The sequence below is a fragment of the Peromyscus maniculatus genome, chromosome 2 (assembly GCF_049852395.1).
Source record: "Peromyscus maniculatus bairdii isolate BWxNUB_F1_BW_parent chromosome 2, HU_Pman_BW_mat_3.1, whole genome shotgun sequence".
NCBI classification, from domain to species: Eukaryota; Metazoa; Chordata; class Mammalia; order Rodentia; family Cricetidae; genus Peromyscus; species Peromyscus maniculatus.
In genome coordinates, this window is record NC_134853.1 from 30,560,431 (window position 1) to 30,632,307 (window position 71,877).

A 71,877-nucleotide genomic window follows, 5' to 3' on the forward strand; every position below is an offset into this window, starting at 1 on the left:
ATGCTTTTTTTTCTGGCTTTTGCTTTTGCTTTTGTGGGTGGCAGGCGGGTAGACAGGGTTTCTCTATGTAGCCTTGGCTGTCCTGGAACTCACTATGTAGAACAGGCTGGCCTCTAACCCACAGAGATCCTCCAGCCTCTGCCACCCGAGTGCTGGGATTAAAGATATTTGCCAATACCATTAGCCTCTGCATGCTTTTTTTTTTTGCAAAATCAACTCTATGCAGAAACATTGTTATAGTTTATTTGGTGTGGTAAAACTCTTAAAACCTCATTGGGGTGTGGTGGCACACGTCTTTAGTTCCCAACACTCCAGAGGTAGAGGCAGACAGATCTCTGAGTTTCAAGCCAGTCTGGTCTTTGGGGCAAGTTCCGGGACAGCCACAGCTACACAGAGAAATCCTGCCTCAAAAAAATAAATAAAATAAAATAAAATAAACAACAGAAAATGTCAAAATTCTGTTTTAGCGGGGCAGTGGTGGTGTACGCCTTTAATCCCAGCACTCAGGAGGCAGAGGCAGGCGGATCTATGAGTTTGAGGCCAGCCTGGGCTACAGAGTGAGTTCCAGGACAGGCACCAAAGCTACACAGAGAAACCCTGTCTCAAAAAAAAAAAAAAAAAAAATCTGTTTTAGAGATTTTTTTTTTTTGTACATCTCCATTTGAGAAAGATTTTTTTTTTTTTGTACATCTCCATTTGGGTAACTGCATATTAACAGTGTTGACCTACTGTGTATATGTGTGTGTGTGTGTGTATGTGTGTGTGTGTGTGTGTATGTGTGTGTGTGTGTGTGTGTGTGTATGTGTGTGTGTGTATGTGTGTGTGTGTGTGTGTGTATGTGTGTGTGTTTGTGTGTGTGTATGTGTGTTTTCTTGTAGTGCTGGGCATTGAATCCAGGATCTCAGATGTGCTAGGCAAGTGCTCTACTTAATACTGAGTGATAGCCATGCTCCCTAATGTGGTTTTTAAAAAATTTATCTTATAAAACATGAAAATTGCTCATGGTATTTCAAATAACCACATTTATAAGATACACAAAATTATTAATCAAGAGATATGTATATATATACATTTGCTTTTTTGTTTGTTTTATGATGCTGGGGCTCACTATGTAACTTTGACTGGCCTGGAGCTTCCTATGTAGACCAGGCTGGTCTTGAACTCATGAAGACCAGCCTGCCTAACCTCCCAAGTGCTGGGATGAAAAGCATGTTCCACCACTCCTATCATTGGCTATAGTTTTTTTAGATGTATTTTATGTTTTTGAGTGTTTTGCCTGTATGTATATCTGTGCACCACAAGTGTGTCTGGTGTCTGGTGCCTGAGGATCCAGAAGAGTGTGTCAGATCCCAGAGACTGGAGTGACACAGGTGTGAGCTGCCATGTGGGTGCTGGGAATTGAACCCGGGTCCTCTGGAAGAGCAGCCAGTGCTCCTAACCACTGAGCCATCTCTCCAGCCCCTCCCTGCTTTCTGATAGTGCAGGCTGGCCTTGAACATGCTACGTAACTAAGGAAGACCCTGGACACCAGCTCTTCTAAGCTCTGTATATTTTGCAATTTTGCATTTTGAACTATGTGTGAATATGGCTCATCTGCTCACAAACATTATACCTATGCAGTTCTCATTAGTGCACCCGTGGGCTATTGTGCTCTCTAAATATGCATCTGTATGTAAAAATGTGTGTGTGCTATATTGTTTCATTTGTAAAGGGGCCTATGAAATACTATATTGTATTTTTACATTTCTCAAACAAATCTCTTAAAATGTAAATTAAAGTCTTTCAAAATAAATTTAATTTTTCCCCCAGAAATGTAATTTTAGAATTTCAATCTTTTGTTATTTTAGACTTAGGGGTTTTGGACTTTTATGATTTCAACATTTGGGATTATGATATTTAGAATCTTTTGGCTTTATGGCCCAAGTCTGAGTAGGAAGTTTTTTAAAATCCCCCCCACCCCACCCCCCCACCCCCGCCCCACTGCCCGGATAAGATTTCACTGTGTTGCCCTGGCTGTCCTACAACTTATTCTGTAGGCCAAGGCTACGTAGAGAAACCCCGTCGGGGTGTGTGGTGTGTGTGTGTGTGTGTGTGTGTGTGTGTGTGTGTGTGTGTGTGTGTGTGTATTCAGGTATGGAAAACACCCTGGGCAGAGACAGTACCTGAGGAAGACGAAAACCTGCCACCCCAGCCCCCAGCCTGGGTTCAAACCTTGAGTGTTGTACAGAGCACAGCTGTGTTTCACTCCTGACAGAAGTTGCTGTTACCTGGCGTCCGTGCATTCCCCTGGCATTCACAGGGGAAAAGTTGTTCACAGAGAAGTGTCTTTCTGAAGGCCCCAGGGGAGGTGCCTGTTAATTTACTGAACCAGAAAGAGCCAAGAGCCAGAAGAGCCGTGGGCGTTGTAGGAGCTGAAGTGGCAGCTCGGCTGGCATGGAACATTCCAGAACCGGAAAGCAGAACCCCTTCTTCTGCGGTGTCTGCCCAGCGCCCCCTACTGACAGAGTTCCACATCCTAACAGCTGCGGAGGAGAAATGTTTCAAGAGCCAGCTAAACATTTGCTGCGCAAGCGATTAAGGGTGAACTGTAGTGGAGCCAGTACATCAGCAGCAGACACACCTTTGCATTCCTCTTCTCTCTGCAGGCCCTGCACACGCCCTTTATACCTCTAAGATCCATGCTCCAGCTGCACACGCCCTTTATACCTCAAAGACTATATACGCTCCAGGCTGGACCTCCGCTTTCAGCAACCCTAGGGAGAAAGCACTCTGTCCTCCCAGTATGGCACCACATTGTTCCAGATTACATTTAATTGACTCTTGATATACTAAACACATATCATATATTTGTTTCTGAGCCAACCATAGTGTGCATGTGGCTTTGCTGTTCCAACAGGCCTGAACTGAGGTATCCCCACTGGAGGTTGGGGTGACCTAATCACACAGAGAAAATTCCAAATAAAAACAAGTTGTTAATACCACTAGGGGGAGGTTATACCATCTCTCTGGAGCGCTACCTGGGAGTGAAGACTGGCTAGCCTGGCTTGGCTAAGTAGAGAGGCAAGCACAGGAAGGCTGAGGTTCTGCAGGTATGAACACGGCGGCCCTTCCCGAGCAGGAATGTTATTGCTGTAGGTCACTGCGCAATTATCATCGGCTTAGGAAAAGAGCAGCCGCGGGAAGGAGAGGGATTAGAAAACCGGTGAAAACTGGACCAGGAAGAGGCAAGCCCAAGGGTCACTGAAGGGCATGCTGGGTAGTTCTGAGCAATTCCTCAAGATCAGAGATAGGCAGCTGGCTCCAGAGGCACCCAATGAGTGACCTTCACCAACATTAATGAGAACGCTCCAAAGCTTTGTTAATTTACACATCCTTTATATGTGTGTGCTCTGTGTGAGCGATTTTATGCACTCTTTGAGCTAATAAAACGTCTTCAGGAACCAACACAGTCCATTCTTGGACTTATGACACTTCTATACAGTGTTTCATTTTTCCTTGAGAACTCCATACATGCATATATGGCCCCGTTCTTCCCTCTAACTTCTTCTAGATCCCCTCTCCCCAGCTTCATGAGTTCTTTTTTGTTTTGTGTTTTTGAGACAGGTCCCACTATGTAGTCCTGGTTGGTCTGGAACTTTCTATGTAAATTTGGCTGGCCTTGAACTCATATCCATCTTTCTCAGCCTTCTGAATACTGGAATTAAAAGCATGAGCCACAGTGGCCAGCCTCTTTTTTTAAATAACCCATCCAGTTCAATTTGTGTTGCTCATGCATACATGGGTGTGGGGCCATCTCTGGAGCTGGGTTGACCTACCAGGAGCCACACCCTTAAAGAAAAGTGACTCTTTGATAGCCAGCATCAACTGTCAGCAGGTTTGCAGCTCGGAGTGGGAGTTGTTGAACTCTTCTGCACTCCTCGGGCTGGAATGTGGACTGGCTTGATCTTGTGCATAGCTCTTTATCCAGGTCTCGTTCTGATTGGTTTTCTCTGCTAGGTAGGTGTTGTGGACACAGGCCCTATAAACCACACAGATGTTGGTTACACCTCTCCCCCTCGGCACTGCAGAGGCGGGCGTTTTGACATCACCAGGCTATCTGGTCCAGCTGCTCACCTAACAATAACCAGAGGAGCACTGGTACACAGGCTTCATCTAAACCTAACGGGGATACACTGAGAGAGATGAATCCAGAATATGAAAAGAGAAACACATTATTTATCAGTTGTCCGCTATGTTCATAAGGATAAAAATACTGTGCAACATGCTTCTATGTTACTGTCTAGTCCTACGGCCATGACTTAGTCTTTTTCTCTGCTGTCTGGTGTGATTTCTGCTTTGGTCATCTGAATGCTGCTGGCTTCACTCCCTTCCTTGAAAAAACCCTTTCTTAGGTAGGGTTTCTACATAAGCAAGTTGGGGAGGAAAGGGTTTATTTGGGTTTCACTTCAGCATTGGTGTTCATCAACGAAGGAGGTCAGGACAGGAACTCTAACAGGGCAGGAACCTGGAGGCAGGAGCTGATGCAGAGGCCATGGAGGGGTGCTGCTTAATGACTTGCTTCCCATGGGTTGCTCTGCCCACCTTCTTCTAGAACCCAGGACCACCAGCCCAGGGATGGCATCACCCACCATGGGCTGGACCCTCCCCCATTGATCACTAAATGAGAAAATGCCTAACAGCTGGATCTCATGGGGGCATTTCCTCAGCTGAGGCTTCTTCCTTTCTGATGACTCTAGCTTGTGTCACGTTGACTCACAAAACCACCCAGTACAACTTACCTCTTGTCAATTTGACACACAAACATCACTATACATATTATTCATCCTTAAGATCTTAACTTTAAAAGTCCCACAGTCTTCACAAATTCAAATACATTAAAATTTCAGTTCCTTTAAAATAGCCAATCTTTAAAAAAGTTCAAGTCTTTCAGCTGTGGGCTCCTTTAAAAATCAAAATTAAATACCTTCTTTAAGAGGAAAGAACTGGGGCTGGAGAGGTGGCTCAGCAGTTAAGAGCACTGGCTACTTCAAGAGGAGCCAGGTTCAATTCCCAGCACCCACATGGTAGCTCACAACTGTCTATAACTCCAGTTCCAGGGGATCTGACACCTTCATACCAATGCACATAAAATAAAGTTAAATAAAAAGAGAGAGAGAAGAACCAGGGCACTGGTCAGAATCAACCAAGCAAAACCAAACCCCAACATTATAAATAACTCAATATCTAATTATCTGGGAATCACTCATGATCTTCTGGACTGCTCCAAAGGGCGTGGTCACGTCTCTGGCTCCGCCCTCTGCAGCACACACAGTTTATCTTCTGGGCTCCAGCTGGCTCCACTCTGCTGCTGCTCTTCTGGGTGGTCATCCCATGGTACTGGCATCTCCAAAGCGCTGGTGTCCTCTGCTGCAACTGGGCTGCACTTTCACCAATAGCCTCTCCTGGGCTCCCTTCATGGTGCCAAGCCTCAACTTCTTTGCAGGACCCCTTCAGTCCTGGGCCTTCAACTGCTCCCGAGGCTGCACCTCCACCAATGGCCTCTCCTGGCCTCTCATAGGGCCAAGCCTCAGCTGCTCTTCGTGACCTCTTCACGCCCTCAAAACCAGTACCACCTGGGTGACTCTGACACATTATCAAGTCAGACTGCTGGCATGAGGTACAACCTTAGCCACCTCTGGAACACAGCTTCTCTGTGCTCTCAGGAAACACCTCCCAGAAGATTTCACCTCAGAGATGCTGGTCTCCTCTTAATCACTGCTAATTTCTTAGCTCCAGCTGACCAGCGTCAAGTATCCCAGCAAAGCAAAATTTTGCTTAGTGGTTCTGGTATCTTGTTAGTCACAGCTGATTCTTCAGCCCCAGCTGACCAGAACCACAGGCTCTTAATTCAAAATAGTAAGCAGCACTGGTGGAGTCTTGAAACTTCCTCCGAGACCTCACAAGCCAGGCCTCCATCTTCTGCACTGCTCTTCACATTATTACCTTCCAAGTTCCACAGACCATCCCATAGAACCTTGAACACTCAGTGGCTCTTCCTGCCCAAAGTTCAAAGTCCTTCCACAATCCTCCCCAAACATGGTCAGGTTGTTATAGCAATACCCCCACTACATTGGTACCAATTTGTCTTAGTTAGGGTTTCTATTGCTGCAATGAAACACCATGACCAAAAAGCAAGTTGGGGAGGAAAGGGATTATTTGGTTTACACTTCAGCATTGCTGTTCATCACTGAAGGAAGTCAGAACGGGAACTCAAACAGGGCAGGGACCTGGAGGCAGGAACTGATGCAGAAAGCTTGCTCCATGTGGCTTGCTCAGCTTTGTTGCTTATAGAACCCAGGACCAGCAGCCTGGGGATGGCACCACCCACTATGGGCTGGGCCCTTCCCCATTGATCACTAAAGGAGAAAATGCCTTACAGCTGGATCTCATGGAGACATTTCCTCAGCTGAGGCTCCTTCCTCTGATGACTCTATAGCTTGTGCCAAGTTGACACACAAAACCAGCCAGTGCACCCTCCATTGACTCCTCTTAAAGAAAAACTTATGTTTTCTACTATGACAGTTCACAAGGTAATTACTCTCCAAAGGCAACTATCTACATCTTAATCCCTGGACCCAGTATGTTACAGTAAAGGCTGTTTTGCACCTATAATTTGGTTAAAGATTCTGAGATGGGGAGATGGTCCTGGCTTATCTGGCTGGATTAGGGTGGTCATGCTGGTGTTTATAGTAGAGACACAATCAGAGAAGGGAGATGCATGATGGGAGAAGAGATTGGAGCAATATAGGGCCATGAGCTAGGAATGCCAGCAGCTTGTAGAAACAGGAAATACAAGGAAGTAAAGGATTGTGTTCTGAGCAGAAGAGGATGCTGAGGAACATGTCTGAGAAACACTGAGGTCCATGCTGTATACTTCAGTGTCACAGAATTACAGCTTGAGAATCATCAAGCGTTAGCTAGACATGTAGGAACCACAGTGTCTGTTAGGTACCTAGTGGACAAAGGCTTCTGCTTTTGTACACATTTTAGTGGGCTCAACGGTGTCTGCCAGAGACACTATTCATCAATACTGTTCAAATCTCAACTCCCAGATCCTGTGAGCATGATCTTATTTGGAAAAAGTTCTTGCAGATGCAATGACATTATGGATCTCAGAATGAGATCATCCTGGATTTCTAGACATCTCAGTGGCAGGTGTCCCTACGAGCCAGGCAAAGGGGATTCTCAGTAAAGAAATACAAGTGAAGAGGAGGGCAGAGGGGGTGGTGATGCTGCCACAAGGAACTCTGAAGCCCTAGCAGCAGAAGAGGCAAGGGGGACTCTGGAGCCTTCAGAGGAGCACAGACTTTCCAGCCTCCAGGATTGAGAGACAAGATCATGGTTGGCAAGCCTCGCTGCTTTCAGTCATCTGTGTGGTAGCCAGTCACTAGCACAATCGCTTTCCTCATGTTCTTTATTCTCCCACAGTCAACAAGACCCTTTTTGCTGACCATGCTGAGAACAGAAGTCCTCTGGCCAGGCTCTCTCTGATGCCCTGACATGTTGGCCTGTCCTTCCAGACTCCCCTCGGCTGTGCTCTGACAATCCATTAATGCACACTTCTCTGCGTGCTTCGTAATCAGCGCAGCTAGAACAGCGCCACTAAGATGAAAACCGTAGCAGCCAGGTTGACATAATTGTCAACGACCCAAATGGACAGTGGGGGCTACAGTGATGGAGCAAAGTCCAAGAGGCCACCAACTGGGCCAGACAGCGTGTGTGTGTGTGTGTGTGTGTGTGTGTGTGTGTGTGTGTGTGTGTGTGTGTGTAAGAGAGAGAGGGAGGGAGGAAGAGGGAGAAGAGGGAGAGAGAAGGAGGAAGGGAGAGAAGGAGAGAGGGGAAAGGAGGGAGGGAAGGAGAGGAGAGGAGAGAGAGAGAGAGAGAGAGAGAGAGAGAGAGAGAGAGAGAGAGAGACTGTGTCTGTGTGGTGGGGGTGCACATGTCACATAGTGCAGGTGGAGGTCAGGTGTCAATTTTCTCCTTCCATTGTTGGTTACAGGAATTGAACTCAAGTTGGCAGGTGTGCGTGGCACGCTCTTTCATCCTTTGAGCCATCTTCCTAGCCCTTGATGCCAGATCTTACCATGCACTAGTCTCTGTGCTCAGCCGGCTGTTTTTGAAACTTTGTCATAAGCCTCTGAACAAATGGAGGCTGAGGTTCATTTGTATGCTGGAGGTCACACAGGTAACAGGTAATGTCAGCAGGGAATGAAGTCTGATGTCTTCACAGTCATCTGGAGAGAAATAATGTCTCCATGGTGTAAGGAATACATGGAAAGGGGAGACATACTGTCTGGATGCCCTCAAAAAGGGACACTCTACTTCATAGAAAAATGGCGCCGGGTAGAACTAATGACGGTCCCTCAGTCCCCACTGGAACGCAGGTCCCAAAGCTGGGAGGTAAGCCTTCTTAGAGAAGAAAGCAGGCTTGTGGGGTCAGTTGTCCCACTCTCTACTGCAGGGAGAGCTGATCTCTGATGCAAACAAGTGGGAAATCCAGGGAGGCCCCAGAGGAGGGAACTTGCACTCTTCCTTGAGCCCCAAAGCTCCCTGACTGCTGCTCTCTCCTTGTCTGCAGCCCTAGCACCATCTGGAGCAAAGCCTTGGAGCCAAGAGGGCACCAAAGCTTCTGTGAGAAAGCAAGGAGTGGGTTGAACAGCAAACTGGTATCTCCAGTTTAGCGCAGAGACGCGAAGCCAAAAATAAACAGACTGAGACACGGTAACTGAAGGAGGGAAGAGCTCTAAGCTGACAGCTTGCACAAGAGCGAAGGAGAACCAGGGAGGCCTGTTCAGCCCTAGCTGGAGGTGTGCCCCCAGAGCTGTGGGCAGATAGGTGGCAGAGACGGTGAGGGAGCCCCCACCCCCGCCCCAATGCAAGAGCAACTGATGCCACGCAGTGTGTTAGTGGACAATTTGCTTGTCTTGACCCTCATGGCTAATAGCCATGCTTGACCATTTTTCTGGCACTGCAGATGTAGGTGTGCTCCCAGGGACTCTCAGGTAACCTCAGTGACAAGTTCTTAGTGTCCCATTACCTTCGTTTCTGCCAGATCTGTCACACCTATACCAAAGCTGAGCTATTTCAGGGACCATACTTATGAGTCATCCTGTCGATTCTCTGTATATAGTTTTTACCTCTGCTCTATAATCTCACTCCTTTGTTCAGTGTATATGGGCAATTATCATGTTCTTTTCTTTGCCTACCTTTTCCCCTGTGAGATCAAGACAGCCTCAATAACAGAAAAGGCAGACAGTTTTCCTGACTGTATCATGGATGTGGCGGAAGCTAAGCTGGGTGCTGTGCTAAGTGCAGATGTGAAATGACAATAAACAAAAGAGCGTCTTCCGTGGGCTGACAGAACGCATGCCAAGTGTTTACACGGCTCCGTGCTCCATCCCGAAAGGCATCTCTCTGAAATATGGTCACATTTGTCGTTTCCTGTCACTTCTCTACCAGCTCAAATGTCTTCAGTAGATAATCTTAGGGAATTATAATAAAAGGAGAGAGCTTTGCTTCTGTATTTGATCAAAGTAACACATACACATACATACAATGACATGCGCACACACATACATACATGTGTACACACACATAGACACACAGACATAAACAGAGACATACATATATACAGACACACACTCAACTGACATACATACATATACAGAGACACAAACACACATACACACATAGAAACAGACATGAACATGCATACACACACACACAGTTTTGCCTTTGAGGGCTTACCTATCAAATTGTGTATCTATCTTGACAAATTGCCAACTCTTCAAAAATTCTTTTAAAAATTATTTTATATGTATGAATGTGTGTGTTTGTGTGTGTGTGTGTGTGTGTGTGTGTGTGTGTGTGTGTGTGCGCCTTACATAAATGTCTGGTGCCTATGAGGGCCAGAAAAGGGCATCAGATCCCCTGGAACTGGAGTTACAGTCATGAACAACCACGTGTTGGGAACCAAACCCGGAAGTACTCTTAGCTGCTGAGTCATCTCTTTAGACCCCTTCCCCCACCCCTCTTAATCCACTAAGACTGAATCTGGCTATGTATTTCAGGCTGGCCTTAAACTTGCTGTGTGTCTGTAGCTCAGGTTGGACTCAAACTCATGGTCCGCCTGCCCTACCCTCCTGAGTACTGGGAATGTGTGATCCTATACACAGTCAGACCTCTGTTTATAGATAATGGATCCGTTTCTCCATCATTAGCATTGAAGTTTATTGGTTAGTTTGTCTTCTCTTCCTCGTCCTCCTGGAGGCAGATGCAGTCTTAAGTAGCCTAGGCTGGTCTCAAATTCACATATGGATTGTTCTGCCTCGGCCTCCTATGTCTTAGGAATACAAATGTGTGTCACCATGACCAGCTCACTGAAATTTAAAGACTTTGTCCTGAACAAGTCAATATATTTAACACCAAGAGGGCTGAGGGACCTTATTTAGGAAAGAGAGAAGGAAAGAAATTATAGTTACCCAAGAAAGATGAATCATATGGCTGAGAAGACTGAACCACAGTTTTCCGGGAGGCAGGTGTTTTAAATGTGGCCAGATTTACCATTCCCTGGCACGTCTCTACCGGCTTAAGTGTGGTAAGGGGATGAGAGAACTTCAGTAGAGGGCACGAGTTTTACTCTTCTCATAGGAAGCCATTTCTCCATTTCTCCTCCTTTTCCTGCAGGATCTGTTAGATGCTGTACAGCTGACCGAGCCACACTGGTCAGAGCTCCACTGCACACACGTGAGAGCACACACTTCCGCATCCACACAACCCACCAGGAAGTGAAGAGCCTAACTTCCTGTTACTCAACAGGGGCTTTTCTAGGACACAAGGGTGTCCACATAACATCCTCCGACCAGGCTCCTCACATGCCCCAAGGCTGCTTCTTGGCTAGATCTCAGAGAAGAGTGTCCATTTGTCCAGGCACATCCTCAAGGAATGCCACAGGAATGGCACACGTCGACAGCTGGAAACACTGGGACACTCTACTTTTAAAGTTCTTCCTACGTGTTGGAGGTGCTGATTTTGTTCTTTGGTCATGAGAATGTGGCCTGGACATGCTTTTTGAAAGGAAACCATGTATGCTTACTACCATACCACTAAAGCCACTGGACATGATTCATAGATCAAGGTGATATATATTTGGGGTGCATAAAATGTATTTTGAAGTAAAAGCACCTGTATTTTGAAAAACTGAAAATGACTTGATGTGGCTGCTCAGTGTTGGCACCAATAATTAGGACTCTTTGGTGGAAATGAACAGAGAAAGAGGAGAGATATTGATAAGGAACAGCTGTAAGAAGCCTGGCTCCATGAGTCATCAGGTGGCTGTCGGCTGCCCTGGAGAACAGCAGATGTTCTTCTCATTGATTTTTGTATAGCCTATCGGCCCAGCGTTTAGCTTGGAGCTGAGGCGGCGGCTCAGCAGGTAACGTGCAGGCTGTGCAAGCGGGATGGACCAAGTCTGGTCCTCAGGATCTAAATAAAGAGCCAGATAGAGCGGCTCACGTCTATGAGATGGGAGGCAGAGGTAGAAGATCCTGGAGTAAGCTATACAGCAGCAGAAACAAGAGAGACCCTGTTTCAACAAGGCGGAGGGCAAGAAGCAAGTTGTCCTTTGACGTCCACAAGCATGTCGTAGCGTGTGTATGTTCTCTTCCTAGCAAAACGAATCCAAGAATGACAGCTTGCTGCTGCCGTCTCCTGTGTCTGTTCACAGTTCTCCTCTGGGTCACCCACACAGTTGCGGTCAGCTGATAGCTGGAGCTGCAGTCTCCTTAGGACTCATCTGAACTGGAATCCAAAATGGTTCCCCCAGTAGGCTGGGATTGATGATGCTTATCTACTGAGTGTCCTGGAGGCTACAACTGGAGCACGTGTGCTAGGCTTGTACCAAAAATCCAGAATAGGGGCAATTTAGAAAGAGTCCTGTAGACAACTATTCTTGGATGCTCCGGAATGTTATGGATGCCATATTCTGTTGGTCAAGGCAAGTCACTAGTTCTAGAGTCAAAGGGAGGAGAAATGACTGGTTGATTGATTGATTGAGACAGGTTCTCATGTAGCAGAGAGCAGACCCGTATTAGTGAATGCACAGGAAATTGTATATTAAACCTTGACATGTGTTATTCATAGATCCTTGGTTATTATATTGTTAATAACTTCAATAGCAGCAACATTTATAGTCATTACTGCTGAAGCTAGTTTGTTGAGCCAGGTGCCATGCGTTTCTCCTGATCTTTATAACCCCAGGAGTTAGAGTTTATACTCCTCAGTTACAAATCTTAAATATCTGGACATTTTGGTATGGCACAGTTACCCCCCTTTCACGTGGTTATATGACTGACAACCTAATACCAATTTCACTGGCTCTGTTTGACTCCAAACTAGAGAATTTTGTGTTTGCTTTGTCCCCAAGAAGATGGTGTTTCTACTTAAGAAGAAATCTTAAAACAAAATTAAATTTCTCTTTACAAAGGAACACACAAACGATGCCAGTGTTCTACCAAATGCTATTTTTGGAAATAGATTCTCTTGGCAATATTTGGATTTAAATATTCTGTTGAATTTTATTTAATCTGGAGCCAAGTTTTAAAAACTGTTCTTTGATGGATGTATATTTATTTTGAAGTAGTCATGGAAAGAAAGGTTACTCAATAATTGCCACACATACTAGTAATCAATGAAATTTTGTTTCATTTGCTTTGAAGATCGGGTCTCCCTGTGTAGCTATGGCTGGCCTGGAACTCTCTGTAGACTCAACAGAGATCTGCTTGCCTCTACCTCCCCAGTGCAGAGATTAAAGGCACGAGCCACCACACCCAACATAAATGAAAATTTCCCTCTACTGACAAAGAAGGTAATTGCATAGAATTTAGAAACTTACTACAGAGGAAAGCAGATGTTATATGTTTGTTTGAGAATATCTGAGTAAGACTTATACTCTACAGTAAAACTTAACCAACCACAAATGTGCCTGTGTATGTGTGTGAACATAGGCCTCTCCCTCTGTGTGCCTGTGTGTGTCAACACGTGCCCCCTGTCTGTGTTCATGTGTGTGGTGTGCCCGTGTGCCCGTGTGCCCGTGTGTGTGTGTGTGTGTGTGTGTGTGTGTGTGTGTGTGTGTGTGTGTGTTGTGTAGTGTGTGAGACCATGTCTCTGTCTTCACCCATGTGTGGAGGCTGGAGACTGACGCTAGCTGTCTTCCTTAGATGCTTTCCATGTTGTTTACTCTGTCCAAGGCCATCCTTAGTGACACGGTGAAGTTAGCTTGCTTCAAAAGAGAAAGAAACTATCATTTAAAAACATGAATAAGGATCTCTAGTCAAATTTAAACACCATTTAAAAATTCTAAGGTGAGATTCTGACAGATGGTAAAAAGAGCAGTCGCCTTAGAGATGCAGTTTACAGTAACTCTTCCACGAAATGCACTTAAATGCCTGCCAAAAAGCATCTCAAATCATTTCTAAGCTTAAATTCCAACTTCTCCAGAGACATATGCAATATTTTTTGCCTTTTTTTCTTTGTGGATAGATTTTTTTTTTAAGGGCAGCTTTTGGTTCATAGCAACTCTGAGAGAAAAGTACACGGTTCCTGTGTACACCCTCTCCATCTCCCCAACCATAACTGTCCTGAAACAGTGTTGTATGTCTGCTAGAATAGATTAACTTACATCTACCTGAGGATTCAACCCAGGACCTTACATGTCGGTCAAGCACTCTACCAGCTCCAGAGAGTTTGATATTACAGCTTGGGCAAAGGATAAGGAGCATGTTTCCATTGTTACAGTAGTATTCTAGACTGTTTGCCCTCCCTGCTTAACCCATTCATTCAGTCCCTCCCTCCCCACCAATATCTGACCAGCACTGGTGGTTTTTAATGTTGTCTGACGTTATTATTCGAAGCAGACTCTCACCTATCCCCGGCTGGTCTCAAATGCTCTATGTAACAGAGGGCTTGAACTGATCCTCTTGCCTCCATCTCCCGGGTGCTAGGGTTCCAGGCACGAACCACCATACCCGGTTTTATGCACTGTGGGACACAGGGGTCAGTCTCGGGAACCACCCAACAGTGTCTCTCACTGGGACCCCATGTAGGCTAGAATGGCTCGCCAGTGAGTCCCGGAGTCCTCTTGTCTCTACCTTCCCAACACTGGGGGTGCAGGTGTGTGCACCATACCCAGCTTTTTATGTGGGGGCTGGGGTTTGAACTCAAGTCCTCATGCTTGGGTATCAAGCTCTTTGCTGACAGAGCCATCCCCACATCCCTTACTGTTGTTTTCTGAGATAGGGTTTCATGTATCCTGCGCTGACATCCAACTAGATGTGTCCTGCTGAGGATGAGCTGGGGTTCCTGTCTCCTCTTCCCCTCCCAGGTGCTTTGATTATGGGTGAGCACCACCACAAGGCAAACGATGAAGTTCTTTGAAGATAGATCCTTCTATATTTTGGAAGTGGAGTTTGGATTCCAGCAGAAGATAAAAGGATAATGACTTACCAGGTTTGTGGATGAGGCAGTATCATTTCACTGTGATGGCCAAGACTAGAGAAACAAACAAACAAACAAACAAACAAACAAACAAACAAAAACCAAGGCTCCTGGGCAAAAGATACAATGAGACCAAGGAGCAATAAAAATGTAGGCCTTTGCTATCTCCCCTCAAAGCTGTTCTCAGTTAACAAGCTCTTTTCTTTCCCAAAGAAGACACCCTAGAAGAAAACCGTTTTGATTGAAGGACAATTAAACAGGATCAACTTTGTCCTACAGGCTTATACAATTGAGTTGACACTCAAATTTTACTCTTTCTCAAGCTTTTCTATGGTAGACCTTTGCCAGCCTTTCTACACGCCACACACTCTCTCCTCTACAGCCGTCTATCCAGCAGTTCCTGGTTTACCTTCAGGCCACAGACGAGAAGTGAGGGTGAGGGACAGATCTCACCACGTGAACAGGTTCTGGAGTTACAGGCTGAGTCAGGACAACCCTGACTGTTAGGGGACTCTGGTCTCTCATTTTGTTCAGCTTGCTCTGTGCTATCCAACAGAACTGTCAGCAAGGAGCCAGATCTTAAGTTTAAAATGTAATGAATCTGTGTGCTCAGTGGTTACCATATTTGCCAGTATGACTCTAAATAAATGGCTTCCAAACGGGGGAGCGCACATCCCAGGAAGGGAGAAGAATACACAGACTGCAGGGAGAAAACACAGCACTCCATATATTTAAATTATTATTTGGTATGTTTTAATACTTAAAAATGAGGAAAATTGTAATAGATATATGTGTGCACACACACAGCATACGTATGTTTAATAATTTTCATCGTACTTACATAGCACTTAGCTTGTGCTTGGCATATGTTACAAATATTGATTCGCTTAATGACTCTTTGAGGTACTTTCTTTCATTATTCCAATTTTACACAGGAAGGAACTGAGTATGTCCAAGGACACAGGCATTATAGTTGGGAAAGCCGAGACTTTGAGTAGCATCTGGCTTGCATCTGTGCACTTTAACTTAAATAAGTGTATTGGTAGGGAGGGCAACAGTTTATTGATAGTAATGTTTGGTGTCTGATGCTCTAGAAGGGACCCACAGACAAAGCGGTTCCTAATCTCCAAATTTACAGGGATCTTAGAGCAGCATATCTAGTCTAACACATGTAAAGGCTGTGTGCGCCTGACTGAGATCCTGTGACTATCCCTATTATCACAACTGGACTCTTTACCAATTTTGTAATTTTGAACTGGATACTAATTTAAAACAATTGTGTTTGTTGCAGAGACATTGAAATAGGGGAGGGTGGGAAAAACGTAAAGAATTGCAGACACAAGAGCAGGAGGAAAACCAACACAACCCAAACCTGCTCACCCCTTTCCCTCCGGGCTCATTTGTGTATAGCGTGGTTGGTGGACCGCTAATTCCACAAAAATTAGAGCAATGCTTCTCAACCTTCCTCAGGCTGTGACCCTTTAATACAGTTCCTTCTCTTTGGTGACTCCCGACCATAAAATTGTTTTTGTTGCTACTTAATAACTGTAATTTAGCTACTGTTATGAACAGAAATGTAAGTACCTGTGTTTTCTGTTGGTTTTAGGCGACCCCTGTGAAAGGGCCCTTCCACTGCAAAAGGGGGGGGGTCGAGACCCACAGGTTAAGCTGAATTAGAGGTTCTGAAATAAAATTTACTCTAGCCCATTTTCTACCCCTCCCCTATTTAAACGGAATGTTTTCCTCGCCCTGCCTGCTGGATAGCCTCTGTCTCTCCAGTGTCCAGCAAACGCTGAGGGACCGAGGAGCGAGGGCTCCTCTCCCCAGCGTTATCTCAACGCCGGGTTCTAGACCCGCGATGCAGGTAGCAGAGGCCGTGGCCAGGAAGTTTGGGGAAGAGCAGAGCTCTAAGGCCCACAGTTACGAGGAAGCGTGCGGGGCCGGGGGCCGGGGGGCGGCGGGCGCAGAGCCGCTGGATCCCGGCGGCAGGCGTTCGGGAGGCGGCGAGCGCAGGTGCTCGGCAGCATGGCCGAGCCAGGCGGGGCTGGCAGGCGCGCTGGGGTGGCGAGAGGCAAAGCCTTCCTTTCCTGTTCCTTAGGGAGGCGTGGAGGCGGCTTCCGTCCATTCTTAGAGAACTTCGCGGACAGCCCAACAGCCCTTTCCGAAGGCGAATCCGAGTCAGGAAAGTCGGGTCGGGCGACCCAGGCTTGCCCCAGTCCGCTCCGGGGCGCGTCACCTCGGAGCAGGACAGCGCGCCCCGCAAGCCCGCCCGGGGAGGCCCCGGTGGGTGTGGCCTCCGCCCCAGGCCCCGCCCCTGGAGCCCGGCGCGCGGGGGGTGGTGGTGGAGGGGCGGGGCAAGGCGGTGGGCGGGGCGAGGGAACCGGGAAGAAAGGGCAGGGCGGGTGCGCTCGTGCCCGTGCTTGGCGCTTGAGCGAGGGCGCGCCGGTGCGCGCGCAGGAGGGAAGCCCGCCCGGGCGGCTGTTGTCGGGTCCGGCCGGAGGGGCGGTGAAGTCACCTGCGAGCGAGCGGCTGCGCCCGTCGCGGCCGGATCGCGCCGGCCTCGCGGGGCCCCACACACCCTGCGAGGCTGGGGCCGGGGACCAGGCGGGGTCCGCGGCCGGAGTCGGCGACGAGGAGGAGGAGTCGCAGCCTCGGCGCCGCCGCCCGCGCCGGGCCGGGTAGGTGCCGCGGGGGTCGGGGCGCGCCGGGCGGCGGCGGGCCGGGGAGGGGAAGCGAAACTTTGCGGGCCCGGGCCGGCCGCGGCGCGGGGAGGACGTGTCGGTGCGGGCGGCGGCTGCCGACGCCATGTTGGGGTCTGTGGGAAACGGGGCGCTCCCGGGCGGCTCCCCTCCGGGCCGGCGCTCGGGCTGGAACCGCCTCGGTCCCGCCGCGCCCGTCCGCGGGACGCCGCCCCGTTGGCTTGAGCCCCGGGACGGCGGCTGGGGACCGGACCCCGCGTCGCGCCCCAAGTTGTGGGGCGCCAGAGCTCGGGCCCCCGGATCGTGGGGTCTGAAAACTTTGCAGGGTCCGGGCGTCAGGGGCACGCTGTGACTTCAGCAGCGTATTTTATATGACTTTATATGAAAACGGCACCGCAGAAATTGGCTCTGAGGGGAGCAATGGCTTACAAGCGATTTGGAGTGTTTTAAAGTTTTATGATCTTTTGCTGAGTTTTTTTTTTTAAATGTTATTAAAGGTCAAGAGCTGGTTCCCGAAGTTGCTGGAGTAGCCTTGTATACTCCTAGAGTATTAAAGCAGTAAGTTGTGTTGAGTGTGTCGTGGAAGCGAATAGAACTCAGGTTACACCTAAGCAGCACTGCAGACTCCTAGTACGTTAAATTGGTAAATGCCTTCTTTGTTATGTTTTTTTACGTTGCCTGAGAGACTCATTAAAGAAACATTGAGACGTTAATGTTCAGTTGACGTTAAGGCATATGTTACTTTCTTACAAATAAAGTAAAGTAGTCCAGTGTGTTGGCTCCTGCCTGTAGTCCAAGTACTCGGCCGACCGGGGCAGGAGGATCGTTGTGAGTTCGAGGCCAGCCTGGACTACAGAGTGAGCCTTTCAGAAACAACCCCCTCCAAATCAACCAACCACAACAAATAGAATAGGATGATGTGATCTTGACGTTTCAGTTTTGTTTTTTTCCATTCTTTTTCCTTTGGTTCCTTAATGGTTGGTGAGTTTTGCCTTTATCTCCTTCTGTACTCTTGGAGCTTATGGGGGCCTTGGGTTAATTCAGAATTAACAAAGGCTATTTTTAATCACCATGGGTCATGGCAGCACTGGGATGTGGGTAGTATTAGGTTGCTTATTTGGAAAGCACATGTAATCGTCCTCCCCCAGATGAAGCTGGTGGACAGCATGAATTAGCCTAGTAAATGAATATCATTAAAAAAATAAAGACAACTTTAAAATAATGTTCAATGAGCTCTTAACAATGCAAAAGCCCTAAAACATGTCTCTTTCTACGCTTAATTTTTAAAAAACACTCATTATGTGTAGTGCTAGGCACACAGCCTTGTGGAGAGGTCAGAAGACAAATCACCAGTTTCTTCTTCCTACCACGTGATTGTGAGGATCCGGCTTAGGTGCGTAGCCTTGGGGGCTGGCGTCTTTCCTTACTTTCTAGCCACCTTCTGGCCCTCTTGTGTGTGTGTGTGTGTGTGTGTGTGTGTGTGTAGGTCAAAGGATAACTTTGGGGAGTTGCTTCTCTTCCAAGGATAGAGCTTAGGCTGTCAGGTGTGGCCTTAACCCACTGAGCCATCCTGCTGCCCCCTCATTTCATTCTTTAATAGGTTAGATTTGTCAGTTTCCTTCGTTCTTTAAAAAAAGAAAGAAAGAAAGAAGACAGGACAGGCTCCAGAAGCTGCACAGAGAAGCCCTGTCTTATCCCCCCCCCGCCCCCCCCCAAAAAAACAACCAGATTTTATTTTGCTTTATGATCAGGTCAAATTCATTATATATATACATATTTAGCCAAAACTATTTGTTTATTAGAAAGGCGTTGCTTGGCTGATTTCACAACTCTAGCAGTCAGCTGATGATTAACTGAAGACTGGTGACTGAAGCGGTCTCCTTTCTCTGTAGCATCCCATAGCTCATCCCTCTGGGGCATTCTCTGCCCTCTGTTTCTTTCCATCACTTATCCTTCTGATTGAGTTTAGGTTTCCAGTGTAACTGTCTCCTAAGAGCTGAAAATGCAAGGGTGTGGTGTTGAATCTTTTCTTAAAAACACTCAGTTAAAGCCGGGGAGTGGGGTGGGTGGGGTGGGGTGGGGTGGGGATGTTTGTAGTGGGACTTGCCTGGAATCCCAGCACTCTGAGGCAGGATTGCAGTTTGATCTGGGGTGCAATAGTGAGAACTTGTCTCACAACCGAACCCAAACAGAACCCAAACCACCTCTTAAGGCTGCACTCTTTGAAGCTTTCTGCCCACAGTGCCCTCAGGCTTCCTCTTCCTCTCCAGATTCAGTTCCCTTCCCCCATGGTGTCCTGGAAGTGTTGCATAGGTCTGTGTGGCGCGTCCTTGGTCCAGCAAGCAGAGAACATAGAGGCTCAGGGAAGGTTTGAATGGATTCCTTGTACATGTGCTTCATGAGTTTACCAGATTGTAATTTCCGTGGGATAGTTGTTAAGTTTCTGTAGTCTTTCCCCTTTGTACCGTGAACTCCATTCAGTCCACAGATTAGGTGGTCAGACTTTTCCTTTTTAGTTCTTTCTTTTTAAAAATAATTAACTTTGGTAGCTGAATTTTGACGTGGGGATAGACTTGAATGTTCATGGAATTTCCAGTCGGACGATGACTGACATGTAATTGTGGTGAATGGAGAGAAGCTCTGGATGAACAAGAAGGTACAGTCACTGGTTAAAGTGTGATTGGCTACTTTGCCCCTGAAGGAAAATGAGAAGGTTATGTTTGTGTGTACATGCCAGTCCATCAGACTGATTTTGTTGTGGTCTTGTCACAGTTGTCTTAGGAAAAGTGAACACAGTCTGCTTTTCTATTGATACTTACCTTGGAGGCTCAGCTTTGTGTATACCAGCTCTTTGCGTAAATAGTAATCATCAGTCTGACGGATAAGTCTGAATGCTTAAATGTGCTTTTGCAGTGCTAACTTAAGTTGCAGAACTTTTCTAGGGTGAGGTAGGTGTTCAGTAATTTTGTAAGGACTGTAGAATTTGGATTAATGTCTTGTCCTCACCTAAGAGAAGTCTTTTTTCAGTCTGTTTTCTGAGGCAGGTTTCATGTAGCCTAGGCTGGTCTCGAGCACCATATGGAGTTAAGGAGTCTTAGGCTCCCAATCTTCCTGCCTCTAATAGTCCTTCCCTACTGTACTTCAATTATTTATTTTTTGTGGATGGTGTTTTCCTTTTTTGAGAGAGTGTTTCCTTATGAAGATCAGGCTGACCTCAAATTCTCCATCCTATGCTTCTGCTTCTTCCTCAGTGGTGGGGCTGTAGGTGTGTGCCACATTCGAGCTCCTCAGTCTAAAGCACAAACTCGTGTGCACAATTTGAGGAGGACCTGGGAGGAAAACAGAAGGCATTTTAGTAATTGCTGTGAGCACACTGGAAAGAAAGCAGCTTGAATGCTGGGAAGAGCCTTTGCTCCGTGCTGGCCAGATTCTTGAACAAGCCACTCCATTCTCTAAGCTTCACTGGAGCCGTTTGTGACATGTTGTGAAGATTCACGAAGATGCTGGTGTACGTGCTTGGCACACAGTAGTATCATTTTATTGAATTTTCCCCTTAACAGCCGTCTCCTCTGTGGACAACTACTGAACTCCCTCCATTCTGGAACTCCGCACGTGCTGACTTTTCTGTTTGACGGGTGGATACCCAGAATGATTATCTTTTGGATTCCCTGAAGGACTTCAGGATAAATGCGCCAAACCAATTTCTTCTTCCTGCAACACTAAGAGTCCACTGCAGGCTTTCCTTCAACTTTTCATCCGGGTATTCAGTCAGTTCCTGAATTGTGTCTGCTGCTCTTGAGTCCTCCCCTTGCCTTCATTATGTGCTCCATTGTTTTTGTGCTTTTTTGTTAGAGTGTCTTAATCACACAGAACACTGGGTCTCACTGATGCTTCTGTGCATGTATACAGTGTATTTTGTTAGCATGTCTTAATCACACAGAACACTGGGTCTCACTGATGCTTCTGTGCATGTATACAGTGTATTTTGCATTGATCACCTTTCTTGTTTTCCTGTAATACTCTTCTGATTTCTTGGCTTTCAGTCTTGTGTTTTCATATTCTCTTACTGTGGTGATATATTGTGCACTCTAATAAAGCTTGCTTGAGGATCGGATGCCGGCCACTGAATTAGACATAGAGGTCAAGCATTGGTGGCACACACCCTTAATCCTATCACTTGGGAGGCAGAGATCCACCTGGATCTCAGTGAGTTCAAGGCCACACTGGAAACAGCCAGGCATGGTGGCACACGCCTTTAATCCCAGGAAGTGACCGCAGGGTGGAGAAGGGTGTACAAGGCGAGGAGACAGGAACTAAAGCAGCTCAGCTGAGACCCTTTTGGGTGAGGACTCAGGATTTCAGTCACAGGCTCTGGGTTTTCTTTTTTATTAAAGCACTGCTTAAGATTCAAACCACACTTCACTTCATCCTGTGTGCTGTTTCTGTATACTGATTATTTTCTTGTTAGAAAAATTTTCTTTGGCCCCTGTTGCTTGTATATTCAAATCTAAATTTTCCGATCTTATATTCTCTGGTTTTATCTTTTTTTTTTTTTTTTTTTTTTAAAAGATATTTTTAAACTTTATTTTTAGTTATGTGTACTTGTGCTTATCTGTGTGTGGATATGTGCACATGAGAGCAGGTGCTTGTGGAGGCCAGAAGAGAGTGTTGGGTTCCCTGGAGCTGGAGTTATAGGGTCTGTGAACCACCTAATGTCCATGCTGAGACCTGAACTTGGGACCTCTGCAAGAGCAGGTTTCACATAGCCTAGCAGGCCTCTCACTGTGTAGCTGAGCATGACCTTGAACTCTTGATCCTCCTGCCTCTACTTCTCCAAATGTTGGGGTTATAGGCATATGCCACCACACCCAGCTTCAGTCTGATGCTTTCTTTTGTAGTTTATCACCTATTTATTTTACCAAAATTAATACTTGTGCTACAGCAAGATGATTAAGCAGGCAAATGCTATTACTGTCAGGCCCGATGATCCGTGTTTGATCCCTAAAACTCACATGGTGGAAAAAGATCAACAGTTTTTGCAAATTGTTCTCTGATCTGTACTTGTGTGCCCTGGCACTCCTGTGACCAAGTATGAGCATATACACACACACACAGATATAAAAACTATTTTTTAAATTAGTACTCTACCACTGTACTTCCTGCTTGCCTTCCTTCACATAGCCTGGGCTTAGGCATCTCTTTTCCTAGGGTAGACATACGTGCCATCTTCTACCCTTTCAAATAGTTTAACCTACATCTTTTTTTTAAATTTTGAAATTATAGTTACATCATTTCCTCCCTTCCCTTTCCTCCTTCCACCACCCTTGTTCTCAAATTTGTGGCCCTTTTTTGTTACATATATCCATCCATCCATCCATCCATCCATCCATCCATCCATCCATCCATCCATCCATCCATAGATACGTATATTCCTATATACAGAAGTGGAAGCTGCTTGGTCTGTGTAATGTTGCTGGAGTGTATATGATCTCAGGGCTGACATTTGGTATTGGATAATGATTAGGAGGCTCTTTGCTGGGGAAGACCGTTTTCCCAGCTCTCAGCATTCCCTTGTTGCCTGTAGTTCTTAGTCTAGGGTTGACACCCCAAGAACTTTCCCCTTCCATTTTAGCATGTCCATTGTTGTAACTGTTGTTCAGGTCTTGTCTGGGCATCCATGTACAGACTTCACGGGTGTTTCTCCTCTGATATTTCTAGGAGATAGAATCTCACAGCAAACTTCCTGTTTCTCTGGCTCTTAAAATCTTCTACCCTTTCTTCTGCAATCATCCATGAGTCTTAGATGCAGGAATTGCATCAGTTGGGACTGGGCAACATACTGTGATGTCTTGTTCCCTGCATTTTGATTAGTTGTGTTTTTTTTGTAAAGGTCTCAGTCTGTTGCAAAGAGAAGTTTCTTTAATGAGGGGTGAGAACTACTCTTTATCAGTGGGTGTAGGAATAAATATTTAGAATGTAGTTAGAAATTAAGCTGGTTTAGTAAAGTGTCAGAAACAAAAATCCCAGCACCAGGCATGAGAAGCCATGTTTTGAATTGTTGGCCAGCATGTTGAAGAGCCTCCCCAAACATTCCAGGCTATTACCTTGCCCTCGCTTGCCTCCCTGAGGTGGAAGGAAATCCTGTTGTTGAAGACACCATGCATTGACACAGGACCCAGAAGGACCTGAGCTGATCTGACCTGAGGAAGGCACCATGCAAGCTTCCAAGGGAGGGAGGCAACCAACAGTCCTCCCCAGCTCTGACGCTATGGGTCACACCAGCTGGCATGACATAGTGGCCCTAAGAGTGCAGTAGTGGCATGCATACCTTGGTGGTAACCAGCAGCCCTCTAGTGGGATTCAAGGTCTGCCCAACAAGAGGGAAGCCGTACCTGGTACTGGAGACCGAGCCCTGGGCCTCTCTTGATAGGAGAAGAATGTACGTTTTTATGTTTCAAGATTTGGGCCTAGATGTCCACATGGTCAGAATTATCACAGCTCAACTCTTAGCCCTAAGACCATCTTTGTGTGTTCCCTGTGTAATTATCTGGTTCTTTGCTTCTCTGCTGTTTAGACTTTAAGAGCACATTATTCCTCAGTTTCTAGTACATTGCAGGGATACTAGACCCCTTTCTTACCCTGTTTCTTTTTGTTGGGGGGGGGTGTTGTTTATTTGTTTTTGAGACAGGATCTGTATAGCCCTGGCTGGCCTGAAAGTCAGTTTGTAGACTAGGCTGGCCTTGAACTCACAGAAATCCACCTATATCTGAGTACTGGAATCAAAGGTGTGTGCCACCATGCCCGCCATTTTTTTTCCTTTGTTAATTGCTTCCATCATTTACTTTCCTGTAGAACAGACCTGAATTATATATACTTGCTTGTATTAACTTGAGATTATAGCTACCTTTTTTTTTTTTTTTTTTTTTTTTTTTGCCACAAAGATTTTAGCTTTGAGTGTCGTGTTTACTGGAGTTTTATACGGTGCCAAATGGCTAGTGACTGTTTTACTGCTTGGAATCCATTGATATCATCAATGATTGCTTCCACATTACTTAGAACCATAGGGATCATTTTATACTTAACCTCCATCCCCTCCCCATGCTCAGTGTTCTATAGGACACTACTACTGAGCTACATCTCCAACCTGGTGGTTAGTTTTAGCTTTACATCCAGTTAGTCATGGTAACCTCACCCCCAACTCCCGTCCCTTACTCTGTCAGGCCCTAAACCTCATGTAGCCCAGACTGACCTGGAACTTAGAGCTGACTTCCTGCTTCAACCTTCTAAATGCTGGACTGCAGGTGTGAGGCCACACTCACCTCTTAGATCCTGTTTCCAGCTCTTCCTTCTAAAGCAGTGGCTTGTACTGTTTGCATAGTTATTTTAGGAAAACTTAGATCAAATCAGACTAGTCCTTCCAAAAGTTTAAGCAGGAAGTCTCAGGAACTAAGATAGCGTGGTCAAGTATCTTGCCTTTTTCTTTCCTCTCACTCCAGTGACTCCAACATCCTCTACTGAAACTGTGTGCATTAGTGTAATAAAAAACCACACTTACTTCAGGGTTTGGTTTTCGTTTTCTGTGTGTTTTTATATATTTCCTTCTGAAATTTCACTTATTCTTTCAGATATTAGAATGGTAAGTTATGTGTGCCACACATTCATCCCCCCCTCACTTCCTGGTTTGCTGACTTTTTTAGTATAATACTTAACCAATTGTGCTTTATATTAAAATTGAATGTAAAGCCTTCATTCTCTGTGTCTTGTTCATTCTTTTTTCCTACCAAATATAAATACAGTGAGCAAATCAGAAGTATTTTGAGTGATGCTAAAGAAAGTGTTGGAAAGCTCGAGCGTCTGCCCCTTTGCAGGGTTGCTCAGTTCTTCCTAAGCCGAGCGCTGCTGCTCTCAGGCCCTCTCTGCTCAGTGTTGATGGTAGAAATATGCTTGGGGCATCATTTTGTATTGACAAAACAGCTGTGCTTTCAGAAAGAGAAGAAGTCTTATAGATTATTGTGACATATTGGGGACTTTTTTTTAAATAGGAACTTCGGGCTGGATGTTTAGAATTCATAATTAGATATAGTTAGATTTGCTTGTCAATCTGAAATTTGTGGATTCAGTGAAGTGCTTGGTGTGTGGGGAGCAGTTCCTGTTTTTTTTTTTGAAGATCAGCAGGCTTTAAAGATTGATTTTCAGCAAACTCCAGATTGAGAAACTGCTGTTACCTGTAACTGCGGTCATGTTCAACTCAGTGTCTATTCTGGCATGTAGAATGCAGCAATTTTGCAGGTGCTGTTTGGAATACATAATTGTGGAAAATACTGTTTTGTTTTCAGGAACTCCCAGATTATTTGAAGTAAACATGTATCCAAATGTCAATGAAATATATAATAAAGTCTGTGCTATTAAGTGGTGTGGAGATTTAAAGATGAAATAGTGTCTGGCTCCCAGGCTTTTGGCCTGAGTACCTCTGGAGGGCCTGGTGAGATTTCAGCAAACAGAAAGAAGACAGGAGGAGGTGTCCTCGTGCTGAGTTCAGAGAGGGGAGGAAACCCAGAGCAGGTTGCTGGTGAGAGTCTGGTTTATGTCACCAGAGAGAAGGTGGAGCAGGTGAAGATGGGGAGAAAGACCGCAGGAGGCTGGAGTCCATGTGGAAAGTTTGGGTAGCCCCTCCCGCCCGGCTGGTGGTGGTTCCTGGTCAGAGCTGTAGCTGGAGAATGTTAATCTTGCTTCATTTAGGACCGACTGTTGGGAGACTCGGAGGATTCTTTAGAAACTTGAAGTCCATATTCCACTCTCCCGAGTAGACCTTTAAAACAGACAGCAGCTAGTTCAGCATCTCCTCAGTGAGTGATTCTTCTGTTTTCCCCCTAAAATCTTGACCCGTGACTGTTATTCTGTGTAGCACGCTGTCTTTCTTCCTCAGACCTGTCCTGTTTGAAGCCTCCTTCACTGACAATCTCCACAGTCCCTTTAGGAATCCTTTGCACATGTCTTACACTGGAGCAGGCTTCCCCACTGAGAAGCTGCTGTCGCTCCTGGTCACGTTCGGTTGTGCTGGTGGCGTGGATATAAAGCTTTTGAATAGTTTAGTATGTGAACTGCCAGAGCGAGCATGCTCTGTTTTTGTAGGTACCGTTGTGATATCAGGTTATAGGAAATACTTTTGTTTTCAGGAACTTCCCAATCTGTTTAGAGTAAGCACATATCCAAATTTGGGCCTGTTGGTGAAATAAAAGCCCTCTTGTCTGACATTCATTTTTATTTTTTGTCAGTGGCCCCTCCTAGATACATAATTAAAGGTCTACATTGGTAAATTATTTCTGAAGGGAAAAAAATCATGTATCTCCTAGCATCCCATAAAAATGTGAGTGTATTTAGCTGTGAAGTCATAAGAAAGTTATTTAACTTAAATTATTTCAAACATATGGATGTTTCGCCTGCATGTATTCATGTGCACCACAAGCTTGCCTGGTGCCAGCTGAGGTCAGAAGAGGGTGCCAGATACCCTGGGACTGGAGTGACAGATGGTTATGAGCTGCCAAATAGGTGCTGGGAATTAGACCCCAGTCCTCTACAAGAACAGCCAGCGCTTTTAACTGCTGAACCAGCTCCCCAGTGTCATGAATTTGAGTGAATGGGGACCCCCAGCTGGCCAGACCAGGGTATCCCATGTCTGAGGGAAAACCTGCTGGGCAGATGCAGCGGGGTGGCAGCGCGTGGAAAGTCATTCACCCAGGAGCTGCATCCACGTGGAGAGTTTATTATAATAGAGAGATGAAGAGAGAGACAAGGAGGAAAGAGAAGGGAGAGAAAGAGGAGGTGTGCACACCTTGTGGGCATGGGGGGAGAGACAGACAGACAGACCGAGGAAGGGGAGGAGTTTTTCCTTAAAATGAGGCTTTTATGTCAGGATGCAGGATGGGGTGGGACTTGAAGGGGCAGGTCAGAATGTTAACACCTCACCTATTTGACCAGCTTGTTTAAGAAATAAGTTTTTATTTTGTTTGGAGAACAGTCCTACAATGTAGTCCAGGTAGGCCTGGAGCGTTCGGTCCTCAGTGCTAGGGTAGTAGGTGTACAGGTGTATGGCACCCTACTAGGCTCTCAACCATTTTATGACTCGGTTTACATTTACTTATTGTTATTTATTGATTTGGTAAAGTGAATTATTTTCACCTAACATCATCATCATTCTTATTCTTTTTTTTTTTTTGAGACAAGGTTTCTCTGTGTATTCCTAGCTGTCCTAGAACTCATTTTATAGCCAGGCTGGCCTCGAACTCACAGAGATCCGCCTGCCTCTGCCTCCTGAGTACAGAGATCAAAGGTGTGCGCCGCCACCACCCACCTTCACGTAATATTATTAAATGAAAGAGTAAAGTAAATGTCTAATAGGCATTGATTAAACGTACTTGCTTTTCCTTTCATGATTGAGATTGTGAAATAACTTACCTTTTTAATTTTAGGCAGATGTGGTGCCTAGGGAGACTTGCAACAGTGAATGTAGTTTATAATATGATTCAACTCTTGAAGTTTCATTTTTCTCTCAGCTTTGATAAATTTAAACACAATACAAAAGTTTGTTCCCTTTTTCTTATCTAAGAAGTCAGTCTATTTCCTTTATTACCACTGATTCTACAGAACATGTTAGTGATTTGCTACCAGGGCAGAAATCTTAGTGGACAGGCCAGAGAGGCAAAGTCTCTTCTGATTGAAAAGGTAAACTTCACTCAAATTTAGTTTGCTAAAATTTCAAGTGTTTCTTCTTTGTTTTATTATGCTAATATTTTATTTACACTTTTGCCAGAGTAACTTTATTATGCTGGTTATTAGATTATGTGACTACTAAAAGTAGGTAGGCACTAGACTATTTATTTGGCCTACATGGACTGAGAGGATGGGGTGGTTCGCTCTCCTATCCCCATGCCCAGGCAGGCTGTTTTTCCTACTGTTTTGTTTGGTTGCGGAAGTTTGGTTGCTGGAGGTCGGAGCAGGCTTTCTGCCACAGAGCTTTGTGTCCAGGGCACCCCTTTGTTTTCTCTTCCCGGCGGCCCAGCGTTCTCACCCTCGGCTCTGCTCCTCTGTGAAGTTTCGGTTCAGCAGTACCTCGCACTTGAAAGTGTTGATCAGATGTTTGCAGGAGATGCCTTGGTGGTAGAGCATTTGCCCTGGGTCCAGTCCCCAGCCCTGGGCAAGGGGGTAGGGAGTCAGGGGCGGGGGTGTTGGGGGTGGGCGTGTTGGTAGATTCTGGCAAATAGGACTTGCTGGAAATGGAAATCCAGCCAGCCCACTTATTATGTAAGGTCAGTATTTTAAAGACAGAAAGTACCTTACTATTTTATTGAAGGTGGCTGCTGCTGCTTTTTCTTTTTTAAATTAGGCCTTTTGGCTCATAGTTTTTATTGTTGTTGTTGGGTTTTTTGTTTTTTACTGTAACCTGTTAAGTTTGAATACTGGAATTTATTAACATCAGAAATTGTGAGTAAGAGTAAGAAAATAAGTTTGGCCAGGCATGGTCCACACGCCTTTAACCTCAGTCAGAGGCAGGCAGCTTCTGTGAGCTCCAGACCAGCAGGCCTGCTTGGTGAGACCCAGCTCAAAAGGAAGGAAGGAAAGAAGGAACTTAGGCTGAGATGAGACGCCTTGATTTGCAGGCGGGGGACCAGCACTGTAGTCTGGAGACCAACACAGGTGGGTCTCCTTAGTTGTGAATGGAGTCTCTGTGTTTGTCTTGTCTCCTCCAGGGTTACATGTCAACAGGTGCTGAGCGTGCCCCATGAAGAGTGTGCCCTTTAAAAACATGCAGTCCTGTCTGCCAGAGAACGGAATTGGTTTTCTTCCTAGTCCTCTATTCTGTGGTAGTCTTTCCCGGGAAAAGCAGGCAGCAGCCTTCAGATTGGACCACATTTTGTAGCCCACTTTCCCCAAAGACCCTCAGTAAAGCATGTAGCGACTCTGTCCTTGAGGATACCAGTGCTCTTGCATTCTGGTCATCACAGCGAGTCTCGGGAGGTCTTAGTGCCTGGTTGTGACGGTGGGGAGTTAGGGCCCTGGAGAGAAGTCTCTTTGGCGTTGAGACAGAGGATCTCTTTTACCAGAGAAGGTTGCTTTGGGGTGTGTAATAGAAATGTGGGTCACAGTGATATGTATGCTCTTTTGATGACTTTCTTCACTACTAACCCCCCCCCCCCACTCCAGTATAGCTTGTACACGTGTAAAGCAGGGCTTGTGTATTTTCTAGTCCATTGCTCTTCATGTCAGACACATGGGACCTATTTCAGGACCAAGAAAGATAATGGAGGGTCTGCTTAGAGCGGAGCCCTTAGGTTCTACATACCCATTGCTTTTCAGACATAGGTCAGAGTCTGGCAGTGAAGACAGAAGAGGGCTGCCATGCTTACTAAATAAATGGAGATAATAAAATGCATCATTTATCATGGAAAGAATCACGAGAGTGTGTGTTTTTGTATCCTTGTAGTATGTAGTGTATTTATGTGCACCTGCCAAACTTTGGGAATCATTTGTTCTAGCCAAAGACTAATTCTTCATGCCCAGACTTCTCCAAGTTGCATCCTTAAATGGGTGAGAGCTCATGAGCCAGCTCAGTGGGTAAAGGGGCTTGTGCCAGCCTGGTGACCTGAGTCCTTCCATCTCTAGGACCCACATAGAGGTGGAAGGAGAGAACGACCTACAGAGTGGTCCTCTGACATCCATGCACATCCACACAGCAACAGCAACAACTACAGTAATAATAATAATACATTTTTAGAGGGGGGGGATTTGTGAATTAAGTAAAAATTCAGTCCTAATAAATTGCTGAATTTGAGCAGTGACACATTATTGGTAGCCTGGCTAGGGAAATTGTGGCGTTTTAGGTCATTTGCTTACATTCCTGGGTCTTCAGTATGTGTAGGGTTTCCAGAGTCTAGTGACAACTTTGTGCTCTTCCATGTGGGTAGAATGCTACCATATTATGCTGGTGACAGTACAGAGACATCGGGCTTGATCCTGGTGTGCTGTGACAGTCTCAGGCCAAGTCATGTAACCCTCTGCTGTTTACTCATCCATAAGACGGAGCTCACACCACACACCTTGGTAAGGTTGCAGTGAGTAGGAAGTGCAGCCGTGTATGTGCGTTCGGCACCTTGCTCAGCTCTGTGAGAGTCAGCTCCAGGCTGTACCCGCCTCTCTGTGCCAGAGCTGCTCACATTAGCTAATGTGAGAGGAGAGGCTTCCCTGGGAATCGTGAGTACCTCTGGCCACTCACAGGGTATGAAACCGTTTTAGCCAGAACTAACAGATAAGAGAGTCACTGTTCACATTAATGTGTTGAGCCCAGCAGTGGCCACAATAGGAAACCTGTTTGCACTGTTCAGGAGTTGGTTTAAATGCGGACAAGTAGGTTAGTTTTTAAAAAGTGCCTTTGCTTCTCTGAAATTGTCCTTTGTGCCTAAAGTGTGTCCCCTTACCAATTTAGAGAGGCCTTTCTTGACCATATAGTTGGGGTGACTTCTGATTTATCTGTTCAACTTTTCCTTTGGTGTTTGGAAACAGTCTTGTGTAGACTGGCCTTGTTCTCCTAACTCTCCTGCTTTGGCCTTCAAGGGCTAGGATTACAAGCATGTACCACAATCTGGATAAAGGCAGGGGATCTGAAATTCTGTCTCAAGTACAGAGGGGGGTTGCAAGCCTGAGACCTGGAAGGAAGGGGGGGGGGAAGAGGAACGGGAAAAGAGCTCACAGCGTTAGTTCCTGCTTGGTTCTGGATTCTGTTTCCTGTTTCCCCTGGAAGAGTAGGGGACTTGCTTGTATTGTGTTTTTTCATGCACATAAATCAGTGTCTGAGGAAGACTTTTTTGAATGGTTGAATGTAAAGCCTGAAAATACTTTGCATAGATAAGTTTCTATTGTAGATACTGTTTTTTTTTTTTTTTTTTCCGAGACAGGGTTTCTCTGTGTAGCTTTGCGCCTTTCCTGGGACTCACTTCTGCCTCTGCCTCCCGAGTGCTGGGATTAAAGGCGTGCGCCACCACCGCCCGGCTGTAGATACTGTTTTTTAATTTTATTTTCTGTGTACTTTCACATTTTATGAATAGCTATGATTATACTTTAGTAGTATATTTAATCTCAAGATAAATTTTTCAGTTGTATTTTATGTCTCTAAATTGATTATCTTCTTGACAATATGCTGTGTTTAGTTGGCACATAAGATGTGAGTATCTTTGAATCTGCAGTATCGTAGGTTTGATGAAATGTAGTGTGTATTTGAGATGGTGGTGATGGATAGTTGGAGACGAGACAGGACTGGTCACTTAGTTAAGACCTTCAAGGTTTGAAGCCATCCGTTGTCTCGCTCACTGATGGGAGGACCCTCAGACATGCCAGTGCCCCTCCTTGTGAAAGGCAGCAGAGATGCAGGAATAGCCAGACTTACAGTAAGCTGCTGATGGAAGAAGGCAGGAAGGGTCACAGTATCATCAGTCGGTGAGCCAAAGACAATTTAATCACACTGTTTGTCTTTAAATATTTCCTTTCAAACCTTGGTGTTTTTCAGTGTGATTGTTAGTGTAGTAGTACTCCGGTTAGTGGTTGAAATAGAACACCATTCAGGGACTTGAGAGAGCTTAATATTGGAGCTAGAGATTAGATCTGTGATCATTAAATAAACAGTTTTTTTTAAACATTATTAAAATGTTCTTGTTTATCTTGAGTACATTTTGTACTTCTTGTCAGTTTAAAGATGGCTATCAGAGGGTCCCTGCCTTTCAGGTTTCACTGCAGCCAGTGGAGGCATGGGCTTCAGTCCGTTGGTAAAAAAGAAGCTAAGGAACACAAAGAATGTGACCAACATGGAGGATGGAGTTTGCTGCTATTGCTGTTTCTGTTTCTGTCTCGCATAGAAGGGTGTACTGGAGGAGATGCTCACTGAGATTGAGGATGATGAAGAGGCAGCTGGAGTTGTGGGTAGTGAGGAAGACAACAGTGGAATGCACGTAGACACACACGGTCGTGTTTGCTTCACATACTGTGTTTTAGGCAGGGAATGACTTAGGCTGAGGTTGGGGAAAACAAAAACCTGGTAATAGCTGGATGTGGTAACACATGCTTGTCATCCCAGTGCTCAGGGGTCTGGGATAAGGGGGTGGCAAGTTCAGGGCCAACCTGGGCTACGTAGTGTGAGATCCTATTTCAAAAACAAAACAAAACCAAAAACCTACCATGTAATTAAGGGCCTTACACACTATGCTAAGCTTCATATATTTTAAAGATTAAGGGGAATCATTTGAAGTAACAACAGCAGGATCAAATTAGCATTTTAGAGGTCACTGACCAGGGATTGGTTTAGAAGGGAAGCCTGGAAGCAGGGAAGCATGTTGGGAAACATTTGGGAATAATCCAGGAAAGAAAATTAGCCTAGGCTGAGAGGTTGTATTTTATTGGGAAAATAGTGGTCATGTTTTTTAAGTGTGTATGTATTAGACATTCTGTTCTCCAGCATCGCATTGAGATTCGGTTTCATGGAATTGGGTTTGTTATTTTGCAGAAGTAATGTGTTAATTGTCCTGTTGTTTTTATTTGTGCTGGTTATAATGGCACACACTTGAGAGGTAGAGGCTGGAGGACTGTGTTCTAGGCCAGTGAGGGAGGGCTACAGTGGAGGACTGTCTCTACAGCCTTTGTAAATAGTTGTGTGACGAGGATTGTGTTTTGTGGAAGGGTAGATATTTGGATTACTATAAACACTGAAGATGTAGTATGCTCAGTCATTATTTTACAGGGAAGGAATATTGGATAATTTGCCTTTGGAAAAAGCAGTGTCTTGGGCGATTAAATTTTGTTATTTTCTCTTACAGGAATTTATAATTTATAAAGAATTGTGCTAATTCTTTTTCTTTTTCTTTCCCAAAAGGTTATTAGCAAAAAATGGTGGATCGCTTGGCAAACAGTGAAGCAAATACTAGACGGATAAGTATCGTGGAGAACTGTTTCGGAGCAGCTGGTCAGCCCTTAACCATCCCTGGACGGGTGCTCATTGGCGAGGGAGTATTGACTAAGCTGTGCAGGAAGAAGCCTAAAGCCAGGCAGTTTTTCCTGTTTAATGACATTCTTGTGTACGGCAACATTGTCATCCAGAAGAAAAAATACAACAAACAACACATTATCCCCTTGGAAAATGTCACCATTGATTCCATCAAAGATGAAGGAGAATTACGGAATGGATGGCTTATTAAGACACCAACTAAATCGTTTGCAGTTTACGCTGCCACCGCCACCGAGAAGTCCGAGTGGATGAACCACATAAACAAGTGTGTCACTGATTTACTCTCCAAAAGCGGGAAGACGCCCAGCAGTGAACATGCTGCTGTCTGGGTTCCTGACTCTGAGGCCACCGTGTGTATGCGCTGTCAGAAAGCAAAATTCACACCCGTGAATCGGCGGCACCATTGCCGCAAATGTGGCTTTGTTGTTTGTGGTCCCTGCTCTGAAAAGAGATTTCTTCTCCCCAGCCAGTCTTCTAAGCCTGTGCGGATATGTGACTTCTGCTATGACCTGCTCTCCACTGGGGACATGGCTGCGTGCCAGCCGACTAGATCAGACTCCTACAGTCAGTCATTGAAATCGCCTTTAAATGATGTATCTGATGATGACGACGATGACGATAGCAGTGACTAAGGACATGTCTTGGAGTATTTAATTGGGTGCAACTACCTGAGAATCAGCTTTGGGGGAAATGTAAAAGTCCTAGCGCTCTCAATTTTGCTCTAGCCATGACTTTGCCTGAGAAAGTCTTGACCTTTGTGCCTCTGTATCCTATAGGAAGTAGCCCCTTCTCTGCTCCTCTCCGCACTCTCACAGGGACAAACGGTTGCACATATATCTGATACAGTCTTGGCTTCTGTTTTCCTTACTTCTAGATTATTTTTTTGTAAGTGGGAAAAGGTGTTTATTTAACAGATCTTGTACTACATTTTTCCCACTGATAAGGAAAAACTAAAAGCACAGAATGATGGGAACAAGAGTATAAAGTGATTAATAATATTAGTGGCTTTTCCTCAAGCATTCTATGTAATGGTTAAGACATCAGTGGCAGAACGTGGTTTGGAAATTCTTTACTTCTCTTTCTTGAATGCCGAGTGGTGCCTTACTGTGGCGGCGTTGTCACGTGAACCACGAGCCCTACCTTCTTTCTTTGATGTAAAACACACTGGTGCTTTTACAGGTATGATAAGTGAGTGTTTGATGGATATAGTTAAGAATATTTATTTGACAGCTACAGGAGCTAAATCTTCACTCTTATATGAATACATATTTTTCATAAAATAATTGTGATTATATTTTTACATCATCTAGGCACCAAATTACAATGGTCACATATATATGTTTGAAATTAATCAGCTGCCACTATCAGGAATTTGATTTGAAATATATCACATAGAATTGGCATATTCCACTAGCTTCTACTTTCCTAAGACATTTTTACATATAAATTTATTTGCTTTACATTATTTCTAAAAGGAAAAATTTTATGAAACCCTCATTTTTTGAGATAGGGGTTCTCTGTGCAGCCTTGGCTGTCCCGGAACTCACTTTGTAGAGCAGGCTGGTCTCAAACACACAGGGGTCTACCTGCCTCTGCCTTCCAAATGCTGGGCTTAAAGGCTTCCACCACCACCACCACCTGGCAAAAATAAAGTTTTTTTTTTTGTTTTGTTTTGTTTTTAAATTCCACAGTAGAACATGGAGTCTACAGGAGAAGGATCTAGAGATTGAAGTTTGACTAGACTCCCTGTCTTCAAGCATCGTCAGTTTTATTGTGAAATTATTTTGATTTACATGTGGTGTTCAGTATTTTATGGAGTTTGTGATACACCAGTTTCTATTTTTGTAAAACAATTGTTATGTTTAATCTGTTTCTGAAATCATTTTGCAATATATGGAAATAGAGCAGTTTATGTTTCTAAATTGTGACCCTCAGTGAGACTTCTTTGAGAAATTGGAGTTCTTCTCTTGTGTTTGGAGGCAGCCAGAGGTTGAAGGCCCATTCACTGCATAGCACTGGACATGCTGCACACCTTCTGGGCACTTGTGTGCTGCAATAACTAGATTTTTAAATGTGGGAAACCAGAGGGCTAAAAGTTTTCATTTTTTTTTTTTTTTTTCAAACTGAAAAGCCTGCATAATTCTGCAGATGTCCTGGAGTTTGATTCAGTAACTTTGGATGGAAGATTCACTGGTAGCTCACTGTGTGGTTGCAGTACTAATTTCACATTGCTGTTCAGTTGTGGAAGCATCTGAGCTATATAGGTCTCCCTGTAGGAAATGTGAAAGGAAAGCACAATAGAACTAGGGCTTGGGATTTTTGTTCTTGTTTTTGTTTTGGTTGATTTTACTATCAGATGGATTTTTATTTGTTTCAAAGCAACATAAACATGTAGTCAATAAGCATATTTGAAAAGGACCATTAAATCAGAGAAATTTGGATGGAAACTTGCTGTACACAGGAGTTGAGCAAATTCAGGAACCAAAGGGAAATGTCCTGAGATAACACTTGCATTGTCAACCTCTATTGATTGTTTTTACAATAAAAATATTTTGCAGCTTACTTCCTGGTTTTCTTTTTCTTTCTTTCTTTTCTTTTCTTTTCCTTTCTTCCTTTCTTTTTTTTTTTTTTTTTTTTTTGCACATTGTGATATTCTGTAATTGGACTTTTCTTTGGGCTTCCAGCTCACAAATAATGACATGGAGAATTCTTATTATGAAAGCTCGGCCTATAACTTAGGCTTGTTCCTAATTAGCTCTTACAACTTAAATTAACTCATTTATATTAATCTATGTGCTATCCTGTGGCATTACCTCTCTTCCATCTTGCCCCTTCTTTTTCCTGTCCTTGTCTCCTGGCTTATCCTACATGCCTAGGTTCCTCTTTCTCTTCCTTTCTTTCCCCAGAAATCCCACCTGTACCTCCTGCCTAACTATTGGCTGTTCAGCTTTTTATTACACCAATCACAGCAATATACCTTCACACAGTATACAAATATCCCACATTTCCCCCTTTTTGTCTAAATAAAAAGGAAAAGTTTTAACTCTTAACATAGTAAAACTATGTACAATAAGAACAATTATCAGGTAGAATTACATTTACACTGTCTAGTCCACGTGTATTAGGCAAATTTGAAGAAAGTATTATACTTAAACCACTTTTTATCATAACTTATGTTACCATTCTAAAAAAATCTTTTTAGACCTTAAACAACGTAAGCATTTATGTTTCTCAATCTTACAAACTTTATATACCTTATGTAAATCTCTTTTTTAAAATTTGCTATCAAGGAAAACTATACTATTGTCTTGAATCCCCATCAGAGACCCAAGAAGGATATAATACTACCTGAGTAAACAAGAAGTGCAGAGCAAGCAACTTCCAAAACTATAGAAATGACAGAAACAGCTGGTGGCCTACCCTCTCAGCTAACAGCTTTGAAAATGAAGCAGAATTTTTAGGAAACTTTTAACAGAGTCATTCTGAGAGGTTAGATCATCTGAACTACCTTCATTGGTGTCTGGTTCTTTTTTTCTGAGAACACACAAACTTTTTAAAGATAACGTGTATCTCTGCATTAATGCAAGTATGGAATGTGTGGTGTATACAAGGCAGCTAAAGATGATTTTTTTCTATGTTTGAAGCAGGTAAAAAGCATCTGTTAACTTTATAAGTCTATATAACCAAGTCTCTATCCTTGCCATATGAAGGATGTCATGTAATAAGTCATGAGGACTCTGTACCCAGCAAGATTTATGTCCCATCCAGTCTCAGAGCTGTTCACCATGTCAGGGGATCAACATTTATGTCACCTGTCCTATAGTCTTTCTTGGTTTTTTCCCCTTGTATACGTAGCCAAGATCTTCAGGAGGTCTTCCCCAGTCAAATCTGATCTTTATTAATTTTGAAGAGAACCAAATAACTTTGTTTCATGTGGAAACAAAGGCATAATCTCTTCCCCCAATGCAACATATTTTCTGATTTCCATTTTGAAGTTTGGACATTCTTAAAATATATAGGTTGGTTTAATTTAGCAGTTTCCATAGTCCAGTGTCTCAGTAGCTATTGTTTTTTTGTTCATTAGCATTCAAAAAAATCAAAATGAACAAAGCATATATAAGGTCCAAATATTGCTTTACTCTCTCTTTAAAGACTTTATTTTTAAACTTTTTTTTATGACTGCCTGTACCCATTTTCTTTTCTTTCTTTTCTTTTTTCTTTCTTTCTTTTTTTTTTTTTTTTTTTTTTGGTTTTTCGAGACAGGGTTTCTCTGTGTAGCTTTGTGCCTTTCCTGGAACTCACTTGGTAGTCCAGGCTGGCCTCGAACTCACAGAGATCCGCCTGGCTCTGCCTCCCGAGTGCTGGGATTAAAGGCGTGCGCCACCACTGCCCGGCTTTTCTTTCTTAAGTACCTAAGCACCTTTTTAAGCATGCTGTACCTTTTTATAGAGTTTTTGTGTGTGTGTGTGTGTGTCTGGACTTGGCTTTACTGCATGCCTGTAGCATAGTCTGACTGTGTAAGACATTTTAAACTGTTAAGCAGTGGTTAGGCCCTCCATTGTATGGCTCTAGCTGCTGGCTCTGTCCCCTCTCTGTTCCCCTAGAGCCTAGCTAGCCTCATGCCAGTGGCAGCCTCATTTACCACCCCAGTTCTGGGAAGTGGTTGAGTACACTTTCCAGAGTCCCTGTGAGGGCCCTCAGAGAGGGCCAGGCAGCATGTGCCCATGCCAGCTGGCATGACTTTGTGTGATTGTGCCCCAGGTTGGGTGCATTTGTAATTGGATTTTTCTTTGGGGCTCTAGCTCACAAATAATGACTCAGAGATGACTTATTAATTATGAAAGATCAGCCTATAGCTTAGGCTTATTCTTAACTAGCTCTTACAACTTAAATTAATCCATTTATATTAATCTATGTTCTGACACATGATGTTACCTCTTCCATCTTGTACATCATGTGTCCGTGTCTACTGGCGACTCCCTGTGCACCTAGATTCCTTCCCTCTCTCCCTAGAAATCCCGCCTACACCTCCTGCCTAGCTGTTGGCTGTTCAGCTTTTTATTACACCAATCACAGCAAATACTTCACACAGTGTGCAAATATTCCACAACAGTATTATGCATAGTTTTACTTTAATATTCAGTAGTTATGAATGCCAGGTATGTTGTAGGCACTAGTGGAGGGCAGTGAACCAAGTTCTTAGAACTTTTTTTTTTTTTTTTTTTTTTTGAGATATGGTCTCATTTAGCCCAAGCTGGCCTCAGACTCACTGTGTAACAAGTAGCTCTCACTGTTGCTGGGGATGTTCTTAATTTCTTACCTGTCTGCCTCCACCTCCTGAGTGCCAGGACTGCAAGCTGTGTTCACACCCTGTTTATGAGGTACTGGGTAGGGAACCTAGGACTTCTAGGCCAGCCCTTCACCAACTGAGCCACATCCCAGCCCTTGCAGGCACTTCAGAAGGTGGCTAACACAGGAATTGCTTGTCTTGATGCCTCTTATATAAGTTTTACAAGGAGAGAAGAACAGGGGAGATTGGTTGATAATGTCACCTTTGCTGTCCAGTTATTTTATTCAAGTAATCCACGTTAAAATGGTAGTTGGAAAGCTTTGGTGATATCTAATAAGTTTATCAGTTAGAAAAAAAAAAAAAGAAAAGAAAAAAAGGAGTAAGTGCCACTTTACTAGGTATTGTTTAAGCATGCTCCTGTGAGTTTGTTTGGAGAAAATATAATTTTCTGTCTTTGTTAACTTAGCAATTTTAACAGCTTTATTTGAAACATACTCCATTTTGCCTACCTACAATTCACCTGTTTGGTGTGTTCAGTTCTGTGATTCATATTCACTAAAGGTGTCACCATTGTCTGTTTTTTAGAATATCTTTATCATGCCCTGTCCATTTGGACAGCATACTGTCAGCAGTCGAGGCAAGGGCAGTTTCTTGCCCAGTGGCTAACTTGCCATGAGGAAAGTAAACTCCATAAGGAGGTTCTTCGATGCCCATCATCTTCTCTGAAGTAGATTGGTGCTGCCAGGAGCAGACATGTCTCAGTCATAAATAAAAGAATATGTTATTAAAACATCTTCAATGCCATATTCTGTAGCTCTCTGAAGTGTTTGAAGACTACCTGTCTGTCTAAAATATATCTGTTTGACCTTGAAAACATACCTAACATGACTACAGGTTTGATTGTAATAGGTGACTAACTACTAACCTACATTTCTTTATATCCTAATTAGTTGGTAATAACTTTCAAGGACTAGAAAACTGCATTACATTGTTAAATGAGTTGTATAGGTACAATACCTTGAGCAAGATTAGAAACCTATGTACAGTATGTTCTAACAAAAATAATCTCAATTTTGTATCAATATACAAAATTTGTATACAATATACAAAAATCTAAGCCAATGTAAAATATTTAAAACTAGTAGTTGCTTTTTAAAAGTAGATTCAATTATCTGCCGTTTTATGTTATTCATATTCTTTCTTTTTTCTTTTCAGAATAGATTCAATAGCCTACCCTTTTATTCTATCACCTCTGTATCTCTTTTTTTAGAGTAGATTTCAACAATCTACCTTTTTATCCTACCATTTCTATATAATACATTTATATATCAGTGAGCAGCACTCTTCCATGGCCTCTACATCAGTTCCTGCCTCCAGATTCCTGCCTTGCTTTAATTCCTGCCCTCATTGCTTTTGATGATGAACCATTGTATGGAAGTGTGAGTGAAGTAAGCCCTTTTCTCCCCAACTTGCTGTTGATCATGGTGTTTCATCACCACAGTAGTGACCCTGAGACAGTCTCTGCACGTGATCTCTCATCACCACATCTGTCCTCACTCACCAATGACCCTACCCAGGTGTCTCCCTGGTGCCCCTTGAACACTTCCTCAAACGCATCTGCCCTCAGCACACTCCCATCCTCCTCTGTGCTTGCTCTCACAGGGTTGACCCACACCACTTTGTCCACCAGGCTGCACCTGTTGGCATTCTGGCCTGCCCCATGGGGACCTGCTCTTCACCTTGATGTAAATCCTCTGTAAGGAAAAACCCCTCCCTTCTTCCTCTCCTCCCTTCCTCCCTTTCCTCGCCATGAAGTGTGCACACCTCCGCTTTCCCTGATTCCCTCCCTTTCCCTTTCTTCTCTCTCGCTCTTTCCCTTTCTCTCCCTCTCTAATTTATCTTACAACAAATTTCCGTGTGGATGCCTGGGGTGTGAGTAACTTTGCACCGTGCCATGTCGCTGCTGCATGTCCTGTCTCCCTCACCCACTGGGGCACCTTGGTCCAACCCACCAAGACTCCCACGTGAGCTCTGTCATGACAGCTCCTCCCACTCGGCTCCTCCCACCACTCCGTAGTCTCAGTGAGTGGGTTTGCTCGTCCTCTGCTTTGAGGACATGCTTTGTACTCTGGCCCATGGTGCTTCCTTCTGCAGCTCTTCATGTCACGTGAGCTCCAGCATTCAACACTAGACCACCTTCCTTAGGCTGCCAGCTCTGGCACTATTTGGAGGGCAGGTTTGGTCTCAGATTCGTCTCATAGGTTACCACACCCACCATTCTAGAGCATTCTCACTTGGTTTTTTACACCAGACCCTGGGCCTCCCCGTTGTGTAGAGGATCTCACCCCATCTTGGATTTATAACTGTGCCACACTGCTCACTCCAGGGAGGCCCTCTCATCGTGCTCTTAGCTCTCACAACTCGTGGCAGGCTGCTCCCCGAGGTGGACCCCTCCCCTTTCTGGGTCTGACCTGCCCCAGGCTGCCTAGTTCCAAGATTTCCCAACTTGCTCAGGTTCTGCGCCTCTGTGCAGGTCCTTAGGAAGAATTGTTCGGAAGGAAAAAGGAAGAGTAATGCCCATGATATTGTATACAAAATAGGAAGTCTGAGAAAGGAGAGGTGGGGAGGGAGGGGGTGGCAAAATGTGTTCTTCAAGAGAAACGGCATGTGCAAACAAGTCAGATGTGACTGTAGCCCTTGCGCTGCCCTGGCCAAGGGAATGTTGGACAGGCGAGCTGAGGCCTGCCCCGCAGCCGTCCTAATGCCCCTGCCTCTGAGGAGTTGAAAGTCATTGCTTGCTGGACACTTGTTTTGGGGGGTGTTCACATCCCAAAGAGGATGTGTGGAGTCGGCAGGGAGAGAGGGGGAGACATCTGAGGCTGAATCAGGATGGCTGCCAGCAGCGTTTATTGAAAAAATAATACACCTTCTCTACTCTAGAGTTGCACATAGGATTAAATGGGAGAAAAGGCTGTGGGCTGGGGTGTGGCTTGAGATCAGGCCTTGAGGAGTCTAGCATTGACCTTGACAATAGGCACCAGTCATATATTAATGGAAGGGCCATAAATTCCTCCTGCCAGAGATTAGGGGAACTTTCTTCAACAAGCCCCTGAGGGAATGGAGACCCTTATCCAAATGCCCGACCTTGGGAAAAGGACTTCTGGAGCACAGACACTATACTACAATTTAAGAGCAGTTTTCATTCCTCAGGAGTATGAGCACCGAGCTGGTCCCTAATTGTGTTTCTTTATATCTTGGTTTTACTGTATGGGCCTGTTCCCCTCGTACACTCCCATAAGGGAGGGTCCTGATGTCTTAGTCTTTTCCCATTACACTGTACCATTCTGATTTCTCTGTACTTAATAACTGAACTCTTGTCCTTAATGGCCCCAGGCTATGGATCTGAATTGTAGGCATTTCATCCTTGGAATCAGGTGTAAATCTCTAACTTTCCTGTCCTTGGTGTAATTAGGAGGGCACAATGGTATTCCTAGTTCCTTGATGGTGGGTTTCTTTTTCCCCAAAGAGTTATTGATAGATTCACAACATGACCCCACTGTTGGGCATGTCCGGTGGACCTAGACACTTTTGCCTAGCCAGTTCCAGGTCAAAATAGACATTTCCGGGTCAAAATGTCTCACATGACCAGGACCCCGTGGCTTTGCTTGGTTGCGTAAAGCACTCAACACAACCATGTGATCTACACACATGCATGAAGTAGCCACATGAACCTGTGTACTTATGTGTGATCCAGCTTTTATAAGCCAGGGCCATATTCCCGGCTTCCTTCTTTATGCACGTGTCCTTTCAACAGGCCTGAGCACATCTGTCTCTCTTATCTTAATGAAACTCTTGTTAGTGGATTCTGTCGTGTTTCGTGACATTTCCTCACAGGGTAAGAGCGCTGCCAAATAACTAACATCTGGCGTTATGACTAAGCGGGTGCTTCTGGGTGCTCTGCGCCTGGAAACCTGTAACCAGGCACACTGCTCCACACAAACCGGGTACTCTGCTCTGTAAGCGACAGACCACTGTCCATTCGCCTGGCCGCACACAACACCGATTCTCTGATTGGTGAGTCCCCCACTTTTCGGATAGTGTAAACGGTTTCCTGAATCTGTGAGAACGACTGTTGAGCATCCAGCATCTCACTGAATATTCTTGAAACCCGGGAAACCCCTAGCCACGGTCTTTATTGGCTATGGTCCACCCCTATCACAGGCCTAAATTTCTAGCCATCTCCCACGTCTGCAGCCTGAGATATTCCTCGAGGCTGGACCACCACTGTTGGGTGCGTCCTGGGGGCTGTGTGAGGGCGACACGTTTTTCCGGCTTGACGAAGTGGTAGATGCTGTCCGGATTCCCGGGGAATCCTTGTCTCACACAGTGAGGGGGCCCTGCTTTTCAGCTGACAATCCGTCTAGCAGCCTGTGCCCGGTATCCGTCCTCGGCCTTGGGGACGCCTGGGGCCTTGGCTCTGGATCACATTTGGTTTTTTTATTTTTTATTTTTTTTTTATTTTTCTGCCTCTCTGCTGCAGACATGGGAAATTAGTCCTTTCTCTCCCTTAGGCTGTCATCTTGAAGCTTTAAAACCTCAGCTTAATGCCTTACTTAAAGATTCCTAAGCTGATCCGTCTCTGTACTAAGGAACAGCCCAAATATGCTTTAGAAAATAACAAAAAATGGCCGCTGAGCAGCTCCTTAGATCCCGTTATTTTACGGGAGTTATCTAATTTCTGCCCTGTACCTTTAATGGGAAGGGATCTTCTAGCTAAGGTAGGAGCATCCATTTCTTTTGCTCCACACATTCGCCTCATCCCAGACACGCCAGCAGCTCCTCTCCTTCTCCTTCTAGCCACTAACAATTCTTTTCCCCTGCCAGCCTCTCAGGTAGATCCAAAAGTCTGGGATACCCAAAACCCTTCTATTGCTAGGTACCATCAGCCTGTCACTATCCAGCTACAAGACCCTACCAGATATATCACCCAAGCTCAGTACTCTCTCTCACTCCAGAGCCTAAGAGGACTTAAGCCTATCAATTCTGACCTTCTCAGGAAAAAGCTGCTCTGCCTAACCTCTTCACCTTTTAACACCCCCATACTTGCAGTTAAAAAGTCTAAGGGAACCTACCGCCTGGTTCAAGACCTCCGCTCATTAACTCCACAGTGGTCCCTCTCCATCCTGTAGTGCCTAACCCTTATACTCTCCTGTCCACTATCCCTTCAGGAACCTAACCCTTATACTCTGCTGTCCACTATCCCTTCAGGAACCTCTCACTTCTCAGTTCTAGATCTCAAAGACGCCTTCCTTTCTATTCCTCTCAGTCCTCAGTATCAAAATATCTTTGCTTTCACCTGGACTGACCCTGACACTCACGGGTCCACACAGCTGACCTGGACTGTTCTGCCACAGGGATTCAGAGACAGTCCACACCTATTTGGTCAGGCTCTGGCCTCTGACCTGCTTTTTCTGTCTCTCCCTGGCTCTAAACTAATACAGTATGTAGATGATATTTTACTCTGTAGCCCATCCTTACAGGTTAGCCAAACTAACACCTCTGCTCTCCTAAATTTCCTATCCAGCCGGGGTTACAGGGTCTCTCCTTCTAAAGTTCAGCTGTCAACTTCCCAGGTCACCTATTTGGGTCTAACCATTACTCCAACCCACAAGGCTATTACTGTAGACAGAAAGCATCTAATCCAGTCTCTTACAGTCCCTTCTACTAAACAGGAGATCCTGTTTTTTGTCTTTCCTAGGAATAGCTGGCTTCCTACGGTCTTGGGTTCCATCTTTTTTCTCTCCTTGCTCGCCCCTTATACAAGGCAGCTCAGGGCTTGCCATATGAGCCCCTCCTCCATCCTGTCACTAAACCTTTCCAAAGGCTTCAGCAGGCTCTTCTTCAGGCTCCAGTGATCCATCTCCCAGACTTAACCCGTCCCCTCTCCCTCTACGTAGCAGAGAAGGAGGGATTTGCCCTGGGAACTCTAGAGCATCATCTGGGACCCTCCTTTGCACCTATAGCCTATCTGTCAAAGAAGTTAGACTTTACCAGTCAGGGCTGGGCACCTTGCATCCGTGCCTTAGCAGCTGCAGAGCTCCTTATTCGGGAATCAAAGAAACTAAGCTTTGGGTCATCCATTACTGTTTTCTCTCATCATAATCTGTCCCATCTCTTAACTTATAAAGGCTTACAAACTTTACCTCCTTCCCGGGTTCTTTCTCTCCAGGTGGCATTACTAGAGGATGCTACACTTACTTTCCGGACTTGTCCACCTCTTAATATTTCAAGCCTCCTCCCTCAACCTAATGCTGACTATTCTCCTTCTCATTCCTGCACTGAAACCTTAGAGGAACTGTTACCTCACCCTTCACACATACAGGAGGGCACATTGCCTCAGGCTACTTATACCTGGTACACAGATGGCAGCTCCTTTTTATATGAAGGGACCCGTAAAGTGGGTTATGCCATAGTGTCAGATACTGAGATAATAGAGGCACAGGCATTACCCACACACACCACTAACCAACAGGCTGAGCTGATAGCTCTCACCCATGCCTTCCAATTGGCACAGGGACAATCTCTAAATGTTTACACAGACTCCAAATATGCTTTTCGTATCCTCCTGTCCCAAACTGCTATTTGGAGGGAGCGTGGCCTTCTCACAGCAAAAGGGGATCCATATCTTTTTTTTTTTTTTTTAAGATTTATTTATTATGTACACAGAAGAGGGCGCCAGATCTCATTACAGATGGTTGTGAGCCACCATGTGGTTGCTGGGAATTGAACTCCGGACCTCTGGAAGAGCAGTCAGTGCTCTTAACCTCTGAGCCATCTCTCCAGCCCGGGGATCCATATCTTAGGCCGAATAATGGCCATGCTGGAGGCTTCCCACCTCCCCAAGGCTATAGGAATTGTCCACTGCCAGTCTTATCAGAGCGATAGCTCCATCATCTCTAGGGAAAACAACCAGGCTGACCAGGCAGCCAAGACAGCGGCTGTCCAGGGCCAAGTCTCACCTCACCCACCACAGGGAATCCATACAGTACAGCCTACACCCTCACAGGGAACTCCAGACACTAGACAAATTCTTTCCTATTTACACCAGCTCTTTCATCCTAATAATCTTGCTCTGTCTCAATTCGTAAAAGCTCACCTGCAGCCCACCTCTGAGGACTTATAGTTCTTAAGAATCATTACTGCCTCTTATGAGATCTGCCAAAAAACAGATCCCAATACCAAGTACAGGAGTCAGCCTTTTCCCACCAGGCTAGAGGTTCCCTTCCAGAGACTAACTGGCAGCTTGATTTTACCCATATGCCCACCGTCAGGAAAGTTAAATATCTCCTCGTGATGGCAGACTCATTTTCAAATTGAGTGGAGGCATATCCTGTTTCTAATGAGTGAGCTCAGACAGTTGCAGACCTTCTCTGAGAAATTATTTCTCAGTTTGGAGTTCCTGCTTCTCTTCAATCTGACAATGGCCTGGAGTTCACCTCTCAGATTTCTCAGACACTAGCTAAGGCTCTTAACTTTCCTTGGCATTTTCGTATCCCATACCGCTCTCAATCCTCAGGAAAGGTGGAGCATACCAACCTGCCTTTAAAAACTATTCTTACTAAGATGTCACAGGAACTTCACCTTGACTGGGTAAGATTATTGCCTCTAGCTATTCTCAGGCTCAGGGCTCTTCCTAAAAAAGCCTCTTTCAATCTCTCCATTTGAACTAATGTATGGAAGGCCAGTTCTAACACCAGGTCTTTTATTCAAACCTCCCACTGTTCCAGATAGCCTGTTAACTCCCCTTTTATGTCACCTAAGGTCTATCCTATGGAGCTTCACAGACTGTTCATTACCTCAGCCGTGTGACAATAATTGTCCGCCTCCAATCCACATCAGGGATCAGCTTCTTCTCTTCCCTCCAGGCCAGCATCCTACACCCCTTTCCCCTAAGTGGCAGGGACCCCTTAAGGTAATTCTTGTGACTCCTACAGCTGCTAAACTCAAGGGCTTTCCTCACTGGGTCCACCTGTCTCATCTAAAACCTTTTATCTCACCTCCATCCCAGAAAAAAACTCTCTTCATATACAGTGAAACAAACAGGGCCTCTCACTCTCAAGCTCCAGAGGACATCAGGATCCACACTGCCTTGTCACCAATTCCAGAGGAATAAGGTATCACCCCTCCCTTTCCCAACCAGGGCCACACAGAGCCGGAGGCAAAAAGGACCATCAAAAATATCCAGGCTGTAAGGAAAAATGTAATACAACAATCTATCATTGTTCAATACTCAGCAACTGATCACCTGCGTTTCCTAAATGCTGAACTAATGAAGGAAACAGGTGCCTTAAATAAACTACCTCTAATAAGGCTTGTCTCAGATAAAAATTAAGCAGAGTACTAAGGCCAGATTTACCTCAGATAAATGTCACATGTCTCCATCTGGGCAGGCCAGATCTACCTCAGATAAATGTCAACTCCAAAAATAAAACAATAATGATTCTTTTTTCTCTAAGCTTTTTCTATGTCACCAGTATCTTGTCAGACAAAAGGTTCCCAGCCACGGCACGAAGGATGGACAGCTGCAAAACAAGGGGACAGCAGAACTTCATTCCAGGACCCCACCATCATCCCAGGACTTCACAAGCTACCCTTTCCATTTCCCCCAAGAGCCAACTGATGCCCACTGTTCAGCCGGAAGCAGTCTTTGAGAGAAACGTCGCCCCATACCCACTCAACCACAATTTTTTCTTTTTTAATAAAGAAGAGTCAGGGATGTTAGATTCACAACATGCCCCCATAGTTGGGCATGTCCGGTGGACCTAGACACTTCTGCCTAGCCAGTTCCAGGTCAAAATAGCCATTTCCGGGTCAAAACGTCTCACATAACCAGGACCCTGTGGCTTTGCATGGTTGCGTAAAGCGCGCAACACAACCATGTTGCACATGCATGGAGTAGCCACATGAACCTGTGTAAGCATGCGCAATGCAGCCTTTATAAGCCGAGGCCATATTCCCGGTTTCCTTCTTTATGCACGTGTCCTTTCAACAGGCCTGAGCACACCTGTCTCTCTCTCTTATCTTAGTAAAACCTTGTTAGTGGATTCTGTCGTGTTTCATGACATTTCCTCGCAGAGTAAGAGCGCTGCCAAATAACTAACAGTTATTTTGTTTAAAGAGGCTGCCATTGTACACATTTTCATCCTCTACCAAAGCCCACAAAAAAATTCCCAAAGGAAAAGGCATTAATAGTGAGATCATTAAAAATGAAAGTAAAAGGGTGATGGAGCCAGGTGGTGGTGGCGCATTAATCCCAGTACTCAGGAGGCAGAAGCAGGTGGATCTTGGTATGCCCAGATTGCAGGGACCCCCAGAAGACCACCACAGAGATAATAAGATTATATATAGTCTTGTTTGTGTCTGAGCCAATGTAACACCTAATATAGTTCAGAAAAAGAATCTGTAGATAGCAACTGTTATACACATTAGAATACAAAGGGAACATTGCTGATTAAATTACAATAATCATACAGGATAGGGTGCCATTTAGAAACAGAAACAACAGAGTAAACTACTAGAAGGAAAAACATTTAATTATATCTGCACATACATACATGTATTTGAATTCTTGTTTATTTTGAAAACCAGTTTACTTTTAACTTGATATAATAGAAATATTATTTATTTCAAGGCTTAATGACATCCATAATGATTTCATAAACTTTAAAGCATTCTTGAGGAGTATATGTTTTATTTGGGTATTTTTGAGACAGATTCTCAAAATACAGTTTAGTCTTGATCTCATAATTCTCCTGCATCAGCCCCCAGTATTCAGTTATAAGCCTATGCCACCATGTTTAACTTTGGAGGAGATATTTTATGTATTTATTTTTATTTCTTTAATACTTATTTATTTTTATGTGTATGGGTGTTCTGCCTGCATGAATGTCTGTACCATGTGCATATAATGCTCATGGTGGCTAGAAGAAGGTGTTAGAACTGGAGTTACAGATGGCTGTGAGTCACAGTGTGGGTGCTGGGAATCAAACCCAGGTCCTCTGGAAGAGCAGTCTGTGCTGAGTCATCTTTCCAGATTACATGTGTTGTAGGTGAGAGGTGATGACATGTCCACCACAAGCCTTGTCTACAGAGGGAGTTCCAGGACCGTCAGGGCTGTTACACAGAGAAACCCTGTCTTGAAAAACCAACCAACCAATCAACCAACCAACCAAACAAACAAACAAACAACCAATCAAAGAAACAAAACGCACACACAAAAAAAGTCCTTTAAAATTTTAGTTTAATTTTATGAGACTGGGTCTTACTATTATGGGGCCCAGGGCAGCTTAGCCACATAGCTGCCATGACAGGCTTAATAAAAACCAGCTAAAAATAGGCCTGAGTTTGGGGTTACTGGCAGGCAACACCTGGATACAGGAAAAGCTATAAGCTGACACCACCCAGGGGCAGGCCAGCATCTAAGGGGAAGTATCTGACATCCCAAACACTCCAACCATTAGCTAAGATTAGATAAGATCACCAGATGTCTCTGAGTCTAACACACACCTTTTCCCCTTTCACCAAGACACCCCCAGACAAATGTCAGCCAATCAGGGTCCTGAACTCTGGAAATCCCCTAACCCCCAACCTCTACTATGATAAAAACCCTATCCTGCCTGGGCTCAGCACTCTCTGAAGTACTGCTGTGTCAAACACATGGAGGGGCCAAGCTCAAGCTTGAATAAAGGGTCTTTGCTTTTACATATGGATTCGATGTCTCTGTGGTAGTCTTTGAGGGGTCCCACCATCTGGGCATAACAACTATGAAACTCTGGCTGTCTTAGAACTCTGTGTGTAGACCAGGCTAGTCTCAAACTCACAGAGATCTGCCTGCCTCTGCCTCTGGAATACTGGGACTAAAGGTGTGTACCACTATCCCTGGCTTGCTTTTTTTTTTTTTTTTTTTTTTTTTGGTGACACAGGCTTGCATACACTGTGGTCAGGCAAGTGTGGAACTCATTCTCTAACCCAAGCTGGCCTCAAACTCACCATCCTGCCTCCTGAGTACTGGGATCGTAAGTCCACCATGTCCAGATTCCTTTTAGCTTTTAACAAAAATATAATATTTAAGAATATGTTTAGTGGGTAAATGTGGATTTTTCTATTGTGGACAAGGAAAAACATCTATATTTTATCAGCAAAAAGTCGATAAAGTTAGTGTTAATTATTATCATCAATGATCATGTTTTCTGTTTGTAGATATTTATTTTAGTTATAATAATCATTGTAGAAATGAGATTTTCAATTTTAGTACATGTTTGTTTATACCTAAGAAAAAACTGTTTTTGCCAGGCTGAGAGGTAGTATGTTTTTGCAAAAGCTAGTGAGGGCATGCACCTTTCAAGTTACACTTGAATTGCATGTTAAATCCACACGGGGTTCTGTGACGTCTCCAAAGGATTTGCATGGTACTTTCCTCATTGTACCTCTAGGTCTCAGGCAAAGTGAATTGCTGCCACCCCTAGTGTCCTCTGACGCCTTCCCACCTCCAGTCCCAGCTCCCACTGTTTCTGTTACCATCTGCTCACCCAGGCCTGGGAGATTCGCTTCATTCTCCCTGGGAGACTGCCTCTTCAAAGCCTCCTGCCTCCTCCAGAGCTGCGGCAGGTCTGCGACACTTCCTTCTGCCTTACCTCGTAATTACACTGCAGCTGTATCGGTGCCTTCCTGCTGCCAGCCCTTACACGCCAACAGCTTAAACACAAACTAATTGGATGAAGTTTGAACATAGTGTGTGCGCATGCGTGTGAGTGCGTAGCCCTGGCTGGCCTGGAAGTCGTGCTGTCATGGACTTTGTGTGGGTTGTCGCTCCTCTGCTCCTTCCCCATCTCCGTCATACCTCCTACTTGTGCCTCCTGCCTGAGCATTGCCCTTTCCACTTCCACATCACACGTGTGCTGTGACTCTCTCCATTGCCCTTCTTTAAAGCTGCTTTCTCCTTCTCATGGTCCCTTTCTAATTTCGTTCTTTCTTTCTTTTTTTCCCCCTTTGGTTTGAGGGAGATTATTACTATGTAGGCCTAGCTGGCTGTCCTGAAACTCTCTATCTAGATAGGGCTGGCCTCAGACTCATAGAGATTTGCCTGCTTCCACCTCCCAGGTGCTCAGATTAAAGCATGTGCCACCATGCCTAGCCCTTTTTCTAGTTTCTTGATCTATAGCCACTTGGTGACTACCATGTATACACATGTATAAAATAGGAAGCTTGGATCCATATATGAGAAAGAACATGTAATATTTGTCTTTTTGCCCCTGGTTTACCTTAGTTAATGTAATATTTCCCATTTCTCTTTGTTTTCTGCTAATTTCATTTTTTTTTTATGACTGAATATAATTCTGTTGAATATATGCATGACAGTTTCATTATCCTCATCAGTTGGTGGGCATCTAGGTCAATCCCAATTTTTAGCTATTGTGAACATGAGGGGGCAAGTGTCTCTGGGAGGAAGTGAAGTCCTCTGGGGCCCAGTAGTGGAATAGCTGGGTCCTATAGTAGTTCTATTTTTAGTTTTTGAAGAAACCACCATGCTGATTTCCACAGTGGCCACACTGGTTTACATTCCCACCAGCAACAAGTAAGGGTTTGTCTTTCCCACATGCCCACCTGTGTCAGTTTGGGCCCTGAGAAATCTGTCAGTTTGGGCCCTGGGAAGTCTGTCAGTTTGGGCCCTGGGAAGTCTGTCAAGGAGAATGTAACTGTCAGTTTGGGTCCTGTGAAGTCTGACAAGATAAACATAGTTGTTAGTATGGGCCCCCTGAAATCTGTCAAGGAGAATGTAGCTGTCAGTTTGTGTCCCACCAAATCTGTCAAAGAGAAGGCAGCTGGCTTGGTGGTACTCTTGATCTTTCTTTTTTTAAGTGTCTCCCACACCACATACAACAACAGGCAGCCACTAAGGTGACTTTATAGGTGCTAATGGCTCTTATACATCCAACTCAAAGCCCCTCACAGGAGGTTATACAAGCCTGGCTTTCTGAAATTCAAAAGGCTACTGCCTGACACTCTCTACCTGGGGTGACTCCCCAGGGATGGATGCTCTTTGAGGACTGGTAGTCAAAGACAGGTAAGAGCTTGTTTGGCAAACCAACCTAAGACAGGCACAGCCCAGTGCTGAGCCCTCCTGAGGCAGGGTTAACAAGGCCAGAGCAAAGAACTCTGACTCCTGAATGCCTATGTAATAAAATAAAAGGGTGGATATGTAGTGGGACAGGCCCACAGGGTCGAGGAAATTGGCTCAGACCAGTTGCCAAGGCATGCACATAACATACTCCTTAAGAGCCAATGTAGAGTCTGTCTGTGCCTAGCAACAGGAGCTGTCAGAGGCCCTGGTCGATGTCAGAGTTCCTAGTTGCTATCAGAGTTCCTGATCGTGCAGAGTCTGCCTGAGGACCTAGCAACAGTTGCTGTCAGAGTTCCTGATCGTGCCCAGCCAATGAGGGATGACCACACAGACTGGGTACTGGGAGGAAGGTATATAAGGCCTTCCCTTTTATTGAGTAAATGAGTTTGTTGTTTGCCTTCAACAGACTCGCAGTGTCTGTGCTGTTGATGCTGCACCTTCTCACTCCCTCTCCTGAGGGAGCCGTTAGAATTCAAGCAATACACTTGCATTTTTATTTCATTTCTTCATGGTAGTCAATCTGACAGGGATGGGATGGAATCAAAAGAATTTACAATTTGCTTAGATAGCTAGGGATATTTGAAGACTTTAAAAATATTTATTAACCATTTGTGTTTCTTTAGAGAACTCTGTTCATTTTATTAGCTCATTGACTGCCATTTTGTTTTTGTGGTGTTTAATTTTTTTCAGTTCCTTATATATGTTAGATATTAACTCCCAGTCTGAAGTACAGATGACAAAGATTTTCCGTTCTGTGTGATGTTTACTTTGTTAGTTTGTACAGAAACTTTTAAATTTCAAACACTTTTATTTTTAAAAAAACATGTTTTAAGCCAGCTGATGGTGGTGCATGCCTTCAATTCCAGTACTTGGGAAGTAGAGACAGGTGAATTTCTATGAATTTGAGGCCAGCCTGGGCTACAGAGTGAGTTCCAGGATAGCCAGAGCTGTTACACAGAGAAACCCTGTATCAAAACCAAAACCAAACCCCCCAAAAACAGACAAAACAATGTTTTAAATTGAATATGGTGGCGCATGCCTTTAATCCCTGCACTCGGTAGACAGAGGCAGACAGATATCTGTGAGTTCAAGGCCAGCCTGGTCTACATAGTGAATTCCAGGATAGCCATAGCTTCATAGTGAGATCCTGTTTCACAAAACCAAACCAAACAAACAAAAAGACAAAAAATGAAACCATGTTTGTTTTCTTTGTTTATTTTTTATATCTCAGTGTGTGTGTGTGTGTGTGTGTGTGTGTGTGTGTGTGTGTGTGTGCAGGTGCACATGTGCCACAGTGCATATGTGGAGGTCAGAGGATAACTTGAGTCTGTTCTTTTTTTCCAGTATGTTGGGCCTAGGAATTGAACTCAAGTGGTCAGGCCTGACCACACATGCCTTTACCTGCACAGCCATCTCACAGCCCATATTATTTTCTTGAGAAAAACTTTTATTCCAGGCCAGGTGGTGCTGTCGCACACCTTTAATTCCAATACTCAGGAGGCAGAGGCAAGCAAATCTCTGAGTTTGAGGCCAGCCTGGTCTGCAGAGCGATTTCCAGGACAGCCAGGGCTACACAGACAGACCATGTCTTAAAAAAATAAACAAACAAAACCTTCTTTTATTCCTAAAATTTTTTATGTGATTTGATATTTAATAAACCCAGAGAATTCTTAACTATATGAGTATAAAGTGAATATAAGCAGTATCAGTCTTGAAAGAAAACAGGCACCAGGCATGGTGGTATATACCTGTAATCTCAGCCATTTGAGATACTGAGGCAGGAGGTTCACTGGGCTATACAATGAGACCTTATTTCAAAAACAAACAAGCAAATGACTCAAACAAAACAGATAACAGAGAAAAATGGGGGCCTTTCCAGTTTATGTGTTAGTGATAGGACATGTCAATCTGAAAGAAATACTTTATAAACAAGTGAAGAAATGAATGGATAGATATGGGAATGAAATACCCTATTCATTATTATTATTATGTATTATGCATTGTGGAGTCAAGGGTTAAGTTATTCCTCTCCCTCTTCCTGATTTCTTTAAAACTATATATGCACTGTTATGACTGGTTTTCCCATGGGCTGACCAGATGACTCAGTAGGTGTGGTAGTTTGAATGTAATTGGCCCCCATAAGCTCATAGGGAGTGGTACTATTAGGAGGTGTGGCTTTGTTGGAGTAGGTGTGGCATCATTGGAGGAAGTGTGTCACTGTGGAGGCGGGCTTTGAGAGCTCCTATGCTCAAGCTACTCTCAGTGTAGTCACAGTCCACTTCCTGTTGCCTGTGGCTCAAGGTGTAAAACCCTCAGCTCCTTTTCCAGCACCATGTCTGCCTGTGTGCTGCCATGCTTCCCACCATGATAATGGACTACACCTCTGAAACTGTGAGCCACCCACAGTTAAATGCTTTCCTTTATAAGAGTTGCCGTGGTCGTGGTGTCTCTTCACAGTGATAGAAACCCTAACTTAGTGGGTAAAGGCACTTGCAGCCATGCCTGACAACCCAGGTTCCACCCATGAAGCAGTTCCTGGAACCCACACGGTAGGAGAGAACTGACTCCTGAAAGCTGTTCTTTGACGATCACATGTGTGACATGGCACATGCCAACATAGATTAAAAATAAATAAATAAATGAAAAATAATAAGCTAAAATTGTGCCCCCGCCTCATTTGGAGGCCCAGCTTGCCTCTCTGTGTGTGGTACAAGTGGAGGCTGCCTTTAAGTTATAGCTGGTATAGTGGTTTGAACAGGAATGACTCCCATAGGCTCACTGATTTGAATGCTTGGCCACCAGGAAGTGGCACTATTAGGAGGTATGGCCTTGTTGGAGGAAGTGTGTCACTGGGGGTGGGCTTTGAGGTTTTAAACACTCAAGCCAGGCCCAGTGTCTATCTCTTTCTCTTCCTGCTGCCTGTCCATCCCAATGTAGAACTCTTGACTCCTTCTCCAGCACCACGTCTGCCAGCACACCACCATGCTTCCAGCCATGATGATAATGGACTGAATCTCTGAATGTAAGCCAGCCCCAAATAAATGTTTTCCTTTATAAGAGTTGTCATGGTCATAGTGTCTCTTCACAGCAATAGACACTGACTAAGACAGCTAGTAATTTCTTTTCTGATACTTAGGCATGCTTTTGTTAAAGAGAGTAACAATAACAACAATACCTCACACTGTCACTCTGCTCTAAGTCAGTTGGATACTTATGTCAGCCCTTGAGGTTAAGTCTAGTATGTCTGTAACACATGGAGACAGAGCAGAACCACACATCTAGTAAGTGGCAGGCCCAGGTGTGGCTGCAGGGGTCATGTCTCTGCACCTAAGCTAAGAAAGTGGCTATTTATTCAGCTGCACAAATCTTTGTGTGCTTTGATGAACTCCTGAAGGTTTGTGTTCTGGGCCACACTGGCAGAGTCACTTTCTGCAAGCTTCACCTGGAAGGTCTCAGCCCTTCCTTCCCTTGTAGTTGGTTGGTTTTCTGGGGCTTCCCTTGCATTATCTGTGCATTTTATCCAGTATTGTAACATTTCAGTTTATAATAAACCTGTCCTGACTCATAAATGTGACCCTTCTTGGGAGAAAAGGATTCTATACTGCGGACTAAAATGCCTTAGCACCTCCTTGGTCACCTAAGCACCCCACCTTGTGATCTAGGCAGAAACAGTGTGCTTGCTATGAACTTGCTGTGAGGCAAGCTTCTTCCTTCCAGGACTAGACCGGGGCCAATCTTCTTTTTTTACATGGAAATGTCATTGAATTGTGGCTGCACCTTCCATGCTCACCCATCGACTAAGTAACAAAGCACCTGCTGTCACTGAACAAACACTTTTCCCAGGTACTGTTCTTCGGCTCTGGAGTGGTCCTCATCCATGCTGGAATGAAAGAGCAGTAAAGCTTAATATTGATGGGTGCACACCTCTGCAGTCTGAACTTTCAGGAGGCTGAGACAGAAGGATTGAAAGTTCAAGTCCAGCTTGGGCTGCATAATGTGATCCTGTTTCAAAAAAAAAAAAAAAAAAAAAAAAAAAAGGAGAAAAAGGAATTGAACCTGTGAGTCATGAAACGGCTCAGTGGGCTAAGGCAATGCTGACAACTAGTTCCTGAGACCAGCATGGTGGAAGGAGTCAGTGTTCTTCTGAAAGCTGTTCTCTGACTTCCGCATGCAGACTGTCTTAGTTAGGGTTTCTATTGCTGTGATAAAATGCTGGCTAAAAGTCACTCGGAGAAGAAATGGTTTATTTCATCTTACACTTCCATATAATAGTCTATCATCCAGAGAAGTCATGGCGGGAACTCAGGGTGGAAACCTGGAGGCAGGAACTCATGCAGAGACCATGGTGGAGTGCTCCACGAGGCTTGCTCAGCCTGCTTTCTTGTAACACCCTGGAACCACCAGCCAAGGAATGGCACCACCCACAATGGGCTGGGCCCTCCCTCATCAATCACTATTAAGAAAATACCCTATAGGCTTGCCTGATAAGATAAAAAGGGAGATTATTGAATCTATTTTTAAAAAGGAACTACTTGTTTTAAATAGGAGAAGTAATGAAAATTTTTATCTGAATTTGTCAAATGATAATGGGATGGACATTGTTAGTATAACTCTTGACTGTATATATTGTATATACTTACTGTATATAGTATTTTCTTGTATTAGTTATAAGCTTTTTATTTTAGACAAAAGGGGAAATGTGGTAATACTGTGTCCCTCAATATATTGTGCACTCTAATAAACTTATCTGGGGTCAGAGAACAGAACAGTCACTAGATTAGACATGGAGACCAGAAAATGATGGCACACACACCTTTAATCCTAGCATTCAGGAGGCAGGGATCTGTCTGGATCTCTGTGAGTTCAAAGCCACACTGGAAACAGCCAGGCATGGTGACACATGCCTTTAATCCCAGGAAGTGATAGCAGGAAGCAGAAAGATATATATAAGGCATGAGGACCAGGAACTAGAGCCTTTTTTAAGCTTTTAGCTTTTAGTAACAGTTCAGCTGAGATCCATTTGCATGAGGACACTGAGGCTTCCAGTTTGAGGAAATAAGATCAGCTGAAAATTTGACGAGGTGAGGTTATCTATGGCTGGTTCTGTCTCTCTGATCTTTCAGAATTTACCCCAATACCTGGCTTCGGGTTTGTTTTTATTAACAAGACCGTTTAAGATTTGTGTTACACTTGCCTACAGGCAATTTTATAAAGGCATTTTCTCAATTATGGTTCCCTTTTCTCGGATAACTCAAGTTTGTGTCAAGGTAACAAAAAAAAAATTAGCCTCACATATATGGTAGCGCCTCCCCGCTATACATAAATGTAATAAAATAACAACAGAAATTGAGTCTACTGTCCTAAATGAGAATCAACTATTATAATTCCACTCTGAAGGGTAAACACAACTCATGCTTGGAAAGAAAGCCGTTCTCCAGTCCTTCGCCAAGTTGAACCTCCTAGATGTTACGATTTGATTCAAGAACTTTCTTGCTTACTGCATTCAGAAGGAATGGTAGTTTTGAAGGATAAGTTTGCATACATCTTTTCATTAGGGAATTTGTTAATATTTCCCCTTGGGGACTGCTGAATAAAGACTGACCTTGCTCTGGGGTGATAAAGAGAAAAAGACATTGCTGAGTAAAGCAGGCATGCGATCAATGGTGATGATTGGGAAGCCAGCCAAAATGTGGCTCAGCCAGGGCTCATTCTTACTTCAAGTCCTCCTGTGTCCTAGCCTGTCATCAGAAGGGTGGCTTTGAAGCCACTACTGGCTGCTTTGTTTGGCTTCAGAGAGCAACCACTAATTAGGACTTTACGTATTTGAATAATGTAACTCGTTCCAAACTTCTGCCAGCTCCTAAAACAAAGAACTTTGAAAGGAAGGATTGGGGTTTGCTTCTTGGCACTGGAGTGGGACCCACCCCTCCAAATGTGACTGCCAGGCAGAGCCCTCCCAGCCCCCACCACAGCCTTCTCTATGGTGGGCTAGGCCAGCACCAGCCCAGTACGGTACTGCTTGTATTACTTCACCTGGTCCTGTGTCTCAAGCTAGCTTGGGATCCTGTAATAAAGGGCCTTCCTACCTGAGTGTGCTGATATGTGCTTGTCTAGGCAGGACAATCAGGAGTTCAAGGTCCTCCTCAGCTATGTAGTGAGTTCAAAGTCAGCATATGGGCCACATGAAGAGTGTCTGTCCTTTGACTCACATCGTGACACAGGACCGGCTTGCTGAGCTGAATTTGGTAGCAGCATGTCTGAGTTTACTGGCTCTTGGGGGAAGATGTCTTCATCAGTTGCAAACATGCTGTCTTCTTTAATCCAAAGAAACATTTATTTCTGTGGGGGTGGGGATGTGGCTCAGTTGGTAGAGTGTTTGCCTAGCATGCAGGAAGCCTTAGTTTTGATCTCCAGCACCAAATAATGTAATGGCACAAGCTTGTAATTCTAGCACCCTGGAGGTGAGGTGGACGCAGAGGATCAGAAGTTCATGATCATTGTTGGCTACATTTGTGTTCAAGGCTTGTCTGGGACCAATGAGATTCCTATCTCAAAAACCAAACCAAACCAAACCAAACCAGACCAAACCAAACCAAGCCAGACACTTCTTTGTGCTGACAGTTCAGTCCAGGCAGTCGAGAGCCAAGGAAACCAGGCACCAGTTCCTGCTTCCCAGACTGCTCCGCGGTGTGAGAGGAGGGTGGCTTGCTCAGTCTCGTGTTCCAGGTGCCAGCGGGTGCGTGTGTGCGTGCGTGCGGGGCTTCTCTTTGAAAAGACATCTGTGCATTTCCCTGGGCTGGGCTGTGCCTTGGCAGAGCCCGGAGCCTCTCATTTGCAAAGGAAGGCTTTGTCTTGACTTTCACACGTCACAAAGAGTCTAGCGGCTCTCCGTCTTCTGTCTGCTCTTTGAGTGCGGTTAGCGTTAGCGGAGGTGAAGGTTTCTCCCCACACCTCCTTCCTGCTGTTGCTTGGTGGCTCATATTCTTTCCCAGGAGAAGGAAATGGTGTCTTGAGGACCTGCACCACCTCTTGGAGGAGAGACTTTCTGTTTTTCTTCCTCCTTGCTAAAGAATGATCCCAAATCTAGATGACACTGTTGTGTTTGCTGTGGAATGATAAGCTGAAAGCAACTTCCAGTGACATTTTAGGTCAGCAAAGGCCAGACTGATCATTAGTAGCTCCAGATACACAGCAAGAGAAGACAAAAATAAATAAAAAGCAGTGGGTGCATGCCTACATCTGTGGTCCTGGCCCCTCAGAGACTAAGGTGAGGCGACCTGCTGAGCCAGGACATTATTATGTTTTGCTTCACATTTATTATTTATGTGTGGGGTGGGGGTGGCACACCTGCCGTGATGTGCCTTGTGTATGGAGGTCGGATGTCAGCCTGTCAGGGTCAGTTCTCTTCTGTCCCTGTGTGCGTTCTTACAGATTACACTCAAGCTTGGTGCCAAGTGCTCTACCCACTGAACCATCTTTCCGGCCCCAAGAGCCTGAAACTTAGGAAAAACAAAAGTGCATACTCTAACGAGAACGGAATAGGAACTTCCACACTGGGGAAGCAGCAGTGTGCCAAGGAGCTCAGCTGGGGTTGATGAAACACGGGACCAAAAGCAGCTTGGGGGAGGAGGGCTTGGTTCACTTCCACATCACAGGCCATCATCGTCAAAGGAACCTACAGGCAGGAAGTGAAGCGGCGGCCACGGAAGATCACTGCTTACTGACTTGCTCCTTGTGGCTTGCTCAGCCTGCATCTTTATGCCGTCTCACCAGCCCCTTTTCTTTAATTTTTCCAGGCTGTAGGTGAGGATGGCCGTGAATTCAATCTCCCAGCCACCACCTCCTGAGTTCTGGCATTCCAGGGCAGTCAGTGCTGCCAAGTCTGGTTGATTGGTTTGGGGTGTGTGTGTGTGTGTGTGTGTGTGTGTCCCCAGCAAAACTGAGTGAACGATAGAGCCTTGTGTACCAAATACGTGTGCCAGGCGGTACACTGGAATAAGTGGACGTGCCTGCATTTGCATCCGTAGCCCGAGAGTGAGGATGTGACGGCCAGAGGGAGGTAGTCGACTGCAGTTCTCATTCAAGATGCAGGAGCTCATTGGAACCGGGTGGACTGGGAAGAATAGTGCAGCCAGTGTGTCCTGTCTGACTGCCCCTTTCTTGTCTCTTTCACTTCATGAAGCCTTTAAGAGCCTTGAAATGCAGGAAGGCATCCGGAATTGGACAATGAGGTTCAAGACAAAGCCAGATTCAGTGGTGCTGGCCCTCACCGTGGAAGGAACGTGGGCAGAATCCACCGTCAATTAATCAGGCCAGCATCCACTCTGCCCCAGGTCTGAGCAAAGCTGGGAATGAGTAACAAGCCACCCCAGCCGCTCTCTCTGTTCTGACTGAGTGAACCAGTAACCCCAGACTGATACCCAGCCTCTGTCTCCTGGCACACGGAAGTCCACGAAGAAAAAGTAGGTGAGGCATGAACTTTCACATTTAGCCCCACTGAAATTAAACAGGAAGTGGCAGCATGCAGGGATGGCCTGGGCTAGGTGCTTGGCACATGTGGCCTGAGTTCTTGGCAAGGTCACCACAGTTTTAATTTCCCAGGGGATAATGTACTTTCTTTTCCTTTGTCATCCAGACACATTAAAAATTAACAAGTGGAATTTGAACTTGGAGGTTAAAAAATGACTCGAAAATAAGGTTCCAGAAGCCTCCTTGTATCTTTGTCTACTGATTCACTTAGAAGGGGAAGAAGACAGAAAAGCAGGGGTCAGGCGGGCCTCTTGCTTTCTTCCGAGCATTTCCATCTTCATAGTTATTGTAAGTTCTTACATGTGTCAAGAGATGTATTAGTAGTTGGGTGTGGTTGTGTACTGGGTCCTGTAAGCCCAGCACTTAGGAGGCTGAGGCAGGAGGATGGAGAGTTCAAGAGGCAGTCTGGACTATATAGAGTTTTGCAGGTCAATCTGGGCTTAGCAAGACCATGGAGAAAAGGAGAAGGAGAGAGACAGAAAGACAGACAGAGATGGGCAGAGAGTAACGATTTTGAGAAGGGACAGAAATTACTGGACACTTCTCTTGGAGAGAGATTTGGTATCTAGGGAAACCATTAAGAAGACTCACCTGTACCGTGCGTGAACCATGGCCAAAATTAACTTGGGAGGAAAGGGTTAATTTTTATTTCATCTTACAGCTATAGTCCATCTTCCTGGAATTCAGGGCAGAACTCCAGGCAGGAGCTGATGCAGAGGCCATGAAGGGGTGCTGCTTACTGGCTCCCTCCTCATGGCTTGCTCAGTCAGCTTTCTTATAGAACCCAGGACTTCCAGGCCAGGGATGGCCCCACCCACAGAGCTGGGCCCTCACATCAATTATCAACCAAGAAAAAGCACCACAGGTTTGTCCATAGGCTGATCCGGTGAGGGCATTTTCTCAACCACCACCTCCCGGCTGAAGTTACCGCTTCTAAAATGACGCTAGTCTGGTTCAAGTTGACGTAAAACTAGCCAGCACAGCACCTCACTAGCTCGTGTTAATTTGGGTTGAGCTTGGCCCAATAAAACAGCCCTGGTGGATCACCTCACTCATCATTCACTTTCCCTTAGGAAAAGGAGACGTCTCCTCACAGGATAGTGGGTGCCACCCCCTCGACCCACACGCCTTTTGTCTTAGGTTAAGGTGTCTGGTCAAGTGGCTTGTTTATACGTGAAAATGTGAAAGGTTTGACTGAAAAGCTGGTTCATATGTGGGCTACTGAACTTTCTAAGGGCTGTAAGAACTAAGAATTTGTTTAGCCCTTACAATCAGTGAAATAACCTTTTAAAATAAATCTTTTTGAGATAGGATCTCACTGTGTAGCTCTGGCTGTCCTGGAACTCACAGAGATCCTCCTGCCCCCCCGTCTCCCGAGTGCTGGAAAAGGCGTGCCCACCACACCTGGCTGTGGGATCACTTTCTGAGGAGACTTGTTTCCTACTCTACAAATGGAGCAGCTTGGCTGGAATCACTGGGGCTCAGCGTCCCTGTCATCCAGGCACTGGCACCTTCCATTCCTCCACTGTTCTCAGCATTCTCCTATGGTATTTTCAATAACTTTTATGGCCATAAAAAGATTAATACGTCAACATTGAAAACTTCTGGGCCACGCCAGTTCTTATTCCTTCCCTAGTTTATTTTTTGACACTTGACAATCTAACAAACTAATTAATATCTCGAAGCTCGGCCTTTTGTTTTTTCTATGGTACCTTATTTGGTACACAGCAGGTGCCTAATAAGCATTTGAATGAATGGCCGATGGCAGACACTGTAGCTCCAGCCCACTCCATGCCTTCAGGACTATTCCCAGCTGCTAACTGTTGGATGACTGACTTTGGGTGGGCAAAGGGTCAGGGGATATAACTGGCATCATCACTGAAGGATGCTCTGGGCTTGCAGAGAACCCAGCAATCTGGTGCCTGACTTAATGCTCTGCTGTCATTTCGAAATTCTTCATACATTTTTCTTTTTCTTAAACTTCTGGTTCTCCTGACTTCACCTCCCGAGTTCTGGGATTAGTGGCACAAACCACCACATCCAGTGTATGTGGCACTGGGAATCATAGTCAGGGCCTTTTGCATGCCAGGCAAGCGGTCCACCAAGTGAGCTGTACACGATGCCACAGGCACAGTTTTTGTTGTTGTTGTTTTTCTGTGAGCCCACAATGTGGGGAGTTCAGTGAGACTTCCAGCAGGTACACAAAGCATGTATGTCTGCCGAAGGAGGGCTCTAACAGCCTGAGAGCAGGGCTCTGTGTTCAAGTCAGAGCTTGCTCAGAACACAGAAAGAATGATGAGCGTGGTAATGACCAAGGAACATATCCTGTCCTCTCCTAAACAACTTTTAAGGTCTGGGGAGACGGCTCAGAGGTTAAGAGCAGTGGCTGCTCTTCTAGAGGACCCTGGCTCAACTCTTAGTATCCACATGGCAGTTTACAACTGTCTGTAACTCCAACACCCCCACATAGACATACATGCAGGCAAAACACCAATGCATGTAAAAAAATAATAAAAAGGAATCTTTAAAAGATTTAAAATTTTATTTTATAATTTTATGTGTATGGGTGTTGTTCTGCTTACTGCATGCATGCCTGGTACCTTCAGATGCCAGAAGAGGCATGAGAGTTCCTGGACTGGAGTTACAGAAGGTTGTGAGCCACCACACGGATGCTGGGCATCAAACAGGGTCCTCTGCAAGAGGACAGACAGGGGCTCCTAACCACTGAGTCATCTCTCCAGCCCCGTACATTTTTTTTAAAGTTCTGTCTGTCCTCTCTTGCTCCTGTTCTCCCCTCTGTCATGCAAGCGCTTGCATTAGGAATGAAGCATCCAGGGAAGCGGCTTGCGGGCAACTGTCACGCCTTGTCAGTGAGCTGGGGACAGAGTTCTGACACTGACCTGTTCTAAGAAGATGTGACATAAATCAGTCATGGTGGCACACACCTGAGAGGCAAGAGGGTCAGGAGCTGACATTTGATTACATACTTCTTGTGGCTTACATGAGACCCTATCTCAAAATGAAGAGAAGTCATGGAGTACAGTGAGCTGTGTTAGCTTCATGTAGCGTTTTCCCTTTTCTGTCCAGAGGGAGACTGCCATGCTGTTGTTTACAGCGACTCTTCTATTTACATCGAAGCTGGCCTTATGCAACGTAAAACCGAAGTTCTAGCTAATTGTGTTCAACTTTACTTTTCTTCTGTTGAGAACAATTTATTAAATAGCAAAGAAACACCCAGCACTCAGGAGCCTGGAGCAGAACTGCAGAAAACTCCACATGAGACCAGGCTAAGTCAAGGCCTTTGCTATATTGTCAGACCCTGTCTCAAAACAAAACAAAACAGACAAAAAACAAACAAACAAAAACCCCACCCTTGTGCATATTAGGATGATACTTGATTGCTAGTAAACAGTTCTCAGCCATTTTTTTCTCTTATTTAAGAAATTTTCTATTCATTTACATACCAACCACAGCTCCCCCTCTCCTCCCTCCTCCTGCCCTCCAGCCTTCCCTCCCACCCCACCCCTGATTCCCACCTCCTCCAAGGCAAGGACTCCCATGGGGAGTCAGCAGAGCCTGGTACATTCAGTAGAGGCAGGTCCAAGCCTCTCACCCTGCACCAAGGCTGTGTAAGGTGTCCCGCCATAGGCACTGGGCTCCAAAAAGCTAGCTCATGCACCAGAGATGATCCTAATCCCAATGCCAGGGGGGCCCTTAAACAGGTCGAGCTACACAACTGTCTCACCTATGCAGAAGGCCTAGTCCAGTCCCATGGAGGCTCCACAGCCATTGGTCCACAGTTCATGGGTTCCCACTAGTTTGGTTTGGTTGTCTCTGTAGGTTTCCCCATCATGATCTTGATGGCCCTTGCTCATAGAATTCCTCTTCTCTCTATTCAGCTGGACTCCTGGATCTTGGCATGGTGTTTGGCTGTGGATCTCTGCATCTGCTTTCATCAGTTACTAGATGAAGACTCTATGATGCCAGTTAGGGTATTCACTAATCTAATTACTGGGGTAAATCAGTTCAGGCACCCTCTCAACTATTGCTAGTAGTCTAAGCTGGGGTCATCCTCGGGGATTCCTGGGAACTTTCCCAGTACCCCATTTCTCCCTATCCCCATGATGCCTCTCCCTAGCCCTCAGCCTTTAATGGCTCTTTTTTTTTGTCCTACTCTTTGAATAAGAACCCCACCACTGGGTCCTGGAAATGTAGCTGGCCCTAGATCTCATAGCTATGGTTTGAATAATTCAATTCAGTCTGTGAAGTCCTGGGGCTGTATTTCTAAAATCTTAAGCATATGAGGCCCTAACTTGCTAAGTCAGCAGTTTGGAACCCGGCCATACTTTCTTACGGGAGCACTACTTTGGATAGTGGTCAGGTTTCCAAACTGCCCCGCAGAAACTTACTCTAATATAGCTGCTTCTTTGGAAGATTTGGCCATGTGCACCATTCCCAGATGCCCACCGTGGCCTGTATCTACTGCTGGGCAGGGTCGTGGTGAGCTGGGGTATCGGAATTGATGAGCAGCAACCCCGTTTGAGCAAAGTTAGGGCTGAGTGTTTCTACTTTAGTTCTTAGTCTGGTGCCTGGTCATTAGGGGAGCCACTGGGGACCCTATCCAGGACATTTTCTTATTTGAAAAGCAAAAATTGCTTTTTGTTTTTTGTTTTGAGATAGAGTTTGCTGTGTAGCCCTGGCTGGTATGTTCTCATTCTATAGCCCAGGTTGGCCTCCAACTCTAGTAGAGCCTCAGCATTTCTCAAAATAAAATATACATGTGGCTACAGATATATGAAAAGAAGCGTTCAGTGTCATAAACACTCAGGGAAAGACAACCACCATGACATCTCTCTGTGTTCGAATGTCTATTGTCTGGTAGGCGTGGTGGCACCTGCCTGTGACCCTAGTACTTTGGAGGTAGAAGCAGGAAGATCAGAGGTTACACTCAGCTACATACTAAGTCTGGGGCTAGCTGAGGCTACATGAGTTCCCTCCCAAACAACAACCCCCCTCCAAAAACCAACCCCGACAACCGAAGGTGGAGAAGAGCAGGAATCCCTGTCTCTTTCTTCTTATCGAGCTGCTCTGTAACCTCTCTAAAGTCCCACCTAATCCTCAGTCCCTCATTAGGGACAGAGACAGCTGAACTACTGGAGGGAGAGGTCCCCCGTCCACCCACATGGTTCAGTCACATCCCTGCTCTCCCTCGCAGAGCCCTGCAGGAGTGTGATATGCTCCTTAGAGGCTTGAGCCGACCTCCCTCAGCCTAGCCGCTCAGTCACAGCTGGAGGTGTGAGACGCCAGGAGGGGACTTGTTTTAATTTGGAGTTGCAGATCTCACCAGATCTGTCACTGTTGCGTCCTCTCCAACCCTGACTTGGTGTGTTTCATGTCGCTGTAACTGTATCACCTCAGCATCCGCCAGTCTGTCCAGATGCACCCCCGCCGCTCAGACTGAGCACTGTGGGTGGGGACTTCCAGACACTTCCCCTTGGCAGAGGGCCTCTGCCGTGGGAGGGGAAGTGGTCACCCGAGACAACTCAGCCCCCTCCTGTGACAGGCTGCCATCTGCCACCAGACTGCTGTAGGGGACAGGACGCAGCCACTGGGGAAAAGCGGGGGTGCAGCTGCCCTCTGTACTCCTATTTGGTGTCACTGGTCACGGCAAGTGCCTGTGCCGCTGCATGGGTAAGCTTGGGCCTGTCCCAGAGCTGTCCCAGAGGCGGTGTTCTTTCCTTTTGGTTTAGTAGGTCTCTGGGGTGTGGTCTTAAATGTATCCATGATCCCTGAGGAAACAAGGGTCACTTTGTCTGCTTTTCTTCCGTTATAGGAGAGGGACACCAAGTCGGTGTTAAGTTCGTAGAGCCTAGTGTGACAGTGCACACCTATAATCCCAGCACTTGAGAGGTACAAGCAGGAAGATCCAAGAGTTTGAGGCTACCCGGGGCTGTATAACAAGAGTCAAACAAACTAGCGGCCAACCCAAGGGCTGGGGACAAAGCTCGGTGGAAGAGGACTTGCCGAGCATGTTCAAAGCCCTAGATTCTATCCCCAGCACTGTCAAGAAAAAGAAGATCAAAAAAACCATTTCAACCCATTTCCTTAGAATCACTCAGTTCAAGCGTGGAAGGGTACTCAACATCACTGGCTGAAAAGTTCCCTAGGGAACAGTTTGAAGTCTCCACGAAAGCTCTCTGTAACTGCCGGGAAGGTAGATGTTAATAGGCAAGTGATGCTGTGTGTCAACAGAGCTCCAGTTAGGACCAGCAAGGTTCCTGAGTCCAGCCCCCTGAGGACCCCAGCCCTCCTCTGGGCATCTTCTTGTCACCTTGACTGGTGTAGGGAGCAGAGGAAGCCATGAGTGAGTGAAGTGCTGAGTGGATGTGTGTTTTGACATGGGCACCACCACGTCAAGATAGCCCAAGTCCTTGAACCCATGGATAACTGGCAAAGCCATTACTCATATGGCCCAGGCTCAAGAGAAGCGGCAAAGTTTTCCTTAGGCTCCGTATGAGTGCTTATGGATGACCGGTCCAGGGCAGCAAAGACTAGAAACTGTGACTTCCTTCTGGATGTTTACAGCCTGAGATGCTGGCTACAGAGACCTCCCAGGGAGACTAGTTAACCTTTGCCCAGGTGTTGTATCTAGTAAACACATTGAGGTTACAGGTTGCAGAGCTGGAGCTTCATTGTGTGTGTGTGTGTGTCCTTTCAGAATCCACCTGATCCCAGCTTCACTGTGTGTGTGTCCTTTGAGAACCCACCTGATCCCAGCTTCACTGTGTGTGTCCTTTGAAAACCTCACCTGATCCTGGCTTCCCTGGGTGTGTGTGTGTGTGTGTGTCCTTTCAGAACCCACCTGATCCCAGCTTCACTGTGTGTGTTTTTGTGTGTGTGTGTGTCCTTTGAAAACCTCACCTGATCCTGGCTTCCCTGGGTGTGTGTGTGTGTGTGTGTGTGTGTGTGTGTGTGTGTGTCCTTTCAGAACCCACCTGATCCCAGCTTCACTGTGTGTGTGTTTGTGTCCCTTCTTCATTACCTTGTCGTTCCTAGCCAGGGTGATGGGACCTAAGCCATGCGGGTTGGGTGGGAATGGATTAAAAGACCCATAGGAAGACGATGCAATGTTCTTCTAGGTGTGACTATGAGGGTGTTTCCAGGTAACAATTGGCATGTGGGTGAGTGAACTGAGAGGGTAGAAGACTCCATGTGAGACTGTAACAGCACCATATGACCTTATGAATTTGTCCAGATGTTTAGAATATGGAACATCTTGAACAAAGTTTCATGTTGTTGTAGCTGTTTCTCGAAATCCCCAGAGAACACCAAGGAGCCTGTTTCTGATGCAAGCACATAAGGGTCCTTATATTCAGGTTCAACCTGGGCCACCACTTGGCAGTTGGAAGGAAATGTGGCGGAGGCCACGAACCCAGGTGTAGAGTTTTTATAGGGAAAAACCACAAGCTTGGAATTACATGCTTGGGATTGGGTAGAAGGGATATGGGGCAAGGTGATTTTTTGAAACTATTGGTCTAGACTTTGGGCGCAAAACTACATTTTGAGATCATTGGGTTAGACTTTTGGCAGGGAACCACAACCCGCTGAACAGGATTATCTGGGCTGCTCAGCAGGAATAGCTAGATATCTTCAAGGGCCATAAACCACAGACAGAATGTCTGCAGGAGCATACTGCCCTGTATCTGTTCAAGTTGTCATGGCACATTCCTGAGATCCTTCCTGGAACTGAGTACAGCAGGTGGTCTGAGATGGTGGCCCTTCCCCTAAGATGGAGCCTGTAAAGTCAAGTCTAGGCCTTCACAATGTAAATGGAGGACAATGAGAGACATTGATGTGTTGGTATGAGTTCATCAATGGCAACAAATATATCAGCCTGATGAGAATGCTGATGTTGGGGAGGCTATGCAAGGGGGAGGCAAGGGACATATGGGGAATCTCAGTACCTCACTATCAACATAGACTTGCTTTAAAATTGCAGTCTTGGGCTGGGGAGTTGATTCAGCAGTTAAGAGCACTGGCTACTCTTCCAGAAGACCTGGTTTGATTCCCAGCACCCACATGGTGGCTCACAACTCTCTGTAACTCCAGTTCCAGAGGAACTGATGCCCTCTTCTGACCTCAGTGAGCACCAGGCATGCTTGTGGTGTCCAGACATGTATAGATGTAAAACACCTACACATATAAAATAATAATTAAGAACTAAATAAAAATAACTAATCTTGATTCTTATTGTCTGTAATCTTTAAAAAGGAACATATATATATAAAATTTAAAGTTTCTGTTTTGGAGGGTACAGGGTTGCACTCTGTAGCTCAGATTGGTTTAGAACTCATTATGTAGCCCAGGCTGGCCTTGAACTCATAGTAATTCTCCTGCCTCAGCCTGCCAAGTGCTGGGATTGCAAGCATGAGACCCCTGTTCCTGGCAGGATATTGTGGAAGGCATAGAAGTCCTTGTGTTCGCAGATAAGCATAGGGGAACCAGGAATGTTCCTTCAAAGGAAGGGATGTATACCAGTTAACTGCCCATAAGGCCGGGCGTGGACGTGACTTTTAATAGCTTAGTGACCTTCTGTGCTGTGTGGCCAAGACCACATTGGATCCTCCCCCAGGCCCTTATTGTGAGCTTGTCAATCTATAGGAACTATCTTTATACAAGGTGTCACATGCAGTCAAGCTATAGAACCCATCTTTATGGGAAATGTCATAGGTATTTACAAAGAGTTTCAGTGTAGTCGTGTCTTAAGCTTTATTTGCCACGTGGGATTGAGTTAATTATCACCAGCAATATTTTCATCAAAACCAAACTTCCTTCTTGCTTCCAGCAGATCATTACTCTGCTGGCTGTGGTGGTCACAGAGGCCTGCCCCAACCCCCAACATACGTGATTTAAACAAGACCAGGCCAGGTTCTGGGGGATTGTGGTGATATTATGGTCCATGGGTGTTTTGTACACCAGAAGAAGCCATCAGATCCATGGGAAATACAGTTATAGACAACTGTGAGCTGTCAGGTGGGTGCTGGGAATTGAACTCAGGACCTCTGGAAGAGCTGCCAGTGCTCTTAACCTCTGAGCCATCTCTCCAGTCCCATCAGTCCAGTATTTTTGAATTTTATTGTTCTTGGCCTGGAGAGAAGACTAAGTGATTAACCTTGTGGCACACAGCCCAAGGACTGGGGGTTCTATTCTTAGAACTCACATAAATGCCAGGTAAGTGTGGGGACCTTGGAAGGCAGAGATGGGATCCCTAGAGAAAGTTGCCTAGCAAGACTAGCCCTATGAGTGAGCTCTGGCTTTGACTGGGAGACCCTGCCTCAATGTATGTGAACACAGGTACACACCCACCCACATACAAATGTGCATACACGCACACATACACCATACAGACATGGAAAAAATGGGGAAATTTGATCTCTCCTTTACAGTGTGAATTCCCTAGAAGAAAAAAAAATGTGCTGTAAATCTTGTTGCAGGCCCCACAGTAACGAGCTGACAAGCTGTGACAGCCTTTGGGGACAGAGAGAAACACAGATCCCTCTGCTGACTGATGAAGTTTTCTTTTTCAGGCATCAACGTGGCTCCATGTTGGGCTGATGGAACATCTTTAGGAGTACCTTCCCAGCATGTCCTTCATCACTGGGATGAAGGAAACCCTGGCTTTTCTTATTCACAATTTCAGTATGTTTTCTAATGATTTCAAGAAAGTTAGTATCCTCAGCACTGAGAAGACTTTGGAAGAGAGGGACAGTATTCAGTATCCACGCCTGGTGCATTGTGTGAAGACAGGGGCATCATATGTCACTACGGAATGTTGAAAGTCCCTCTGGTCTCACTCAATACCAAAGGGCATCTTTCTATAGAAGTGAGACTTCGTTCTGTCCCTCATGGTGGCACATGTCTGTAATTCTAGTACACAGGAGGTTGAGGATGGAGGATCATGAGTTCAAGTCTAGTTTGAGTTGCACAGCAAGACCCTGTCTCAAAAAAAAGGGATCTTGTAGTTTTGAAGAAATTTCGACACATTGTCTGCTTTCGCTTCAGCAAAAGCCTGGCCTCCACGGCTTGCATCTGACTTGAGTTTCTGCACCCTGGTACTCAGAGCCACAAGTCTTCAGCTTGACTCCGCTTCACACACAGAATTTCTTGTTTGTTGTAGCCTGAGAACAGTTTGTATCTGTTTGCTGTGGCTTACGGTCTGAGGAGTCCTGGGTTTAAGGCGGCGAAGGAGGTCATTTATTTTATGTAAACAAGTATATTTTTATTTTTAGCAGTACGGGTGGAGTATAGACAGAGAGGGGGAAGTGCCGATGGCTGAAGAGATTTACGAGAGGACAAAGAACAGGAAGTGTACCTCATTTCCCCTTCGCAGTGGTCACTATTAATTTCTCTAGAAGTTGCTTTTGGTTGTGAGCCTTTAATGGCTCGGCCGCCTCTCTCACCCTCCAGAAGTCTCTTTTAATGGCATGTATTTGAAACATTTTGCTATAAAAATAACATTATAAAAATAAGGGAAAGAAAAGCTGCCAGGGTTTCCATCACCTAGCTCACTAGTGTTACTATTAACATTAGTTTTTGTGTTTCCCACTCTCTGCATAGAAAGGCAAAGACTGAATACATGGAAACCTGAAGCTACAGAGTAACAACTCTTGTGGATGTGACTTCCTGTGCAGAGGTATCTGTGACAGAGCTGATAAATCAGGCATAGGAGATTGACAACAGTGACAAGGTACATTTGAACAACTCTAAGTCTACTGAATGTAATGAAAGTCATGTGACCATGGTCTTTCCCAAAATATTTTACTGTACTAGACTCACTTTTTTTTGACCATGAGCAACTGAAAGCTTGAAATATGAGACTGGAAATAAAGGGGATTAAATCATTACAACATAAGCATTTTCCTAAAACAAGCCACACAGCACAAACGGTCACATGAGAAGAGAGAGCAAAAGCACATACAAGTCCTCAATCCCAATCTTACGTAAAGGCGTGATGAAGAATATGAGACAATGTTTTGACAAGCTAGTCACATACTTTAAAGAAAGTACCACTATCAGGTGAAATTCATTCTAGGAATGCAGAGGCAAAAAGTCTGTTCATGCACTCAACCTTATTTGAAAATCCACTGATTATTTTAATACTGAAAAGTTGTATGTGAGACCATGCCCACGATCTGGAAACCTCAGTCAATACTGTGTGATAGTCACATTGAAACATCCCTGATATTTCTGTATTCTAAACGTGCTATCAGTACAGTGAACTAGATTGTTGTTGGTGCTGGGGAGATTGCTCAGTGGTTAGAGCACTTGCTGTTCAAGCACAAGGACCAGAGTTCAAATCCCTAGCCCCCACATGGAAGAACTAGGCACGGCTATGAGTGTGCCTGTAATCCCAGCATGTGGGGGGCGGAAATGGTGGCTGCAGGAGCTTGCCACCTGCCAGCCTAGCTCCGCTCAGCAAGAGAGCCCGTCTCAAGAGAATAAGGCGGAGAGTGACAGAGAAGGACACCCAGTGTCATCCCTCTGGTCTCTGTGTTCGTGCAGTGCACCACACACACACACACACACACACACACACACACAC

General features: G+C 45.2%; 1 protein-coding gene across 3 annotated transcripts; it reads left to right on the plus strand.

Moving 5' to 3' along the window:
• Positions 1-17,054: 17,054 nt before the first annotated feature.
• Plekhf2 (pleckstrin homology and FYVE domain containing 2) lies at positions 17,055-35,838 on the plus strand. Of its 3 annotated transcripts, none has more exons than XM_042270855.2 (2): positions 17,055-17,210; positions 33,145-35,838. In XM_042270855.2, exon 2 carries the CDS (start codon positions 33,159-33,161, stop codon positions 33,906-33,908), a length of 750 nt encoding a protein of 249 aa, XP_042126789.1. In that variant the 5' UTR covers positions 17,055-17,210; positions 33,145-33,158; the 3' UTR covers positions 33,909-35,838. The 3 variants fall into 3 exon arrangements, with proteins under 3 accessions (XP_042126789.1, XP_076420027.1, XP_076420026.1); XM_076563912.1 differs by lacking the exon at positions 17,055-17,210 and adding an exon at positions 17,313-17,789; XM_076563911.1 differs by lacking the exon at positions 17,055-17,210 and adding an exon at positions 17,858-17,874.
• The last annotated feature ends 36,039 nt before the right edge of the window (positions 35,839-71,877 follow it).

Bases quoted from the DNA above. Each gene is read 5' to 3' on its own strand.
- Plekhf2 (XM_042270855.2), top strand. From the start codon at position 33,159: ATGGTGGATCGCTTGGCAAACAGTGAAGCAAATACTAGACGGATAAGT.